The 60,948-nt window shown below is 35.2% G+C and overlaps 3 protein-coding genes across 3 annotated transcripts; 2 read left to right on the top strand and 1 right to left on the bottom strand.

Moving 5' to 3' along the window:
• Nucleotides 1-2,585: 2,585 nt before the first annotated feature.
• Nucleotides 2,586-11,176, top strand: LOC121429068 (C-type lectin domain family 4 member D-like; the record flags this gene model as incomplete). The annotated part of the gene is made up of 5 exons (XM_041625972.1): nt 2,586-2,745; nt 6,215-6,379; nt 8,109-8,237; nt 9,934-10,140; nt 10,856-11,176. Coding segments are annotated over 5 exons (930 nt in total), but the record flags the coding sequence as incomplete, so codon positions are not given.
• Nucleotides 11,177-15,546: 4,370 nt separating this feature from the next.
• On the top strand, nt 15,547-33,063 carry LOC121429328 (NXPE family member 3-like). The gene is made up of 6 exons (XM_041626335.1): nt 15,547-15,665; nt 20,400-20,580; nt 23,477-24,061; nt 25,071-25,219; nt 26,851-26,906; nt 30,076-33,063. Exons 2-6 carry the CDS (start codon nt 20,434-20,436, stop codon nt 30,891-30,893), a joined length of 1,755 nt encoding a protein of 584 aa, XP_041482269.1. The 5' UTR covers nt 15,547-15,665; nt 20,400-20,433; the 3' UTR covers nt 30,894-33,063.
• Nucleotides 33,064-47,873: 14,810 nt separating this feature from the next.
• On the bottom strand, nt 47,874-58,315 carry LOC121428310 (NXPE family member 3-like). Its single transcript, XM_041624866.1, has 5 exons — nt 58,094-58,315; nt 54,743-55,339; nt 50,722-50,870; nt 50,120-50,175; nt 47,874-49,132 (listed from the first exon to the last, which is right to left on the bottom strand). The coding sequence occupies exons 1-5, from the start codon at nt 58,247-58,249 to the stop codon at nt 48,312-48,314; spliced, it is 1,779 nt and encodes a 592-aa protein (XP_041480800.1). The 5' UTR covers nt 58,250-58,315; the 3' UTR covers nt 47,874-48,311.
• Nucleotides 58,316-60,948: the final 2,633 nt, after the last annotated feature.

Below are 60,948 nucleotides of genomic sequence, written 5' to 3'. Positions count from 1 at the left end.
AATTTGTAAACAATTCGAAGTATCGTCCGGCAGACTTTTCAGAGTTGGATATTTTGTGAAAATTGTATTGGATTTTTTTTATTTCTCCAAGTATTGATTGAAACCCATTTTTTTTATTAGGCCTATTCAATTTGTACAAGATCATATCGTTACACGGTTAAACAAGTATACCATAATGATGTTATATAAGACATTATAATGATATAGATAACATGAATGTAAAAATAAACCTCAAAGATAAAATCAAGGACATCTGAAAAAGAACATAAATTAAAAAAAATATTCACCTCTTCAGTTGAAGTAACAAGTAAGTTTACAGTTCCTTGCCTTTCCTTTTCGGGGCCAGAATATTTTGTTGTCGGGGCGGGGGGTTAAGATAATCGATATCTGTTTCTGTTTGTGGTAACTCCCGTAGGAACTCGGCAGGACAGCATTTTGCTGGTAAACGCCAAGCTGGTATATAAACAATTACCTTGGAAACATTTTACGTCTAGGTTAATCAGTCATAGTGGCTGACGTTATAGACGACAGATATCACTCTCGGGCCTTTTTATCAAAGTGGAGACAATGGCAGAGTTGGGATTCGAACTCACAACCTTGCGACTATGAGTCCAATGCTCTAACCACTGGACCACACGACCCGTGTGGTCCAGTGTTTCAACTTATTTCTTTTTTTCTACTGGTAAAAAAAAATCCTTTTGTACTTTATATTAATTTGTTTCTATTTTCAGTTTATTTCTCTTCCCGTTCTTCTCATTGTCATCGCCCCCCCCCCCCCCTGTAGAGCTTCTCCGGCTTTACAGATATTTCAGGGCAAAATCTTCCAGCATTATAACCACACCTACGTTTTACTTTAAACATAATTTAGTCTCGCATATTTTTGTCTGCTGGATACCTTGTCATTTCAATATAACCTTTCTTACGCAAATTTGTCCAGCTCATCGATCACCGTGATCACTGTGCTCAACGCCATTTTAATGAGCATACTCATCATGCCATATGGAAGGGAAGACGGTTCAAACCATCACTTCTAACGAACCCTCAATTTAGATCTTAGGCATTTGAATTATATTCGCTAATCTGAAACAATTATTAAAATATATACAAATATAGATAGATAGACAGATATATAGTCGGATAGATAGATGGATGGATAGATAGATAGGTAGATATATATATATATATATAGATAGATAGATAGATAGATGGATAGACAGACAGACAGATAAATAGATAGATAGATAGATGGGTGGGTGGATGGATGGATGGATAGATAGATAGATAGATAAATAATGATGTATCTTGCACCTTTTCTGTGGCATTTCAGATCGATCGCAAATTTCGTGATGGGATCAATCACAAAGGTGACTTTCTTTGAACAAATAGAGTATTTGATAAAATAATGTACCTCTGTCGGATTTAGATGATGATCGCTTAGCCTGAATGTATGACTTCACTGGAGATAAATCCCACAACTTCCATCCTTGAGACGCATGCTAGAACACTGAGCTAACATTCAGCGTTTGCAAGAATATATGACAAATTTGATCGTTTGCCTGCTTACGTCCCAGTTTCATCAGTGGAACCGACTCCATGTCGACCACTGCATGGTAATGTCTTCGAACATGGGCCCGTTCCAGAAAGAGTTGTAATCAATCGCAACTCTAAAAATCATGCGTAACTTGATTTTCAACCAATCAACAGCGCGCATTTGGGACTTGCGATTGAATTTTTGAACTGCTTTTAAACGCAACTCATTCTGCAACGGCCCCATATCGGGAAAAAATGGTATAGTTACTATCCTTCTGGGTCCCGTCTCACAAAGAGTTACGATTGATCCAATCAACCACAACTATGGAAAGTCAGCAACGCCAACATATAAAAATGCATGTTTATTCAAAAGATAGGTATAATTGGATATTCATACATTCATCGCTTTCTTTAAAATTATGTGGACTTATCTTTGCTTACAAAAGTCATTGTGCAAAGTTCCTTTACAAAAAAATATCATTATGGATTTCCATATAGTTGATTTTGATTGGAGCAATGTATTTGTAAGACGGGGCCCTGGAATCGTTTACTTCGGTCTGATCTCGATGTTAGGGTGCAGTCACACCTGCTAAACCGATCCAGACCTATCAGACAGGGGCGGAAATCTCTCCCAAAAGTTAGGGGGACGAGGGGCTGGAAAATTTGACACGCAAAAAAAAAGTTATCACACCAAATTAATAAGGTCATTTCAACGAAAATAGATTTGACAAGCAAAAAAAAAAAGGTTGTCATCCCAAAATACACGTTTTATTTCGATTTTGAATGGTGTATATATTTCTTACCATCATAAAAGACCCCAAAAGTAGGGGTGACATTTGATATTGTGTCCCCCTACTATTTTGAGTCCCCCTGTCCCTCTGGGATTTCCGCCCATGCTATCAGAGCTATTATAAGCTGTTACCAATGACATATCGACATGATCGACGGTCGATTCGGAATCGGTTTGAATGTTATGACTGAGGCATTATAGAAACGCGCGGGACTTGACAAGAGAAGGCAAATGCTTCGCTTCCTTGGATACCTGATTTCTTTCCTCGTCAACCATGGATGCGAGATGGGCCTCTCTGATGGGATTCATGATTGTGTGTCGAATCACTGAATCGACGTCAGCGATGGCGAAATCTTCGTCATCATCGTCGTCGTCATCGTCGTCTACATCATTGTCATCGTCATCTTCAGTCAGTTCAGCTGAAGGTAGGGACTGAATTTCATAGCATTTTTTTATTGGGACGGGGCCAGAATCAGGATTTTAAACTTAAAAGTTTGGATATAGAATACTATAACTACGTTTTTGTTCTTTTGCTTTGTTATAATTATTGTATTTCATGAAATTTTGTAAATTGACCCTTTCAGCATGTGCTGCTGGTCAACACCAATAAATAAATAGTCAATAAATACAACTACCACTCTATATACATTCTGTGCATGGGCAAGCTTTTCGCTTATGTAGGTCATTGACAAAGGTACTAGATAAAACAAAGAATAAGAGGGGGAAGGGTGGATATAAACAGAACAAACACTATTCCCGATTGTGCGATTGCGTGATCTACAGTAGCTACAGTATGTTTATTTCAATGAGAGAACATGCGTGACGGAGATAACGAACTGATATTTTGTAGTAATCCAGAGTTGTGTTAAAAACACTACTTAACAGTCATTGGCGGCAGAACGTATTATCGTTGGGGAGGGGGGGGGGGGGGGGCAGAGCCGAAAAGGGCACTTATATGTCAAACATGGGCATGTAGGTGCAAACGGATATTTTGACAATGAGATTATCATCTGCATCAAGCTGTGTGTTTTGTAGTAATTAATTTGAGCAAAGCCTTTTTGAAGTGATTTCTGATTGATACAATATATATCGGCATTATTTTTCCGCGAGGGAGCGTAACGAGTGAGCGGTTTGGAAATTTTTTAAAATTTGAAGTTGTAAAACTCGCTATTTGGTCAATTATGGTGCTATAATTACTGTTAAAAGGACATACCTGTGAGATGTTGCTGAATAATTAACGCGAGTGCGAAGCGCGAGTCGAAATTTTTAATTTTTTAAAGAATAAGGACTGAAATTAATGACTCGTTATGATACATATCTCACCAATCGAATAATGCACGAAGCCCGAGCTGAAAATTTGTGATATTCCAATCCGAACATTGGACCAGGGTGACCAGACGTCCCGTATTTCCCGGGATTGTCCCGTATTTTGCTCCTGTGTCCCGGCGTCCCGACAAACCCTTCCCGGGACGAATATTTGTCCCGTATTTCAGAATATTGAACAAAATGTAGTTAATAAATTTCAAAGTGACGAATTTTCATTAAATAACCAACAGCTGACGAAGCAGGGACAACAATTAAATCGATAACTGTAAACTTTTGCAAGTTCTGCGGTGATTTCTTAGTAACCCAATACATTGCAAACGAACTGGCCTCCTGCCTGTGTGTGGCAGGCTACTAGCTAGGCATGTAGAATCGAAGCAAATTCTCAATGGTGAAAACAATCTCACTTGATAAACAGTTTTTCCACCAAAATAATCACAAAATCGGCGGGAAATTTTTATAATTATACTATGGATTCTCAGATTAATGATTTGGAGATGTAATCGGAGGAACAAGTTATTGACTTTTTATAGATCTATTTGTTTCAGCTTTCGTTTTCAGTCTTGGCGTGCACGATGCCGCGATGTTTCATCTAATTTTTAAGTTTGACGATATGTTTCACTTTGAAATTTCATTCATTTCTGAAACATTTTATTTTTGAATTTTGAAAAAATATTTCAAAAAACACCAAATAAAATTATGATTTTTATTAGATGATTGGATTTTTTTGTTTACTTGAAGTTTGATCTTTTCCCCTTTTCTTTCATTTATATATATACCCTATCCTTTCTGCTTGCCCTTTTTTGTTCCATCTATCTTTAATTCCAATACCATACTTTATCCGTATTATTTATTTTGTAATTATCTGTGTTATTGTTTGAATATTTTTTGTGACTTTATTACCTTGTGAATATATCGCAATTCGGCCATAGCCGCGATGATGTCTTGATTTTAATTAATAAACCATTGATCTATCTATTTCCTATCTTCCTTCCCTAGGCATTTTCTTTTCTCTCTCTCTATTCATTTTTCTTTCTTTCCTTGTTTCTCTTACTTTTCTTCTTTATTAAATATCCTTTTTTATTTCCTTCATTCTTTCTTTCCTTATAATTACCTTGACTTCCTTTTCCCTTCCACTCTTTCTTCTTTTCTTATTTTTCCCCTTCTCATTCTTTTCCCTTGTTCTTTGTTTCTTTCTTTCCCTTCCTTACATTTTTCTTCTTTCTTTCAAAGAATGAAGGAAATATTATGTTTATTTCCTTCATTATTTCTTTCCTCCTTTTTCTTACCTTTTTCCCCCTTTAATTCTCTCCTTTATTTTGTCTTTCAGACATTTATTCATCTTTCCTTCCTTTCTCTTTCTTTCTTTCTTTCTTTTTTTTCTTTCTTTCTATATTCATTTTAAAGAATGACGGAAACCTTTTTTTTTTATCTCTTATTATTTCTTTCATCCTTCTTTTATTCTAACTTTCTGTTATTTTTTCTGTTTTCCTTTATTTTCTTTACCTCTCAATCATCTCTTTTCTTTCTCTCCTTCATTCTTTCGTTCAACTTCTCTTCCAATTCTTTATATTTTTTCACAAGTCTAACACTTTGTGTGGGGCTTCTTTGTTGATCTTCGTTTGTCAATTGTCCCGTAATTAATTTTGTGAAATCTGGTCACCCTGCATTGGACAGTCTAAGCATTTTGTTTTAAAGATTAACAGGATAAGTACCTTACTAAATAATTGACGCGAGCTTGGAGCGCGAGCCAAAATATTTGTGATTTACTAACCAAAAATGCATTATGTTTTACTTCAAAAGTGGTATGCCCATACTTCAAGATATTTTAAAGGTCCATACATATTGAGGTCTGTGGATGAAATGTCCAGAATTAAACACATTGTTGGAAGCTTCTTATTTTCAAGAGCATACTGTTTGGTGCCACCACTCTTGGTACATTACTATCTATTTCACGAATGTATAATCTGATCATGCTGATGATGTTCAATTTTTATTACCAAGAATAAGATGAATTTGAATCGAATTGAGTAATCATCATCGTCATCTGCGTCCTCATCATTATCAAAGTATTAGTCATAATTATCATCGATCATTGTTTGATATTTATTTTAATGGGTAAATGATTCCAATATTTAGAAGCTTACATGGGGAGAGTTGTAATACGAGTTGACTGATATCCTACAAAGAGCATTAAGAGGGTCACCGGCCGACCTAAAGTTCTCTAGTTGGTGTGAAAACTAAATCATCAAACTCTTCAGATCAATTTAAGAAACTTTTAAAAACATACCTCTTTTCCGATTGATTTCTTTTGCATGTATTTGTATTGTTATTATTATGCACTTTTGTTTAAAAACGTGTGTAAACGCTGTGATATAGTAAACTACAGAGAGCGTACTAACTGCTAGTTATTATTATTATTATTATTAAAAGAGAAAATGAGTTATTTACATACTCTGAAGCCTGTATATGGATTTCCTTGTAGACAAACAATAGTAAATTGAGTATTATTCAATGTATTAATATTATGATAATAATAACCATCTGTATAATATCTGTCTTTATCATCAGTGATTGAAGCAAACGGCTGCCCTTCGAATTGGGATCTCTTGGGTGACCAATGTCTTCTCATCCTGGCGTCACCAAAGACTTGGCAAAAATCGCAGGAGAAATGTGCTGGCAAAGGGGGTGCTCTATTTTTCCCAGAATCTACTGAATCGGTGGAGTTCGTTAGAGGTAAAAAAAAAATGAAAAAAACCATTGTTAGAATTTTTAAATGAATAAGTTGCAATTTTCAATGTGGATATTATTCTTACCATCATCATTTTTTGTCAACAATATCATGAATGTCAGTATCAACTTATCAATATCATCATTATCAAGATATAGAAGTGGTAGAAATGGTATTGGTATAATAAGTAGTATACTGTAAATATGCTGATTATAACTTTTATAAAACGATTTTTATTAGAACCTTAGAGTAGGTGTATAGACAGTAATTGTTTAGTTTATTTGTTAAAACTGTAAGGTTCATATAATAATTGTATGAAAATTTAAACAGCATTTTTACTGTGTAGCATCGTTATCATTGCCATTACTTTTATCATCATTATCAGTATTACTATTACTAATATTGCTACTACTATCATTAAAGGTCAAGTCCACCCCAGCAAAAATGCTGATTTAATTCGACAGAGAAAAATCAAACAAACATCAAGTTGAAAATTTCATTAAAATCGGATGTAAAATAAGAAATATATGACATTTTAAAATTTCGCTAATGTTTCACAAAATACCCACTCACAGATTTATGTATATTCTGTATGTTATCATACACAATGAAATAAAGACCGTGACAAATATAATTTCTGCAAAATAATGTTATCATTAAAAACAGAGACTTGAAAAGTGTAGGAATTTTAGGTAGTGAGATTGCAAATTCAGGAGATGAGATGTTGAGAATATTGTGGGTGCGGGTATATATATATATATATATATATATATATATATATATATATATATATATATATACATATATATATATATATATATATATATATATATATATATAAATATATTTATATATAAATTTATATTAAAAGAACGCGGAGCGCCAACTGAAAATTTTGATATTTGGATCTGAAAAAATGACAATTTAATGGAAATTTTTGATAAAGAACAAGATATATATCCAACAAAAGATTATTGCTAATCGAAGCGGGAGTTCTTTTGATGTTTAGAACCGAAAACGGAGCATTCTATTCATCTATTTAATCATGGAAAGTATGGGTTTTGCTACAGAAATGATGCGAGCGCGAGCTAAATTTTTTATATTCCTATCTGAAAAGCAGACATTTTGAGCACGATTTTGAGAACGAGTTGTGTATCTCAATCTCATTTGCTGATTTCTGTGTAACATTACTATCTTTTTTTATTTTTGCACATGCGGAATTATTTGGGGGGGGGGGGTGCATAACGATAGGATTATCTTGAAAGCTCAGTAGTATGATCGGGCCACTCGTGTTTTAAAGCATTTGCACTGGTTACCAGTTGACAAAAGATTTTTTTACAAAGCTGCACTGTTAGTTATTAAGTGTATGTACAAATGGCACCCGAATACCTCTATCAGTGTCACACCAGCCACATTACATACTTCGTTCTGGTGAAGACACTACACTTTTACACATTCCTAGAGTTGTTTCAAGGGGGGGGGGCTAGTTTTGATTTTTGCGGTCCCATATTATGGAATATTTACCAATTCACCTTCGATTATGTACGTCTGCTGAATCGTTTAAAAGACATTTGAAACCATGCTTGTTTTTGTTGTAGTGTAATTGTAATATTAGAGAGCAATTTGTATATAAAGCGCATAGACAGATAAGTAATTTTAATTGATTATGCGCTATACATGTATAAGTACCGATTTATCATTATCATTATTATTACCTCTCTCTCCCTTTATCAGTTATGATGACGATCACTTGCTCTGCGTACTGGTTGGGATGCATCGATCGCACCGATACCGGAAGTTTTGAGTGCCCAAACCAAGATGGCGTCTATTGGAACAGCCAAACAGACTTCTCTGGATATTGGGGTAATTACTTTTACCCATGATGTCTTGTGATTGATTGTTCCCATTTTGCATAAAGCGGTTCAATTCGCAATCAATTTTCACCGAAAGCCAAATTAGATTTTCCTCGACTGCTCCTAGTCCCTCCATTCCATACAACATGAATTCCTAGTTTTAAAAAATATCACCCTATGGAGTGTGGGGGAACTTTTTAAAAAAAATGTTGGGTAAAAATGCTCCATGAGGGCAATTTATGTGCCCAACCAACATTGGGTATTTATTTGGGCATTTTTATTTTTCCAGTGTGATGAAAATTTTAATAATAATAATGAAACGTTTTTGTATAGCGCAAAATACATAAGCAAAGTTGCATGTCTCTAAGCGCTTTTTACAAAAGGATTGGAGATGAAGAGGAGAGCACCGGGTTCTTACATTAATTGTTTACAAAATGGTGAATAAATATGTTTTCAAGCTATTTCTAAACTTTTCGTATGGTTGTATATTTCTAAGATATTCTGGCAGATTATTCCATAAAATAGCAGCTGCATGTGAAAATGATCTTTCCCCATATGACTTTGCACATTTTACCTACTCTAAAGTTGTAATTGCTGCTTGTTTTTTAACCTTACTGGACAATATACTTACCACATTGGGTAAAATACTGCCCCAAATTGGTTGGACACATAATTACCCTCGCTAGTTAAAATTTGACCCATTACTTTTTGCAGTGAAGGAGTGATTCAAGAGCTACTTATTCGTCATACCACAGTATAGATTTGTTAATGGTAACAACTATAGTCTGCAATATTTTATATGTGGGGTCCCTCAGGTTAGCTTATTTGGTCCGCTTCTTTTTTATTATTATTTTATCAATGACTTTTGCAGATCATTCAAACAATGACTATTATCCTGTTAGAAGAACCCACAAACTAAAGTATAAATAGCTATGTTGTCAATTCTGAACTTATTAACGTGACTGAATGGATAAGAGTCATTAAATTATCTTTGAACCTCATAAGAAAAAAGATATTTAGTTATTCAATAGGTACATTAGAGATGACTATTATTTCTAATGATACTCCTTGATGGATGGTCCCTTTGATATATCGAATTCTTGTAAAAACAGTTGAGTTTTGATTGATTGAAAGTTTTTGTTTTCTTTTGATCTGGTTATATCATCTCGTCATGTCACCTTATTTCATCTTCCCCCGTTATTTCAAATTGGCCTGTGGTCAGCCTTTCCCAATATATTTTACTATGTCTTTTCTACCCTTTACATATGTATTCATCGTGTTCTTCTTATCTTGCCTTGTCTCTTGTTTTGTCTCGTCTTCTTTATTTGACATTCCTTTCCCCTTCCTCTTTTCTCTCTCATCTAATGCGCAAGGCATATCCTCCATGGTGGAGACCACATTGTGTGAACACGGTGGATGAACCTGCATCTCGTCTGTAATTCCAAATCTACTTTCAGTCTTTCTGATCTCTACTTTTTTCATTTCATTTCTTTAATCCATTTACATTCATTTACATTAAAGGGGGTCCACATTTAAGCATTACTCTTACTGGACACCTCTTATTCCCATATGCTCTATTTTATACTGCTCTTGATTTAGAATGTAAAAGTCCGTCTTGCAGTCATCACCGATTATGGATCATACCAATGAGATAGGGGTTTAAAGCCTCATCATAATCATATAATTAATTTCATATCATTAATTAGATTGGAGTCTATACCCAGCCCCAGCTCATCGGCTCTCCGGTGATTACTGTATCTTGGTACGGGGGACCAGGAGCTGGCTCGAACACCCGTGCGCACAAGAAGATGCATGCCCAGTGTGCTCGCGAAAACCACAGCTTCCGACTACTAGAGCGCCATCAACGTCTCTGGCAGCTAATCCGGGCAGCACGACTCCTCTTGATCAATCTGGTAGGTTTACCGTGATTGGTGACGCAGGGACGGAATAAAAAATAAAATAGTAAAAAGGTCTTCATTTGTGTATGAACGACATATTCCCATGAATAATATATGCTGTAACTTTCATAAGGGGGGCAACTTTTTTTTATTTGAATACCTTATGAAAGAAATGAATAAGGAGAACAGTGGCCGTAGGCGTATAGCGTAGTTACGAATAAAAAAATCCCAGAGTTATCCTTTTAAAAATTTGGGTCAGGTCGAAAACGGGCCCCAGCCTCAAACGCAAGTGCCTTAACCTCTAGACCACCTTGACGGGTTAGTGGTTAGGGCGAACCCGATTCAATTGACCGTTAAACAGATTTTCTACCCCACCAATGATATTTCCTATTATGAGTGTAGATGAGTTTTGAACAATGACAAGCTGCCTTGCCGAGACGCCTGTTCTTGAACAAACGACAAATTTACCATTTTTCGTCAGCTCCAAATCTTAGACCGACTGTTGTTCACCAATTTCAGGCAAAAACCTTCCAGCTGTTCATTGTCATTTGCTAGGCTTTTTCAATACATTTACTGTGGTTTTGAATTGGTTCTGTGTTGCGGTGCGAAAACTCGCTATATAGCTATTTGTTTCAATCTAGGCCTTTCTTTGGTGAAGTTTCCCAAACAAAAATCATAAGATCATTACCGCAACGCAGTTTAATCTCCGTCTTTTTTTCTCTCCATTCAGCCCCTCGCAGTCGACAGCGGAGTATGGCTTACAGGGCAATGTCCTGGGAAAGAGGTTGTCTTGGCAGTAGCTACGTGTTCATGATATCAACCGTGTCTTCTCGTATCCGATGTGCTGCGCTATGCCTCTCGCACCCACAATGCACTTCGTTCAACACTTACAGAAGCGGGAATAAAAATTGCCATCTTAGCTCGGTGGACATTGCATCTGTTCCCGGCGATGCGTTGATATACAACGCATTATGTACTTACTATGAATGGATTAAATAACCCGGGGCGCCGAGTTACATGAGTCGAGATTTAATTTAGAGCCAATTCATTCACATTGACAACGTCTTTTATTGAGGATTATTTTTTTAAAAATCGTCAATTTCTAACTGCTTGCATGTATGTTTTAAACTGCCCGAAATAAGCATACATTGTAATTCGTGATCACATTGTGTGCATTTATTATACATGTACAAACGAGAAATCCTTAAGGCATGTTTAAAGTGAATCATATATCTAGTAGTTAATAGGAAGAATAATAAATCGGTCTAACTTACCTTTCTCTTTTACTCAAATCTTCATAAGAATCATCGATATAAAAACACCTGGATACATTACAAATTTTTTCCTCGGGGAAAATGTGCCCGCCCCCTTTTCGAATAATAGTCGATTCGCCCAGGATTTAATAGCCATTGGGAGAAAGGTAAATATGATTAAAGTACGTGTCTGTGAATCCGTTGCTATGTACTCGTGATTATTCACTTTGATTTTCCTATTTATCTTGTCAATATGGTATATAATTCTGAGTACGATCAGGGGTTGTTTCATAAAGTTGTTCGTAAATTTCGGACGACTGGTGAAACCTTTGTGTGCTATGCTAAATGACATATCCCTGTATAGCTGATTTGGCATCTAGTTTTGCGTAACTTTACGAACACCTTTACGACATTACCTTATTTTTAAATCTGATATTTATATCATTAAATTCTTGTTATCGATAAGCATTTGAATGCCAGTTCTTTTTGCCAGTTTAGCATTTGTTATCATTTGATTGAAGTAACTCGCGACCAATTTGTTAAAATACCAGGGATAATTCAACACTGTAAAAACGGGTGTTAAAACTGACACCAATTGGTGTTATTAGAGGACCACACCCTGATGTGTTAAAATTACACCCTAGATATTAAACATAACACCAAATAGTGTAAATGTAACTACAAAAGGTGTTGCAATAACACCTATAGGTGTAAAACTAGCACCACCAATTTAACACCGGTGTAAAATAAGTGGTGTGGTCCTCTATGTACACCGGTTAACACCACAGTTTTTGCTGTGAAAATTTGCGGTAGGCCTATGGCACAAATACAAGTTAGTCACAGACAGATCGTACGTGAGGTAGGAAAAGCTTAATGAATGATCCTGTGGTCGTTTCACAGAATAATATTGTTTGTTTTCAAAGTAAAATGGTGTATGATATGCAAAAATATTTCAGTAAACCGGGTGAAAAGGAATAACAAAATTATGACATTTTACGGATTTGTAGGAATTCGATGCAACAGTTCTCTGCCTGTCTTCATGAATATTCAATGAGCAAACTGATGATGTCATATCCCCACTTGTTCTTTTGTATTTTATTATCTATCCATAATTTATTGTACGAAATAGACATGAAATGAAATACTCCGAAAATTTGCTCTGCCCAATTGATCGTGGGCCCGGCAGCCACCGTGCAGCGCCAGATCGACGAGGCTCTATCCCTTTAATTGTTGAACGCCAAACGGTAGCAGCAACTCCCATCTTTTAACGTCTTTTGGTCTGACGCGGCCGGGGTTTGAACCCCCGACCTCCCGGTTGTGAGACGGACGCTCTACCAACTGAGCCAACACACCGGTTACTGAGCCAACACACCGGTTTATATTTTATTTATATTTTCTCATTTTATTTTATATTTTATTAAATGAAATTGTGTTAATTCAAATTTTGTCCTCTAAGAATTGAAAAAAAAATGGATTAAAAACTTATTTAAACATTAGCTATATGTATTGCCGCAACTAATTTCATTATCAGGAAGACATATCTTACATGTATGTACGCAAATATGGAATAATTATGATTGAACATGATAACATAAGACAAAGGAAATTCGAGATGTGACATCATCAGGCCACCTCATGAATATTCATGACGATGTGCATAAATTTGTTTTCACAAAATATTGCATAAATTCAAAATTCAATTACTTCGTTATTTGTAATCAGATGTTTTAATGATATTACTCGCTGAATTATACTCCATTTATTTAGATATATTTATTTTCACCTTAGAGTACCCCTTTAAATAGGGCACTATCATTTACTTTGGACGTGACCTCACTCAAAACAAACGAACTATTGGCAATATTGGAGCCCGATCGCCTTTCTCCTGCAAAACATGTTTGATCTTTGACCATTGTTAACTCTGGCGATAGGTCGTCGATGTCATTGTTTGCCCAATTTTAATGAATGTTGATCTGTTTAGTTTTGACTTTAACGATCCTGAGAGATATCTATAACCAGAGACAATTAGTGAAAAGTGTGGAAGCGCGCCGTGGTGAAGCGGTTCTGACTCTCGCCTTATAATCAGAGGGTCGTGTGTTCGAATTCCATCATGGCCTAGCGCCATTTGGCAAGGCATCAGTCCACATTTTGCCACTCTCTCCCAGGTGCTAATTGGGTACCGGTAGGAAACAACCGTCATCTGATCATCTCTCCCACAGAATGTAGACATAACGAGATCCAAGATCTTGTCGTCTCACCATCTTTTTCAAGCATTGTAGACATGACGAGATTGTTATCTGAAACAAAATAAATATCTAAGTATCGAAGTCGGTGTCGTGTATTTGTGTGTGCAAATCCTATCTAGGCGGAGGGGGGGGGGGCTCGGAGACCCCCTCCCTGCTCAACGATTCGCACTATGTTTTCGCCACGCGAAATCTTTCGACCGCGCCGCTCGCTGACATTTTACTTTCAAGTCTTGCGCACTTCTGAGACCAATTTTGCGACGCCCGGGTACGCGGCTCCGAAGTGCACTTCAGACCAAAAATTGCTCAATAATGTGATTTTGTGTACAAAGTCAATGCAAATTATATTTTCAACCAAAAATCAGAAATGTATGATTATTTCTAGTGTTGCTGGTCTAAATTGGTTTCTTTCATACTGTTTATAATCTCAAAAGATTCCCTGAACACAATGAAACACAAAATAAAAAAAACAAAGAAATATATAAGAAATAAAAAAAAATATAATATATAAGAAATTGATCTGATATCGCACTTTTCACGTACATTTGAAAAAAAAAACAAAGAGTTTCTGTGAAAAAATTGAACATTTGGAGCTTTATTTAGGGAGTTAAAATAAAAAGTGTGATTATGCATACTGATTACGCATAAATTAGAATAATCATTTAATAGCAATTCGCATGAAATAAATTACCATACAATTTCGTAAATCAAGTCCCAAGCTCGTTCACGTTCGAGATCTCAAGAGGTGGGGGGGGGGGCTCTGTGCTCCCCCCCCCCTCCGGCCATATGCTCTCCCAAAATATCCCGGTCTAGATAGGGTATAAGCTAATGCTATATAGTCATACCAACGAAACGAAGTCCATATTGACCGATAGGTATGTCATTAGAAATACCGTATATAAATACCTTTTGTCGGTCCAGAGTGGACCGTTTGTTTTCTTGTTGTTGTTAAAGGAGAATGAAACCATTGGAACAAAATAGCTTGTGTTAGAACAGAAAAATCAAAGAAACAGATCAACAAAAGTTTGAGAAAAATCGGACAGATAATGAGAAACTTATGAGCATTTGAATATTGCGATCACTAAGGCTATGGAGATAGCAAATTGGCAATGAGACAAAGATGTGTGATGTCACTTGTGAACAACAGTACTCTCCCCATTACTTTAGTATATAGAGAGTTTGTATCATCAGAAGAAAAAGCAAAAAGAGACATTTTGAGGGTATTTTATAGTCCACCAAAGGGAAAGTTGTTCATCAGTGACATCACACATCCTTGTCGCATTGCCAATGGGAGGATCTCCATAGCATTAGGGATTGCAATATTCAAATGCTCATAACTTTCTCATTATTTGTCCGATTTTTCTCAAACTTTCTTTATTCTTATTCTTTGATTTTTCTGTTTCTACACAAGCCTATTTGTTCCAAAGGTTTCATTCCCCTTTAATGTTATGGTTTTTAAGGTGCGTGCCATAGATGTGAATATTTACGCCTATATATTAGGCCTAATCATTCTTATGTTGTGGTTATAAACATCATTTATGAATTGGTCATCGCTGCTTTATTGCAATTTGTAGGAGATCGTAATAGGCGGCTCATCACAAATCGTTCATTGTTATTTTCTGGTCAAACTGGTTCCGTAATTAGAACGGGCTCCTCACTTTTTCCTTTAAAAAAATGCTTTTTAGCCTTTATTCAGTACAAACTGAAGTATGCATCAATAAACAACGAGCAAAAATAATGTAGGCGCACATCGTAACATAATTATTCGTAGAATTATGGGTAAATATTAACATAACTTATAAATACAAACAGAAACAATTCATTTCACTTATTCCTGCTTAGCCTGATTGGGTGAAAGAAAAAGGCGCCATCTTCGACAGTACATCGGTATTGCCTGCAAGCAAATTCCGCAAAATCTTTCTTCGCATAGTCTACAGTGAACATGATAAAGAAGCCTACTCTCGATCACGTTCGTTGAATAATGTTATCGCATTCAATAATATATTGAAAGCATTAAGGGGATTAGCTATTCTCCGCATTAGAGGTAAGCCCGATTTTTTTTTTTATAATACTTTGTTCCAGTTTGAACTGTATTTTTGTAGTTGCATCGTCTGTACATACAAGTGTGGCAATTATGCATGTACGGCTTGGATATCTTATTCAATCCACTCTGATTCCCATCATCATTAACTGCATCATCTATGATTGTTATGCACATAATATTCATCACAATATTGTTAAAATATATTTCTAGTGTATTATATTGTTATTATTATCATTATCATCATCATTATTATTATCAATATCATTATCATCATCATTATTCCACAGTTTGTAATGTCCAATTTATTCAACACAGTATAATAATAATAATAATAATAATAATAATAATAATAATAATGATAATGATAACGCAGTTCTTGTATAGCGCATTTCAAATTATGTCATAACGTCCCTATGCGCTTCCAAAGGACTTGGATATTATTACCCTGACTTATAGCCCCGCAGCCTTTTACAGCGCGGTGGCATTACAAGGAATGAATTCCTCCCAGGTACTCATTCATCTCATGGTTGACTAAAGGAAATTACGGCATGGCTGGGATTCGAACCCAAGACCCTCTGTTTCAATGTCAGAAGTCTAATCCACTGCGCCACAAAGCTCCACAAACGTGTGCTCTTTACACATTTATTACATTGATAGTGATATACATGTATAGTAGGAACTAACATCATTGTATCTAGAATGAAAAAAAAAAACAATCATTGACCTCAGTTATGAAAGTATATGAAAAAATAATTTACAGTATTCTGAGAGAAATAAATCCTTCATATTCTTCTGGAATGATAAAACATTGTCACAAATTCGTACGTAAAGGTCATGAATTCCAGATGCTAGGTCCTACATGTTTGGTAGATTTATGAGCTAAGATAAAAATCAAATGAATGTCTATAGTTGGATAGCTATAAATGTCTCTATTTACAGTAAAATCATCACAGAATTATAAAGGTAACTCTTTTTTACTTAAAAGATACAATTTGCGTTATAAGAATATCAGCAATTTTTAATATTTTAAGTCTAGAAAATAGTGGACCAGTGTGGTCAAAATATCCAGATCGAGTACAGTCGTACGGTTCTCAGTCTATTGTAATCCTGAAATACAGTCTGTATACAAACGGCCGTAGTTTATACATAACATCAATGTATCGAGACAGTTCTTGCTTTTTAGATGGTTTGCCATGTCAAAGTACTGATAATTACTAAGTCTATCTATAAATAAGTTTCTGCTAGCCTGATTAAGTACCACTGGAATATAAATGATTCCTCGCTGGCTGTAGTTTATTCACATTTGAGAAAGAGCTAACAGCTGGATAAAAGTACAAAATCAAACTAAAATTGATAATTGATAAAAATAATATGCAAGTTTTCACATGGATTATGAGTGTGCCATTCAGTTTGCAAATAATCAAATTTCAATTAATATAATATTAAGAGAACTAACATACGATCATATGTGTAAGCAGATTTTGGGGATTTATTTTTGAGAATTTATAATCCATATGTTGAATATAGATTAATGAATAGTATAGTCTAGAAAAAAAGGCCGTGTGCACTCAAAAGAAAGAGCTTAGATATTGTAACACCCCCTTGAAAACATTTTTTTAAATGTATTTATCTATGAAGATCTACTGATACAAAAGTAAAATAAAAATAAGCAAAAGAGAAGCGATTGTATTCAATTTTCGACAAATTTAGATCATCCTTTTGATCAATTGACAACATAGAAATCTGTTAAGAGGCCTTCCATAATCATTAGCAGCCATTCATGTATACTGTTGAAAAAAAACCCGTGATTTTACAGGAAAAAAGAAGATTTTGCAGAAAATAATAACAAGATCAATCTATAAATTCATGAAACAGGAATTTTCCTACAATTCAACAGAACAAGTCTGTTGAAAAAAGGGGAAAGGGTGTTTTATTGAAGGAAATTTGTAAGATTCCACACACCAAATACCAATTTTTTGTAAGATTACGCAATCTGGTAAGACTACAGGTGTTCTTTTATTTTACGGATAGATTTTCTAACACTGTAAACTATTAAGTGTTTTAGTGTTTACTCTGTATCACCTAACGATAATTTTGCTGCCATAATGTTCTGTTCCCACCTTTTTTCACCAATGCGTTCCCAAAGTTATGCATAGCTTTATGTACTAGATGAATTATTGGTTCCCCTGTTGTGTATAGAGAGAGAGAAGGGGGGGGGGGTCAGTTCGACGACCAAGAAAAAAGAAAAAGAACAAAAAAAGAAGCAGAAAAATATTTTTTAGAAAATTGAATGGAAAAGGGATGTAATTTGATGTTTCTTTTGAATATTATGAAAATTACTCACAGAATCTCCATTCAAACTTAAAAATGCTTGCTTTGCTCGTTCGGGAATTATAAGAAGTTTTGTCACAAACGACATAATATGCCTTCTCAAATTTTATACTAGTAGCTCATTACGTCAATTTTAAACGACAAATAACATAAAGATGTTTAAAGTTGTACTTTATTTTCTAAATCATGACTGCGTTTTTTTTTTTATATACTTTCAAATTATTGTGAATAAATGATCTTCCTTTGAAATTATTTTTGAAGATAAAATTGTTTGATTTGTACTGCAATTGCAGTTCGTTCGTGGAATAATTCGTAACATTATGTACATTTTTTCTTGTAAAATACCAGCAATATACTCCTGCATCCATCACACATCCCGAAAATGCATGGGTTTCTCTTTTTTTCAAAGAATACGTTTGCATACAAATGTTCGTGTTTTCGTGTAATAACACGCCCTCGCCCTTGTTACTTATTTACTTATGCAAACATGGCAAATGTTTGCGTGCCCTGTTATTCATCCCAATATGCCAGCAAATGATTATAAATATATGCACAGAAAAAGTGGGCAAATATCTACTGGTCTTCCTCCATATTATAAGTTTTAATAGAATGTCTAAAGTATTAGCATCGACGTGATCTTAGCCATGTTAGCACTGCATGACAATCAAACCTTCGTCTTTCTAGCAATGAGTCGGGTCTATGTTAGAGTTTCTGCTAAACCGAAATAAAACGTGGTGTCGAAAGTACACCTCACGTGTTTATTGAAGACGGCACCAAACCATCAATCATTTTACACTCGTGTCTAGTCCATGGTGTTTTCTTATTGGTGTCGGGGATGTTATTCATGGACCTCGCCAACGGTTTCGGGGGGGGGGGGGGTGAGCCAAAAGTGTTTGTGGGGGAGGGGGGCTGACCATGCAAAAAGAAAGAAAAAACAAACACCACAATCATATTGTATTTTTTTCACGTTTCGGACTGTGGGGCTACAGACCCCCCTCCCCCACTCATCCTCCTTATCGACCAAAAGTCCACAGTATTCATTTCATTTTGAGTAAATCAAGAATAACTGAAAGATTTTTGTGTATGTCCAATGGGCATTTTTGGATTCCAGTATACGCACACGATGGGCTCGGGTATAAATCGGGTATAGATACAAATATGGCATGTTTGACTCAAGTTGGCCATGAAGAAGTGGACTTAAAGTTAGATGCAATCATTTTGTGTTGTGATCATTGAGTACGCTGAGATGATGGAAGCATCACGCCGATGCTACATTACAACCGATAATGTCGCAGCGATGATGTAAAATGTCTCACAAATGCAGAGAGGAAGAAGAAGAAGAAGAGAGAGAGAGTAGACAGAGAAAAGGAAGATAAAGGCAAGGGGATGATTTTATTGGTAACTCAAAATACACCCATTATTTTTTTTCTGAGATTCCTCTATTTCAAAATTTATTTTCGATATGGGTTAATTAAATGAAAAAATTGCATAGTGGTTGAGTATACAGTCTCTGATTGTCGGTAGAACATGGGTAGATTAACTTTAATAATGTTGAGAGTAAAACATTTGTTTAGCATTGCTATTTAGTGTCTACCTATCTTTATTGGGCAAGAGATTACATAAAAGCAAATCAAATCACTTTTCAGGTCATTAATACATTTTGCAGGCCGCGCAGAAATCTGTCAATTAATGTACCTGCGATGTCCACATCCATTAAGCTACAAATGCGTGATCTAATACAGATGAGTTAGGCGAGCATGTCAAGAAGATTAACATTGAAAAACTTCTCTTTTATATTTATCACATAGCGTTAAGAAGGTTGTACTCTATTGAATGTTCGTTTTCATCCCAGAATTAAGCTGTGAATTTACACCAAAGTTAAATTAATTTTACTTTTTTGCTTTTAAACTAAATCGAATTTTAAAAAAGATGAAGAAAACAAATTGGAACCAAAGTTTCAACGTTTGAATCTTAAATCTATCATTTCTTTTTAATATAGTTATCAATCTTATTTCAGATTTTAACAACGTAAAATGGAAAAATTACAAAGTTTAAAAAAATAGAATAACACTTAGCACCAGCCGTGCCTATATAGACCATTTAAAATATTAATTCTGTTTTTACAGACTATTTGAAATATTAATTCTGTCGGAAGGTTATCCACATATAAATATATTAAATATTTGAAATGAATAAATAAATAAAACATCGGCTGGTACTTATAAAGTTTAAAATTCTGAAAATTAACATAAAGATGTAATTAAATTGAAATAATTTTCAAATATTGGAAACCCACCGCATTTAGATTATGCTGAAAATTTGATTTGGTCTCTAATTCACGGCTGGCCAAAAAAACTTGAACCATCCAAATAATTTTTCTCATGTAATTTTGCCATCCTGCAGATTCGCATGAACTCTATTTTTGGACTAATCCAAGATGGCGTCAAGAAGGTGGCGATTGTATTTCGGAGTGATTTGTATGGGGTCACTATTTATTGTTTACGTAACGATGCACTTGACAACATTGGACGACCAATACATCCACACTTCTCCTCGCAAGAGGGCGCCACATAGATTGTTTGTGGTAAGTCAAACCATGAATACAAGCGTCCGATTTCATGGGGAATTGATTCAATTAGGATGTTTACTATAAAAAAAAATGTTTTCTGCCTCCCATAGTATACAATGAGATTCATGATTCGTAAACATCATGTGATAAATAATGAACTTCTTGTATATCGTCCCCCGGGCGGGGAGGGGGGGGGTACTCGACCAAAAAAAGTGGTAGGTATGTGCCGCGGGCGAGACAAAAAACGGGGGCCTTAATTGGAGCGGGCTTATTGTAAAAAGGAGGGTCCTCGGAACGGACTTTTGCGGAACTACAGTAGCTACCACTTTTTTGGTCGAGTACCCCCCCCCCCCCGCCCGGGGGACGATATACAAGAAGTTCAGTATTTATCACATGATGTTTACGAATCAAATGTTTGTGAATCGGGGGTCTTTGGAACGGTCGCCTGCCTGTGAGTGCGTATGCATGCCTATAATAGAGATGTATATTATGATCCCTATGGAACAGGCATACGTGCATGCAGCTAGCCCGTCGGCACGGGTGCTGGGTGTGCTCTGTGGCCGCTTTTCACCAAAATTGCAGCTCATTGTAGCAGTTCAATACGGCCGGAACGGCGTAACGGAAAATATGCGAAGCTATGGAGCGGATTTCTTTCTTCCTTTTTGTTGATAGGAAAAAATGCTATGCTTTAATTGGGCGACTTTCTTTGTTCTTTTTCTCAATAAGATAAAAATGCCCGGTAAAAATGCTATGCCTTAAAACGGAAATTTGAGTGTAAAAAGGGGGTCCCCTACGCGACACATACCCAAACCCATCGCGTGATATGGAGAAACAATCTGGAGGCACAGATTTTTTTGCGTAATATGTACATGCAGAGTCTGAAGTAGTGAGACTACTTTCTCTCACGTACGTAGGCTTCTTTTATTTGACACAGAGGCCCATATTCTGACGTCAGGTTTAACTTTACTTAGACCATGGTTTAACTTTGTGCTAAATTTATGGAAAGCCAAAAATGTCAAAATTGTTATTAAGTTGTATGTTTCTTATGTTTACTGTGCTCTTTCCTGATTCATCGATGGCGAAGACAACAATCTATTTATACTTCCTAGACAATTATGAATGATTTGAGAGTCAAATGAGCTGAAATATGATATATCTACTGTTCGTGATTTATGTAACAATTGGCTATCCATACTTAAACCACAACTTTAAACCTGAGTTTAAGTTAAACCTGACTTCAGAACACGGAACACAGTGAATGGAGTAGGTCTTCGTTCTAGACAAATTACAGTTTTGATTGGCATGCGTATACTGAGTTAAAGCCGTCATCGAAACTACGATTGCCCGAAAATTAAAAAAATGAAACAAACAAAAGGGAACTTATTTTTGTGAAAAGGGCCAAACGGGTGTGCAGGATTTTGTGAGCCTGAAAAACGAAGTACATGTATTTCTACTGCCTTTCATACTGGCTAAATTGACTGAATAGCAATCCTCCATACATATTAACCTACCAAGAGCTCTCTTATTTTACCCAATATCCAAATTATTGTAAATCATTTTAGGCATTTTTTCCATACCCGACATTGGGCTTTGATATTCAATAAAATGGAGCCTGATCACGTACCACAGAGCTTCCACTTTTCAGAAAATATTTGGTATACTATGGGATAAATTCTTAACTTATATATTTCTCCTGTTAAAATATTACATATTTATCTGTTAATTTAAAAATAAACCATTGAGTTCCGATGGTTTCAAGGCTCTGTTTGATACCTGATTCTATTAATGCTTCATTTCCGGTTGCTTTGTGTATTTAATTGTCTTTTTGTTCTTTTTCCATGATTTGTAATTTTGTATCTGTAATAATTTTGTAACTGTTGTTATTGGTTTTCATATTTTATATTCAACAAATATTTGTAAAAAAAAAATGCTTGCCCTACTGGTCGGTAACATTACTATTAAATTGCCAGACATTCCCTCTAAAAATTCTCTCACTGCTTGGTTGTATGTTATTTATTTGATATCGATAAAAGGTCAAGTCCTCCTCAGAAAATGTTGATTTGAATAAACAGAGAAAAATCAAACTAGGAAAATGCTGAAAATTTCATCAAAATCGGATGTAAAATAAGGAAGTTATGACATTTTAAATTTTCACTTTTTTCACAAACAGTTATGCACAATTCAATGACATGCAAATGAGAGAGTCGTTGCTGTCACTCACTCACTATTTCTTTTGTTGTCTTATTGTTTGAAATATAGAATATTTCAATTATTACAGATTTGACAGTAAGGACCAACTTGACTGAACCATAAAAAGGACAATTTTACATATTTCACAAGTAAAAACAAAATTATGAATACAATATCAGAAAACTTATGAGAATACAAATCAGACAAGGCATAACAATTAATTCAAATTAAAGAGAATAGCGATTTGGAATTAAAGACAATCTAAAGGAGTGAAATATGAGGGAACCTGCATAAAAAAGCAAGGCTTGTTAAGTGAGGAGAAATTGGGAATAAATCATATTTCATATAATAAAATACAAAAGAAATAGTGAGTAAGTGATGTCATCAGTGCTCTATTTGCATACCGACCAGGATGTGCATATAGAACTGTTTTGTGAAATTAAGCGAAACTATAAAATATATAACTTTCTTATTTTACATCCGAATTTGACGAAATTTTTAGTGTTATGCTCGTTGGACTCTCTTTTTATTCAAATTAACTTTTTGTTAGGGTAGACTTGTCCATTAATGGAAGGAGTGAAAATCTTAATGAATATAACCAAAATCATTTATCTCAATTAGGGGTTCAGTTGGGAACGGATGAACTAATAAACGTGAAATATTGCACAGACCTTCCCTCCGATTTAATACTTTTCCATTTCATTGATTTGTTTATTCACAGGACTTGGCAGAACCAAAGGCATTGACGAAAGAATGGACAAATCTTACTGTTCACCCCTTCTGTCCGAATCTCATGTCAAAACAGAGGCGCAGACGTTATACGTACGAGGATAAGATTCCGAGTCATGTATCTTGGACGAGTTTGCTCAATATGACCAACCCAAACTTCACGACATTTCATATTGCTGGACGATCTTCACGATTTCTGGTCTGCGATGAGCTCAGATTGATCATCCAAGCCCGAAATGGGCTAAACGAGAGCAAGACTTACGGGGGAGACTATTTCCGAGCCAAAATCTACACCAAAAATTCCACTTTCCAGGCGAGCTCGACGTCAGACGGCGAAGTTGTCGACCATGGGAACGGGACGTACAGCGCCCTCTTTACCTTGAAGTGGGCAGGTTTGGTTAACATTCAGGTTACATTAGTACATACAAGTGAAGCCAGTTACGTGTTAAGAAGACTTCAGAAAGAAGAAGCTATCAGGTCGAGATACATAAGTAAATTTTATTCCAAAAATTCGAAGAAATCCGCGGAGGCGGGCTGCTACATGGACCTCAAAGTGCTCCAAAAGTCCGAAGCAGTGGTAAGAAATGTTCTTAGAATAGAAGTACTGCATATAGTGGTCTAGTGGTTAGAGCATTGAAGTCATAGCAGTATTGTTGTAAGTTCAAATCCCTGCCCTGCCATTATCTCCACAAAAATCGACATTTTATTTACACTTCGTAATGATATCCTGTTCTCTGAGAAGAGACAATAATGACGCATTTTCAAGACATCGTCGAAAAAGAAAATAAAGATGAATAGAATTCACGAAGTCTGAGAACTCAGACTGACGGTAGGCCACTCTGCCTGATTAACCTTGACGTAAAATGTTTCATATTATAGGTATTGGTAAATTACCAGCTTGCCGTTTACCAGCAAAGCGCTGTCCTGCTGAGTTTAATAGTACGGGAGTTTCCATAACAGAAACAGAAGTATTTGTGGAGATAGTTCTGTTTAACCATCACTTTTCCTTCCCGCTTGGGTGTAAAGGCAAAATCCACCTTTTCATATGTGTTCTAGGGCCGAAATTTTAACGTCCATTATCTATCCCTGCACTTTATCACAATCTCTTATTTTTCACATCTTTTACTGAACAATGTATATAGAGAAAATTCAATATCAGGACAATGGTATTATCTAATGTCCGTCTTTGAGAGAGGCTAGCTTTCAAAAGTCTTTGTCGCATGGCCCTGTCCACCGAGGATTATTATTCTATTGTTTTACTGGTGGTGCTGAGCATTGTCACTGCACCCCCAGTAACAATAGATAATCCCTCATAGCCATGCAGGTCCATGTTTTGTCGACAGTTGGTGCGTCGACAATAATTGTGACGTAACCCCGCTTTAAATCGACCTGAGAAATTTATTGGCCCCAGTGTACTCAAGAACATCAACAACATTGGCCTACATTTTATATCAATGTTTTTCTTTTAAAGTGAGTAAAAATAAAATCATTTGCATTTTCATTCCGACAAAGTAGTATTAGTCTTCCGATTTGTTTAACTTCTTTTTACCTCTCTTGTACTTTCTCCAATATTCGAATGGTTACAGAATGGCAGTTGCAACTTCACTGACACGAGGACTGGTACCCCTTGGTTTTGTTTGAAGCCAGAAGGTTTCCCCTGCGACGACTGGTCGATGCAACATATTGTGGATTATCAGTCAGTCGTATCTCCTATTGATAAACTTTCATTCACCTGGTAAGTTCATGGGCCCAGTAAGGCCCCGTTTTACGAAGGGTTACGATTGATTTGATCAACCACAACTATGGAAAGCAAGCAACGACAGTATCTAATTGCACGTTTAAATAGTTCTTGATACTTTCTAGATAAGATGTAATTCAATACCTTCATTGATTTTCCTGAAAATTCATTGTGCTTCATTTTTATTTACAAAGGACAGTTTGCAAATTTCTCGTAGCAAAAATTATGACATTAATGGAATTCCAAATAGCTGAGGGTGACCAAATTAATCGTAACTCTTTAAGGCGAGGGCCAGGGTGGATCCAGGATCACTTAAGGTGGGATGGGGGGACATGCCTATCTGGCAATTCGTCAAGAAAGAAGGACTGGTGCACAAGACTAATAAACATTATAAAGTACATACCTTTGAAAGTTGGCTTTGCTGAAAGGAGTATCCACCCAATGACAGGAGACAATTAAATGAATTATATAACGTCACTTACTTTCACAGTTCCCTTTATTAAGATTAACATTTCTTGATATTGCAAGTGAGTGTAGCGAGCGAGATTAAATAAATAAATACAAACTGTGCGCGCTCAAAGCTTATTTTTGTTTTAATCTACATGTACTTACCTGGAAAGAGACATTTCAAGTACCGTTTAAATCAGTGACATGCAAATGGGGGGGGGGGGGTTGACAAAAAAATGGAAAAGGGAAAGGAAGAAGGGTGAAATGATTATGATCGTGTTTTTCTAAAAAGGTCAACATCTATCACATAATTTGATTTTTGTAATAATGTCGAAATTTTTTCTCGCTCGCTCCCCCAAACTTTGACTCATTACGCTGAATTCATGAACAGGATACCATTTAATAAAGTTATACCAACACGAATTGTGAGCATATTTTTTGACATGTTTGATATACTAACCTGTAAATAAGCGACATTTCAAAACCGTTTGAATCCGTGTACAGGATAGTAATATCACTAAAAATAATTTGTTGATAAAGCGTTCTAAAAACAGAAAATCCTTTGCACATTTTAAACGGGAAGTCCACCCTGACAAAAAGTTTATTCTCAAAATAGCAGAGTAAAATGATAATTAAAAGAGTGCGAAGGTTTAAGGAAAATCCAACAATGAAAATGTTATTACAATTTTCTTCATTTTTATTCGTGACGTCATGTGCGACCAGCTACCCATGTATTATGACTCCAAATCAAATGTCATTTTCTAGAAAAAATAGGATTTATTGTACTTTTAGTATATGAACAGACAATTATTACACAGCCTCTCTTAAAAGAAGAAAAGTGTAGTCATCGTGAACCATTATTTAGTTCTATGCATTTGATATGACATATTATACGGGGCGGTTGCCAGTACATTACGTCGCAAGTACAAATTTATGGTTCAAATTCTAATATAAATTTTAAAGGAATTTGCTCTTGTATGACGTCACATATCAACAAATTGAATTTTAATAATCTTTTAGATTTTTTGTGCATTTTCTTGAACCTTCACCAATATTCATTTTTCATTTTCAAGAATAAACTTTTCGTTAGGCTGAACTTCCCTTTTAAGATATTTGTCATGACTGAAACCAATCTTTAAGTGCTAACATCGACTTTATAACATATCTTTTTTAAACTGAAGGAGTAACCGGTTGATTACTGGATCTGATCACACCATTGTTGTCCATCATGAGCCAGGTAAGTTTGTATAATATACTTTCTGTGAATAGTCAATAAGTATTCCTATTGAACCATTGGTCAGTTGGTGTTCACGTGACAAAAATATATCTATATTTTTTTCTGTGCTTTTGTTTCCATGCAGGCAGAATTGCGCAAGCTCAATGAAGTATTGAGCATGCGCAGTCCTACCCACGAAAAAATAGTGATAACTATTGGGAACTTTGGCCAAGTCTCCGGTAAACAGATAAGTAGGTTTTCTTTACCGGGCAATATAAATAGCTACGCAGACACAGATCAGAGTCCGTCAAGCACGGGGGCTGAACGAACTTGGTCCAAAATAAGGATGCGGTCCAGCCAGGTCCAGATTAATGAGATTCAAATTCTCTTTATCAATTCAAACTAACTTTTTATTGTTTGATAAAGATCTCCAGCCATTGACTGGGATGTTTTTATTTATTTGTTTGGCACTTATTTGGTCTAAATGTCAGGGGAAAAAATTGTGTGGCACAAAACCTGAACGGAGATAGGTATCGAAAGCTGCGCCACATAATCAAGGGATAAAACATGACCAAAAAATAGTCCAAAGCTCTAGGTCTCATTAATCTAAGCATACAGGAAATTCTTTTGGTGATATCTGTATGTGATCGAAGTAAACAAATTAAATGCGTAATCAAGAAAAAAAGGTCATTTAGTTTTTGTCTCACCTGCATAGCAGAGTGAGACTATAGGCGCCGCTTTTCCGACGGCGGCGGCGGCGGCGTCAACATCAAATCTTAACCTGAGGTTAAGTTTTTGAAATGACATTATAACTTAGAAAGTATATGGACCTAGTTCATGAAACTTGGCCATAAGGTTAATCAAGTATTACTGAACATCCTATTAGAGTTTCATGTCACATGATCAAGGTCAATGGTCATTTAAGGTCAATGAACTTAGACCATGTTTGGGGAATCAACATCGAAATCTTAACCTGAGGTTAAGGTTTTGAAATGTCATCATAACTTAGAAAATATATGGACCTAGTTCATTAAACTTAGACATAAGCTTAATCAAGTATCATCAAATATCCTGCATGAGTTTCACGTCACATGACCAAGGTCAAAGGTCATTTAGGGTCAATGAACTTTGGCCAATTTGGGTGTATCTGTTGAATTACCATCATAACTTTGCAAGTTTTTGTATCTGACTTTTGAAACTTGGAAATAAGAGTAATCAAGTATCACTGAATATCCAGTGCAAGTTTCAGGTCACATGATCAAGGTCACAGATCATTTGAGGTCAATGAATTTTAGCCACATTGGTGGTATTTCTTGAATTACCATTCTATCTCTGTAAGTGTATTGGTCTAGTTCATAAAACGTGGAAATAAGAGTAACCAAGTATCACTGAACATCTTATGCGAGTTATAGTAGTTTTCAAAGTCAGCACTGCTGCTATGTTGAATCGCGTGATGCAGGTGAGACGGCCAGAGGCAGGGGCGTCGATCCATTTTTCAGATTGGGGGGGGGGGGCAAAATCATGAATCAATTTTCCAAAGGCGCTCGATCACACAAACACACACATATGCCTATATATATATGTGTGTACATATATATATGTGTGTGTATATATATATATATATCTCACCAGAAGATTCATGCGAGCGCGAAGCGCGAGCTGAAAATTTTGATATTTCGATCTGGAAAAAAAATTTGAGTTTAATGGACGTTTTTAATAAAGAACAAGATATATATATCCAACAAAAGATTATTGCAAATCGAAGTGGGAGTTCTTTTGAGGTTTAGAACTGAAAACGGCACCATATTCACCTATTTAATCATGAAAAGTATGGGTTTTTGTTACAAAAATTATACGAGCGCGAAGCGCGAGCTGAATTTTTTTTGATATTCCAATCTGAAAAGTGGACATTTTGAGCACGATTTTAGACGAAGAACGAGTTGCCCCCCATAATCGACGCCTCTGGCCAGAGGCATTCCACTTGTTTCTATGTACAGGACACTTTTGACTTTTTATCATAACTACCCCACGAGACACTCTGACGAACTTCACATCCCACTTTACAGAACTTTACTGGCCAAAAATACATTCCTATTCAACGGTCCTAAATTCTGGAACTCACTCGCTAATAATGTTAAAGACAGTGTCTCCTTGAATTCATTCAAACGTAAACTCAAACGTATCCTGCTTAATTCCTATAATTCTTCTCAACGGAACTAACACTTCATTATCTTGATTATAATCCTTACATTTTTCACTTTTATTTTATCTTTTTTCATCTATATTGTCCAGTCATATCCTTTGTTATTTCACCAGATCAAGCTGGTTCATGGTCAGCCCTTTCCCATTCTTAGTTTTACTCCTTTTTAAAAACTAGTTGTCTTGTACTGTCCTGTCTCTTGTTTTGTCTTGTCTTCTACGTCTTGTCATCCCCTCTCTCTGTTTTTTCCTGTCTTGCGCAACATATCCTTTACAACGAAGACCTCTTTGTGTGAAAAGCTTTGCATTTGTTCAGTATTTATGTTTCCGTCAATATGATTTCTTTTTCTCTTTTTCTTTCCTGTAATTCATGCATGTACGCATATAGTAAGTCGACTATAATTTCTTCTTTTCCAAGGGGGATCCACAATTTTACAAGCTTTGCTTTTTAGTGGATCCCCCTCATTTCCATATCCATTTATGCTCTATATTATACTGTGGTTTTTTTACGAAGTAAGAATGCCCTTCTGTAAAATTGTATTTGATTTATATTGTTTTATATTACTTTGTATTATGTTTTGAATGGAAATGAAATAAAAGAATTGAATTGAATTGAATTGACGTAGATTGACCATGGAACTACGAAAACGGATTGACGTCACTGATACTGCTGAAAAGCAAACAAAGCTTTTTATTCGAAACCCGGTAATTGGAGCTTTTCTTTAAAAAAATAATCAGTTGACAAGCAGAGAAAAATGTATAAACCTTACATTGCTTTTTTTTTTTTTATAAGTTTTCCTTTGGTAAATTATTTGCCAATTTCACTTTCGGGTAGGGTCAGGGTCTTTTAAAGGGGAATTTCAGCCTGACGATATGCTGGTTTCAATGGAAGCGAAAAACCCTTCACCAATAATTTGCCTTGAATCTTTCTGCTTCCATTAGATCCGACTTATTGCCAGTGTTCGTGGTAACAATTTTTCTCAATCCTTAGGTAAAGAGTCGGTTGTACACAGTGGTGCATTGGAAAATCTTTCATCTTGCAAACCAAAGATGCAATTCGGAACACCGGAAGTCGCTGGCTTTTACTGGGGAACGAACTTCCATTCTGCAGACTGTGCCTTACAGATGTTTGATAGATCACACGCAACCTCACTCCTAAAGAACAAGACCGTCTACTTCTTCGGCGATTCTACCATCCGTCAGCTTTTCGAATTTTACACGAAACTCTTCAAATTGAAAACCTCACCAAAGTCAAAACGGGACCCAAAATGGTACGTAGGACCGACAAGGGCCATAGATAAGACAAACAAAATTAGTCTGTACTTCCAGTTTCACGGGCATCCCATAGGAAGAGCAACGTGGGCAAATGTTTCAACCATACAGTACATCTCAAATTTGATCGATCGTGTTAAAGGAGGGGAGAACACTATTTTGGTTTTGACGCTGTGGGCGCACTTTGCTTCCTTCCCTTCTTGGTACTACGAAGCCCGTGTGGAGGACATGTTGATGTCCGTACGACGCCTGCATGAGAGGAGTCCTAGAACTTTAGTCGTCTGGAAAAGCGCAAACACAAGAGAACATAAAAAAATTGACCATTATATTAAAAACAGTGACTGGACTGCGAGGGATCTCGATAGAAGGATGAGAAACAAAGTTTTTGCTCATGAAAATATCGGGTTTCTGGATGCCTGGGACATGACAAATGCACAGTTTGAAAAGGATTATGTACATCCAAAGGGTCCGCATGTCCAAAATCTCAGCAATAAACTTTTATCCTACGTTTCGAATCATGACAAAGCTAATACGTAGATTTTTCACATATCTTCCTAGTAACTAAAATATCAAAATCATATTTGACTGATATTATATTCATTTCCGTTTAGATATATCTTATCTGAGTAGGACTGGAAATGATGGGGGGGAGGAAAATTTGTTACAGGTAGTTGCGAATCCCTGGGATGAACACTAGAAAAAAAGTCAGTGGTTGATAATTATGATTTGAAATATGTTTACAGAGAGCACATGAAACAGAGAAGGAGCGGTAGAGAGAAAATAAAAAGTGAGAAAGAGAGAAAAAAGGGGTAGGAGATAGCAGATGTTATCATTCGAAGGTCATGTACATCCCTACAAAAATTGATTTGAATAAATAAATAAAACAAAATAAAGCAAAGCATATATTTCATTTAAATAATCGAATGTTAAGTAAAAACGTTCTGATATTTCTAAGTTTCGCTTAATTTCACAAAACAGTTCGATGCACATCCTGGGTCCCATTTCGATAGATAGATAGATAGATAAATGGATTTTTAAAAAAAATTAATGTATCGCAGTACAAACTGAAATCAACATGAATTACAAATAAAACGAATTACAAGACAAACAATATACTGTATTAACATAGAAAATCAAATTAAATTTTATAAAGAATTTTTTTACTAACAAATGCATTATTTCTATGACAAATTCACAACAAGCCAATTAGAATGAAGGATTACAGTAGCTTTTTACTGTTATTACAAATTTGTTACTATGGCAAGTTTTATGAAACGGGCCCCTGGTCAGTATGCACGTGAGTGAACTGACCACACCAACCATTCACTATTTCTTTTACATTTTATTACATGATTCTGAACTATTTCAAAAATTCCCTTTAAATAAAGTTTGATTCCTCCCTTAGCACGTAAAATTGCCATTGCTGTAAATGAATGTGAATCAATCAAGAGTTTCTTTTCATCAAATCTACAAACGGAAATATAGTTTAATTCATGCAATGAAATTTAAAAGAAAAAGTGAGCGTATGACATCATCGACGCTCTCATCTGTATACCACTAATATGTGTATATTACAAGTTTGTGAAAAATAAACGAAGTTTTAGAATATCGTAACTATCTTATTTTCCATCTGAATTCGATGACATTTATGACAGCTTTAAGATAGTTTGATATTTATCTGTTTATTCAAATCAACTTTTTGTTAGGGTGGACTTCCCCTTTAACTAGTCTAGATTGTCTAATTTGATTGATCTCGATTGGGATGTCCCCCGAGGATCAGTTATTGGCCCGTCTTTATTTTTAGTACGCTACACACTTCCAGTATTATAGACAGTTCAAGCACATGTACTGTCTTGTGTGATGTATTATCATGACGCACAACTAATACGAAATCCGATGAAAGAAAAGAAGCATTCGGAGCGCTTATGGTGTGTATCTTCAAAGTGTTTACATATGAATGAGTGGTTAGCATCACTTTATAACTAATTCCCAAAATAAAGTACTGTATCTTTTTTCTCACTTGAAGATCATGCTACCAAGAACCACCAACAATCATTCCGTTTTGGAGAATATCAACGTGCAAACGATGGACTTGTCATGGGCATATACATCTATTAAATAGATCAAACTTGTGTAAGATGTTATATTGAGTGTCATGGATTATTTCAAATAAATGTCATTCCTATTCAAGGTCAAAAGTCGTTTGAAATCAATGAACTTATAATTCTATATATTAGCAATTAAATATGCTTTCCTCTAATTTCGGAAACATTAATTGTATTGTTTCCATATTCCATGAAGCTTGTGTAAAAGGAGCATGGACATGACTAAGGGCCTTTTCACACGTGAATCTTTAATCATTGAAATGATGATTGCAATTCGTCTTTAAAATTATCAGATCTTTCACACGCTCACTCGAAAACTGTGATTTGAATTCGAATTTCCGAGCGAAGGCGAAATGTGTCTTTGGTGCCTTGTCAATCAAAGCACTGTATCGGAAATACACATAACAATTGTATTGTGCATGACAATTGTATTACCACGGAAGTCACGGAATTTCCGTGACGGAAGTGCTTGAAAGGAGACGTAATCTCCGCCCCAAAAAGATGTTTTGTAGGTCACGTTTTTCACACTTAAAATTTGTACCGTAATCCCGGGGGGGGGGGCACTTCCATTCACGAGTGGATACCATGCGCGACCATGGGGTCTCAAAAAGCACCCTAAACACGTAATTTCCATATTCTGAAAATGCACCCCTTAACAAGTATTGGCGTGTGAAACCCTACCCTTGACAAGTATTGGAAACAAAACGATACTCTTGGCAAATATTCCCTGAAATGAACCCCTAAACAAGTACAGGAATGTTTTATTGTTACGGGTCCTTTGGTTGTCGGCTTTACCTTATTTGGTTTAGTACGACCCAACCTTCTACACCGCGCGCAAATAGGACTCTAAACACGTAGTGTTGGGGCAAAAAGGACATCCTTTATAAAACATTTTAATTTTATTTTATCATCCCCGCAAATTCGACCCTAAACACGTAAATTTCCTAGCGAAATAGATACCCTTTTTTCATTATTTTTGTGTTTTTGACACCCTTTTCACGTTACGTACGTAACGTGCCCTATCGTGAAAAGGACATCCTTTTTACGTGTTTTTGGGGTCGCGCGTGGTATCCACTCGTCAATGTAAGTGGCCCCCCGGGACCGTAATTTGAGTAAAACTTAACTGGAATTCACCTCCGGAGTAGAATTTGAATTCATGATTGTGATTAGCGTTTATCTTGTTCTAGTTTGGTTTCACACGTGCTAAAAATTCGTCATTAGCATTATTATTTTTTCTCTGGTTTCATGATTCAAATTACGGTTTTTGTTTACAGTGTGAAAGAGCGGTAAGTTTCTAGGCCGATGCCACTGCCACTTCATTGTCTTGGATCAATGTATTTTTAATTCAAAGGGTAAATGGAAAGAGAACTTGTTTGATATTCCAATGTCAAACAGTGCTCATATACTGAACTGCGAAGTGCAGGCGAGACTGCCGGGGGTTTTCCAGCTGTCGCGTTTCAGTGCTAATATATAACACGTTTATTTATTTAGATGCATATTTATTACATTTTTCACGAATCTCCATGCCTTACTCTGTACAAAATTTTATTTATAAATGCAGATATTACATTTAAATGAATAAAGTTTTATTATTGATTTTAGATCTTAATTATTATCGAATTTATATCTTATTTCTCATCGATTTTAGATCTTACCCACGTTACAATCTTATTTTGTGATAACTGTCTGTTGCGCCACAAAATGTCGACTCTGCACAAATTGTCACCCCCCGTGGAGAATTGCACAAACTGTCGCCTCTCGACAATTTTCGCTGCACATGCCGGTCTCAGTTTAAAGCATATTGTGCCAATTTGTGTCAGCAAAAAGAAACCTAGAACCACAAATTGTCTTCAACCACCTGTTTGATGTAGTGTATGTGCGTCCTGGTATGTAGTGTATGTGCGTTCTGGTGTGTAGTGTATGTGCGTTCTGGTGTGTAGTGAAATTGCGTTCTGGTGTGTACACACTGAGAAATAAAGGTTGATGCAAAATCAGCATCCTATGGGTTCAAAAATTGAACCCCTGATTTGGGATTCAAAAACTGAACCCCACGATTGGAGTTCATTTTTGCACCCTGCTGATTCAAAACTGCACCCCTAGGGGTTCAATTTAAAATTTAGGGGTGCTGATTTGAACCCGCAGGGTGCAAAAATGAACCCAAACCGCAGGGTTCAAATTTTGAACCCCAAATCAGGGGTTCAATTTTTGAACACATAGTGTGCTGATTTTGCATCAACCTTTCGGGGTTCAATTTTGAACCTTTATTTCTTAGTGTGTAGTGTATGTGCGTTCTGGTGTGTCTTTGTTTGTGGTTACGTTGTGTGCATTGTGTTAGAGGTGGGTGTTGTGTTGGTATAAGTGTGTGTGCCTGTGTGTATACTGTCATTATCATTTATCATTATTATTTCTATTACTATTTTTATTTTATTGTTTTTGGAGGGGGGGTTATATCCACTTGGTATAGCCGTAGCAGTTGGTCAAACTCTATGATCGTATAATACCATACGAGCTAAACCCATTTGCTCTAGCAACAGTTTGGTCTAACTTTTTTTCTAGGTCTAATGTATAGGACTTGGACGAATATAGTTGGTCGGTATGAATGCTTTATTGTCGAATAGCCAAATGGCCTAATCGCGTTTTCGTCTAAATCCCAAACAAATATTTCCAGTCTGTTACAGCAATTGACCAAGTGGTGGTAGACGGAATGGTTAATAGAAAAAAACTGTAATTAGACCAACAGTTAAACTGGTTGTAGACGGAATGGAATAAAGACCATGTATAGGATGAGACTAAACGGTTATTAGTCAAATCGGGTTTAGACCAACTGGCAATTCACCTTTAGGGGAGGTTAATATAGAGAACAGTAGCCGAGCCCGTTGGAAATTCAGTTTTGATCCACTTGGTCTTACAACAATTGGACCAAATAACACATGAGCTTAACCCATTTGGTCTACTAATATATTGGTCTAATTTGCAATTCGTCCAATTCTCAGTAATGACCAGTTCGTCTAATAGCCAAATGGTCTAATTACATTTGCAACTCTACATGACCTATTTTGTTTGTTTCTTAAGTGTTGGTAGAGCGCCCGCCTCATGAACGAGAGGTCGTGAGTTCGATCCCCGACCGAGTCATACCAGACTTTAAAAATGGGACCTCCTGCCTTTTTGTCAGGCGCTCGACGTATGAGAATTGAGAAAGGTAAAAATAACATAATATTCATGTTATGCAAGGCCCGCTGGAAGGACGGTTTAAAGCTGAGAGTGGCTTTTTGGGTGAATAAGAGTTATTATCATTATTATTATCACCATCATCATAGTTAAAACAAAAAGTTTATTTCAAAGTATTGGCCAAATTTTCGACGTCTTCGTCAGGGATAAGAAACCCCCTGAAATTACATACATGTAACTGCAAACAACTTGTGGCAACTCTCTTGTAAATATTAAACAGTAAAAGAGATGAAAATTAGATAATAAAGAGATGCGTAGCTTCGTTCAAGGGCCCGTATTCTGACGGTCGGGTTTAACTTAAACTCAGGTTTGAAGTTGTGGCTTAAGTATGGGAAGCCAAAAGTATTAAGATTTTGTTGTAAGAGTTGTATGTTTCTTATGTTTACTGTGCTCTTTCCTGATTCATAGATGGTGAAGACAATCATCTATCTGTATTTCCTACACAATTATGAATGATTTGAGAGCCGAATGAGCTGAAAGTATGATATCTCTACTGTTAGCGATTAAGTAACAATTGGCTGTCCATACTTAAACCACAACTTTAAACCTGAATTTAAGTTAAACCCGACTTCAGAATACGGGCCAAGGTGTCTCAGAGCTGTCATCCATTCTGAATCAAAGGTTGGAAAAATGACTCCGCCGGAAATGGAACCCGTGTTTCTTGCTCTGAGCTATTTGTCTACATAATTCATTCTATTTCTTTTAATGTATTTTTCCATTTCTGATGAACGCATGCAATCAGGCTTGTATATTAGCTGGGATCCAACTTTGGCACGGCGCTACTCTTGTTCATTTACTTGTCTGCGCTGCACCACAAGACAAACAAATAAAAAAAAGTTGGATACAGATGAAAAGACAAAGGGGACAAATTAACATCCAGTACGAACAGAAAGTTTATTTCCAAGTATTATCCAAATTTTCGACGCAAACCTCGCGTCTTGGTCAGGGATACGAAATTCACAGATACGAAAGTTTCGAAAGTTAAGGTCAAGTCCATCCCAATGAAAAATTGACTTACATATTGGTAAAGGAAAACAAATTATTAAAATAAGTTATACACTGAAATTTCATCAAAATAGGATTCAAAATAAAAAAAGTTATGACATTTTAAAGATTCGCTTTTTTCACAAAACATGCACATCCTCTTTACTATGCAAAATAATGAAATTACTGATGATGTCACCCACTCACTATTTCTTTCGTATTTCATTACAATTATGAAGTACTTCAATATCTTCCTCGTTGTCATGTTAAGAAAATATTTATTCCTCCCTGAACGTGTGGATTTCCATTGAGAAGGTCATTATTGCTAAATCTGTAAACATGAAAGAACAGTACTGTCTATGGGCAGAGCTAAACCGGGTGTCCTTCCGATTTCACATGTCTATTTGATGCTGTTGTTTGTTTGTATATATATCTGTTCTTACTTGCTATCTTTTTTATATATATATCTTGCTTTTATATGTTCCTTTGTACACTTATGTTTTTATTGTGGATTTCGGTAAATAAATAAATACAAATACAAATGTTGCATAATTGAAACAATAAACAAAATAGTTAATGGACGGAATAATCAACTCTCCCATTTGCATATCACTGAGTTGTGCAAAATTGTTTTGTGAAAAAAAGCAAAACTTTAATGATGATAATAGGCATTTATATAGCGCCATCTATCTAGAAATATGCTATTCCGAGGCGCACAAGAAAAGAAAGAATGAGAAAGTTTGGATGAGTGTCAAAGTGCCAATAACTAATTATCTTAGAAAAAGATAACACTTCAGTTTAGATTTGAAGGTCTCCAGTGATGGTATAATTCTTAAATTTAACGGCAAATTATTCCAGAGAGAAGTAACAGTACTGAGGCAGAGAAAGCTCGCGCATCATAATATGTTATACGTATGCTGGGAGTCTTAAGAAGTTGCTGGTGTGATGATCTTACGCTATATGAGCTGGTGTATAACTTTAAAATGTCATAACTTTTTTTAAATTTTACATCCGATTTTGATGTTATTTTCAGTAATTTGCTCGTTTGAGTTTTCTCTACTTATTCAAATAAACATTTTTTTTCTGGGGTGAGCTTGACCTTTATGAAAGTTTCGTCAGGGATACGAATCTCACTGTGAATTTCGTATCCCTGACCAAGACGCTATTGAGGTTTGCGTCGAAAATTTGGAAAATACTTGGAAATAAACTTTCTGTTGGTACTGACTGCATTTCCTCGCAAAAATGCAATATTTGTCTCTTTAATAAATAGTCTTCGGCATATACGGAACGGTTTGATCATACTTGGTTTGATTAGAAATAAAAAAATCTATTAATCTATTTTTACATAATTTTTACTAAACGAGTAAAAAAAAAGAATAAAAAGAGCATGCTGTTTGTTTCCATCAATTTCGGGATAGAACATATACCTCGCTGAACAGACATTGCGGCACGAACAGATTTACAGTAAAGGTCCAAGTGTGGAAAATTAGGTGCATGCACCAAATTAAAATCTCTGAAAGATTTGTATTAATTTTTTTAGTGGTTTTATCATTCAAAATCGAACACCTATGCAAAAAATTACTTCCAAATGAATGGAAATTTGTACCTTTCCAGTCTCTTGTAACAATGTGCTGTAGATCTTCCGCGGAAAAGGTGTCCTCTAAGAACATTACATCTGCTTGTTTCTTGTAAAAAGAAACTAAAAAGTAACATTCTCTTTCATTTATTTCTCACCCTCACATTATTTTAAGGACCTTTACAATACATTATCAGCCTTTCTAAGCTTTTTCCAGGTTTTTCTTTCAATTTTCTCTCTCCGATTACCTTGCGAATCACGTGATTAATCTGATTCTGATTCAAAAGACTCGTTGTCATTGTTTGAATATTCAAATGGATTTGACGACTTCCCTTTTCGTGTCCACATATAGAGTACCGAAGTGTGACGTCTGTTGCCATGGTGTCATGGCGGGCTGGTTCTAAAAGAGTCGCAGCTGATGATCGTCTGTACACATTTGTACTTGCAGATGACTTTGACTCGTCTGAAAAATAGGTTGCAGGCGATCAAATTCCAATAGAAGCCATTTTCTCCCATGAGAAACACACGCTACCATTCGGCGGGTCCATTTGTTTAGAACCAGGCCGCCATGACACCATGGCAACTGACGTCATCGCTTCGGTACTCTACAAAGTATACTCCGCTGTTTTTCTATGACTCATCGATATATATATATATATATATATATACATACATATATAAACAAAAAAATGGATAGAGCAACATCGCGCTCCGTTGAGGCCATCGGAAATAGCACTCCAAAGGTCAGGTGCGCACAAAGTTAAACACTCTTGTGCGTGGGTGTGCGTGGTGTTTCTGACCTGTTGGTAGGGCCTCATTATACTGTTATTTGTGTTTACTTTTCCCGTAGATTCGTGTATGAGGCTGCATGCAACAAGATCTATTCAGAGTTTGTTTGTTGGTAATATACAGTATATATATATATATATCGATATGTTTGATTTGATTTATTGTTTTCTTCTGCATCCATAACATTCGTATAATACATTTTTCATAACATAATAAACATAATATGTTAGCATTTTTGGCATAAATTATAAATAAAGAGTACTAAAAAGATAATTCCAGACAAAAATTATTAACTATATGATGTTCACGATTTGCAGGAGAAGGATTGTCATCATAAGCACATTGCTTGAAAAAAATGTTATCATAATGGTTCTGTTCTTTTCTTTCGTCCTGACGTCCTGTGCTCACTCTGTCCATCATGTCCATAGAACCCTATGTTGTCGTGTGCAGGTCATGTTGCTTTCCTTCAGGAGTGGAAACGATGCATCTCATGCACATCACCCACACTCACTCAGATCGTCAATTATTCTTCGTGCATTCATATTATATCTTATCCTGAAAAACGTCGCCCCGATGCCTTCAGTTGCGACTGTCGATGAAAACAACACTGTCTCCATTGATATAGGTAGTGAGTTGGCCCCCTACTCTCAAGGGATGTCTAACAACTTTCCCTGTTTTAATTCAGCTACAATGAGATCATCAGAGACAGATAATGGAACTTTTTTATATAGTTAGCCTCAGAGAATTTTCAGATTCGTATGAATGGTTTCTGTCATAAACACACATTTTTGATCCTTTCACAAGTAGAATTTCACTGCTGATAAGAGCAATCCTTGCCTCGTTCTTTAATTTCTATGTAGATCATCTACAAACCTCTTTCCTTAATTCTCAATCCAGTTAGGCGATGGTGGTCTTTCACTTTGGCCAGGGCAAAGTACGGGCCTTTTCACACGTGAATCTTGAATCATCATTGTAATGATGATTGCTATTGTTATCGTGACTGTGATTAGCGTTCATGATTCTAATCATGTTCTATTTTTTTTTGCACGCGCTAAACATTCGTTATTAGCCGTATTTTCCACTGGAACCATCATTCAAATTACGATATTTTTACCGTGTGAAAGGGCGGTAATTTCAACGGTTGTCATGTTACTTATTTTTAACTTTCGGCGTGTCCCATTACCTGATGTAAACTGACATCTCTCGTACCCTTTGCGAATGAATCTTTATATACATGGAATAGTGACGCGAGCCTGTATTTTAGTGCAATAATAATCATTTCACCTGATTATGTACATCTAATGAGAAATTACTTTTTTACAATAGCGACTAAACCAATGCCTATCTGATTGGAGCGTTCCCACATGGCGTCAGGTTAAGTTCGGTACAGTTGCTCTTGCAGCGTACTTTAAGTTCTTTTGTGTTGGAATTGTTATGCATTGCCACTGTGTAATTTTGTATTTTATATTTTATATTATATAATGCCATTATTTGTGTAATTATTTATCATATGCTTTATATATTGTTTTTTTAATACCATGATTACAATATATGATTTCTATGCTAATGTAATTCATTTAATATTATCCATGATAATATAATTTATGTACTATATCATTTACCACATGCATTTTCCGGATAAATTAAAAGTTGCAAGAGTTATACCAGTTTTCAAAAAGGGAGAAAAAGAATTACCTGGAAATTATAGACCAATATCAATTTTACCCGCGATTAGCAAAATATTTGACAAACTAGTGAATGCACGATCGATGAAAATCATAAAAAAGAATGAAATATTGTATAAACACCAATATGGTTTTAGAAATGTATACAGTTCGAAACTTTCACCGATAAATCTGATTAATCAAATTACAAGATACACTGATGAAGGAAAGGTGACAGTAGGACTATTCATCGATTTTGCTAAAGCTTTTCAAGCAATTTGTTAATTATGATGGTGTAAATTCCAAATACAGGTCGATTTCATGCGGTATTCCAAAGGGATCAGTCTTGGGTCCAACTTATTTGTTGTTGTATATAACCGATCTGGCAAACTCATCAAATTATTTCAATTTCTATCTTTTTGCGGATGACTCAAATTTATATCATACTTTTAATTGTGATGAACACCATATTGATTTATCAGAAATTAGTCTCAATTTAAACAATATAATAGCATGGTGCAATGCCAACAAATTTACAATCAATGTTACGAAAACTAAATACATGTTGTTTAAAAATAGACGAAAAAATATTTTGATATCAGGACAATTGTCACTGAAAGGATCTTTATTAGAGTGTGTTGAATCAACATTATTTCTTGGTATATCTATCGACAAAAACCTTACATGAAAGAAACAGGTTGACATCGTCTGCAATGTGCTATGCAAAGAATTGGAATACTTTATTGATTGAGGAATTATGTAACAAAGAGAATCTTAGTTATGTTATACAACTTATTCATTTTACCACATATAAAGTACGGTCTGGAAGTTTGGGGTGGGACGTGCAGAACAACCCCGAACCCTATCATGCCTATATTATTACTTCAGAAACGATTAGCTAGAATAATGACGTTCAACCATCATACTTATCACTCTGCTCCTTTATTTTTATGATCTAAATATCTTCGATGTTTTCAAACAATACCAATATTTGATAGGAGTATTTGTATACGATTTAATTAATAATCGGTTGCCGCATAGTTTTATTGATTATTTTTCATTTATAGACCATCCTTACAATACAAGAAATAGAGAAAAGCGAAGTGTTAATCTTGACAAAAATAATACTAAATTGGGAAAACAATTTCATTTTCTGGTCCTACTTTATGGAATCATCTGCCAAGTAATATTAGAACATCCCCCAGTCGTAAGATATATAGCAAATCGTTAAAATTAATGCTACTGGAATATTATAATTAATTTGGTATGGTAAAATAATGCCTGAAAACAAATAAGTCTATATAAAGATTTTGTGAATAATTTAGATATTTTTTTACGTGTAAATAGTGTAAATATGTTCACAAAAAATGATCGAAATTTTATGCAACAGTAATATCTAGAATTAGTACTGAATTTGATGTACAATATTGAGATTTTTTTTTTTTTTCAAGTTTCCAGTTTGGTTTATTTTCATCTCTCATAACATATCAAATACAATGTACAATGTAATGTCCATCGAAAGACAGTAAATCATTAATAATAAATAATACAATATATCACCATAATTCATGATAAATCAGACAAATGTTATACAAATGAGCGTTTGGATTGGAGACAGATATATCAATAAGATGAGAATATGAAGGGCAAACTATTTAAAAAGCAGAGCTTGTAATTTATAGTTTCCCTATTGATGAAATTAAAACTAATTGTCAACTTGTTTAATATCAATATGTTACAAGAAAAGAAAGAGAAAGAAAGAGAAAAAATATATAATATTTCCTTTAAAAAAACGAGAAAAAGAAGAGAACAAAAAGAAGGGGAAAAAAAACAAAGGGAGGTTGACTGACAAAGTAAAGAGGAACACTTGTCTAGGGAGCCGATGAATTGTCCTTTAGATATTTGTTTATTATACGTTTTCAATTTACGTTTAAAAGTAGATATAGAATTGCAATCTTTGAAGTCTGTTAGTAAATCATTCCAAAATAACGGACCTGTGACAATAATTGTTTTATGTGAAAATGCTGTACGAGAACGTGGAAGATGATAATAATGACTTTGACGAGTAGGATAACTGTGAATCTCGTCATTCCATCTAAATAGAGAAGATACGCTAATAGGTAATTCTTTTTTGAGAGTTGAAACATAAATATTCCAAGGTTGAATACATAAAGATCATGGCTTTGTAGAACATTACATGAATAAAAGAGTGGCATAGAATGAGCCCGGCAATTTGTATTATTAATAATTCTTATCAGTCTTTTTTGGATTAGTAAAATTTTATTGATATAAAGTTTTGAGCCGTTTCCCCAAGAAAGGATACCGTAATTTAAATACGGCAAAATTAGAGCGGAGTATAAACATAACAAGACACGGGTTGGAAAAGATGACTTAAGTTTGCAGATGACACCAGTATTTCTGGATATAATTTTACTAATGTGATTAATGTGGGATTTCCAAGTTAATTTATTGTCGATATATACGCCAAGAAATTTGTCGTGTCAATCTTTACAAGAGGTGTGCTGTTTAAAAATACAGGTCCGGGGAAATTAGCAATCGTATTACTGAATAAGATATAATTTGATTTATTGATATTTAGTGACAATTTATTGGAATTTATCCAGTATGCCAAAAAGCGTCTATTGATGTAGCTATTTTATCTATAAACATTAATAGTGCATGGGTAGTTGAATGTTTCTTTGTAAAACCAAATTGAAACTTCGATAAAATATTATATTTATTTGAAAAATTAACAGTGCGGGAGTATATTAATTTTTCGAGAATTTTGGAAAAAGAGCTTAAGAGCGAAATGGGACGATAATTTCCAATATCATGTTTATTACCTTTCTTATGTATCGGTATGACCTCTGATATTTTCATTTTTTCTGGTACTACCCCAGTTATTAAATATAAGTTGAATAAATAAGTTAGCGGTTGTACTATTTCGTTTATAGTCTTCTTCAATAGAAAATTCGTAATATTTTCATACCCAGAGCTTTTTTTCGGTTTCACATCTTTAACAATGATCATAATTTCACGAGAATAGGAGTAAAAACATATAGATTGACCGTTCGTTTCTTTTAAAAACGAGCGAAAATCAACATCGGAATTGGAATGTCGCAGGCAAGATTTGGGCCAATTTTAATGAAATAACCATTAAATGTTTCAGCAATCAACATTGGATTTCTATTTTTGGAGCTATATTAATCATATTTGTAGAAATAGATGGTGTTTTTTTATTTAGAACATTGTTTATCACCTTCCACGTACTTGAGAAATCATATTTGTTTTCTTCAAATTGTATAATAATAATTCAAACGAAAACAGTTTCAGCAAGGTTTGACATTTGATTTAATTTCTCTAAAGACTTCGTTTGTAACTGGTTTAAGACGTACAATCCTACTCCTCCACCGGTTTTGTTTTTTCTATTATTCCTATCTAAAAGATGTAATGGATAATTTCCAACGGTCAGCCAGGTTTCGCATAACCCAATAACAGAGAAATCAAAAGATAATTTGTCAAGAAATGATTTGAAATTGTCCATATTTTTTGAGAGGCTTCTAATATTAAACTGGAAGAAAGACGTATAATTTTTAAAGGCGGAAGATTCTTTAACAAATTCATTTTCAGTTAGGTATTTAGATTCAGATATTGGAGATGAAAAGTCGTTAGGATCGATTGTTACGGAAAGAGATTGCATTTCTCGATTTAGCTGTTCAGAAATACTTTCTTAAAAGTTATTTGCACCATCTCCGTGACTAGGAAGAAACTGGGGTTGTGAATTGTTAAACAAAGTAGTAAATCCATTCTCATCTAAAGAATGCATTGGGAAAACATCCATACTCATCGGCATAGCACAAAGATGCAAATGTAAATGCATACATAGCCGAGACTATAAATGTTATCTTTCGTAGAACATTGCAATTGATCAAAATAATAGACGTATGCGATATATGAATCCTTTGTAACAAAAGCCTTAACATCTAGAAAATTTAGGCATATTACATAATGTTACGGAATGTCTACACGGCTCCTGCATACTGTACCAATGTTTAAAGCATCCTGAATTGATATGCTCCTGTATACAATGACAAGTAAGAGTTGAAGGCAATATTTACCACCAAAAAGTAAAATACAAACATGTAAAGCAATGTCGCTGAAAGACACAGTAAAGAGCTGACGAATAAAAATCACTATTTGCCAGTACCATTGCCATATATTGTGTTCTTCATGCCACCATTAAAATGATTCGATATAAAAGGTCTAAGCTTTTTTATCTTTTAAATAAGGTGTACAAAAAAAGGTCACAAAACTCGCAATACAGATAGATAAATAAAATATGCTAAAGGATAAACCTTTTAAACTATTCCTTTTTTTTCCTAATCCAACACATTTTCAAAACATCATCTTTCTTCAATTTTAAGCATCTTGTAATGGAAAAAATAAGCAAAACATATTCGTAGGCAGATATGAAAAAAAGTTGAATGCAAAAAATACATTTTTTTTTATTCTCGATCTTCTTTTCTTTTATCATTCTTCATGAATTTATTCAGACAGATAAAAAATGAATTCATACAAAGAGACATAATTTTACTCTTCTTCTATCACGCAAATCTTGCATTATTCTTTTATATTTTAAGGATAAAACAACAAAGACTTTTATTTCGTTTCATTCAAGATGCGAACAAAATAATAAAAAAAATCCATTTCTTAGATATCATGTACATTTAAATATAAATTTTGTCCATTTTCAAATAATTTTATTTTTTATTTTTCGTACAAAAGAAATTGATATACGTTTCTGTGTCCGATTCTTAAACATTTATTGTTTAAATTCTCAGTTTTAATGACGTTCGTACGGTCGGCTTACGAAGAAAGGGTTTCATACGACGTTAACAAAATCTGCCAAGTTGCAAACTTACAGTTTATATGCTGTCTGCGAACGCTGGTTTCGTATGGCCTTCTTGAGAAGATCTTACGAAATGGTCTTTAAATCGTTCATAGCAGTTCTAAATGGTATTTGTTACCGAGTAATTAATGAATTCATTAACTAAATCGATGAATGTCCATCGCTTTATAGATTCAAACTTTGAGTGGGAGCAGTGGGTGTGGCTCTACAAGCAGGTGCCAGGTAAACATGGCAGAGGTAATAATGGCAGAGGTAAAAATGGCAGAGGTGATAATGGCAGAAGTAAAATTGGGAGGGTAAACTTGGCAGAGGTGAAAATGGCAGAGGTAATAACGGCAGAGGTAAAGATGGCAGAGGTAAAAATGGCAAAGGTAATAATGGCAGAGGTAAAAATTGAAGCGGTAAAAATGGCAGAGGAATTAATGGCAGTGGTAAAAATGACAGAGTTAAAAATGACTGAGGTAAAGATCATGACATGCTACATCAACAAGGGAAAGACAGAGCTTTTCCAGTTAACATCAGTTATAATTATTGGCCTTGAATGGAATCCTATCGACGGAATAACCACTATGAACTGAAAAGGTATTAACTATTATTTAGATTTTTTTAATCATTTTAGGTCAGCTTTATACTTTATCGTTGGTGATTATGATTAAACTCAAACATTTTCATGCCAAAATGATTTCAATTCGTGAGTGATGAAAGAATTTATCTTGGCCATTCGTAGAGTAGAACAGCACTTCATCACATACATATCTGGCGAATTTTAAAAACACCAAAATGTGCACTACCATTTATACACTGAAATAGACAAGTTCGGGATTTCTTCGAACCACTTGCATTACATGGATAACAGAAAATCAACAAAACGTTCTGTAATAAAAGTAATTTTTCATATTTCAATATCAAAATGGATCCGAATACATATTGATATGATACGTATATAGTCTAATGTAATGATATCATTATAGCAATTAGTGTTTAATTTTTCAGAGTAATACCTCATTGCAGCTAGTCCGTAGGATGGCAGGTTCTTAAACTAGTTTCTATGGTAATAGTTACCGCATGAATTTGTAAATGTGTAGCGAATCAAGGATTTTATTTCAAATTTGAAGGCTTTTCTTAGGTACCATTCTATAAACCTGTTTTGAAGAGGAAGTTCACCCTGACAAATGATTTACTGTAAAAATAGAAAGATTTATTGGTGAAGGTTTACGGAAAACCCACCAAAGATTAAGTAAGTTGTAAGAAGTTTGAGTTTTGATCTGAGACGTTATAGACGAGCAGCTGCCTCTATTACTTATCAATTTTTAATCAGTGGTTCATGAGTGCTAAAAAGTCTTTCAGGAGCGGAAGTGAAATGATTTGTATGTTGACATACTACAATGATTATTTAGAGGAATCCACAAAATACAGGCACTGCCTTTTAGTGGATCCCTCCATCTTCTCAGAATTTTATTTCATAATGATATTTTGCTAATATATAATACTTTGCTTCGTTTTACTTATGGAAAATATCATACATTGCACATACCTCAATTTACATTGTCTGTATAAGTCCATTGTTATTATTTCGACCATTTTACTCGATATTTTGAAAATGAAATAAATTGAAATTGAAAAAAAAAATGAAAAACAATAAAAACATTTTCATATTTTTTATATGACCTTTCATTGATATTTTTTATTACACCAGATTAAAAAAAAACTGCTTTGGAAATGACGTCACCTTTGAAATACAAAATTCTAATAGCTTTTTAAATCTTTCATGGATTCCCTTAAGCCCTAACCAATATCATTTTTATGTTTTGATATTTTTACAATAAACTTGATGTCAGGGTGAATCTCTCTTTAATGAACTTAGTAAAATATTTGGGATCCAAAGTGTGCTTCAAATTTGAATATTAGAAGAGTGATTTGACATGACATGCTTGGCTGTGCATGTAAGTCTACGAGTAATTAAAAAAAAAACTCGGGTGTTATCAATTTGGTGAAGAAAATCTACAGTATGATTTTAAAATGTCCATTAGCCAAACATGATTCGAATAAATTCTTCTCAGAACCGTTCTTATTTAATCTACTGTACATGGAGGGGCTTTTGGATTTTTTGGCCTGTGGGTTTTAAGAATGGCCTTTTATACCTCTCTAATTTTTACCTCTGCCATTATTACCTTTGTCATTTTTGCCTTTGCCATTTTCACCTCTGCCATTTTTACCTCTGACATTTTCACCTTTGCCATTTTTACCTCTGCCATTTTTACCTTTGCCATTTTTACCTCTGCCATTTTTACACCGAGCCCCTCAAGCATAGGCCTGCGTTGTGGTAACACTAGTACCTGCTTGGTCTGACTGCACAATTTCTCCTATTTTTCTCACTTTCCTCTCTACCTCCCTCCATTTATCTCTCTTTTTTCCGGTAGCCATCTCAATCAGTATGATTTGGTGAAAATCCTTTTCACTTAGAAAAGGATATTTTTCGACACCTCTCTAACAACCGTGATTACCTTTAAAGAAATCCTCGTATAATTTCCCAATGTAATTAAACTAAATTAATGTAATGGCAAGGTGAATAATTAGTACGCAAACATCCACTGTTTAAAATAAATTGACAGAAATGATATTTCAACCGAGCTCATCTTTTTGAATCCTGAGAATATCGTTTTGGTTACTTGATAAATGGCCAGGTAGATATGCAAAATATCATTCCTCTTTATCATATATATCATGATTTAAGACGTACGTTAATAGTTTATTGCTGAGATTTTCAACGTGCGAACCTGAAGGATGTACGGAATCTTTTTCAAACTGTGCATTTGTCATGTCCCAGGCATCCATAAACCCGAGATTTTCATGAGCAAAAACTTTGTTTCTCATCCTTCTATCGAGATCCCTTGCAATCCAGTCACTGTTTTTAAGAAAATGATCCAATCCGCCATGTTCTCTTGTGTTTGCGCTTTTCCAGATGATCAACGTTCTTGGACTGCGCTCCTGAAGGCGTCTTAGAGACATCAACACATCGTCCACACGAGTTTCGTAGAACCAAGGAGGGAATGCGGCGAAGTGCGCCCACAACGTCAAAACAAAAATAGTGTTCTCCCCTCCCTTGACACGATCAATAAAATTTGCTATATACTCTGTGGTTGAAACATACGCCCACTTTGCTCTCCCGATGGGATGCCCGTGAAATTGAAAGTGAAAATTAATGTTGTTTTTCCTGTCTTTGGCGATTGTCGGTCCAACGAACCACGACGGGTCCTTGGAGTTTGGAACCGTTTTCAATTTGAAGAGCTTTACGTAAAATTCGAATAGCTGTCGGATGGTAGAATCCCCTAAAAAATAAATTGTTTTATTTTTCAAGAGCGAGGTTGCTTGCGATTGGCGGAATATTTGTATTCCACAATCTGCTGAGAGCCAATTCTTTCCCCAGTAAAAGCCAGCAACTTCTGGTGCTTCAAATTGAATCTGTGGTACGCAAGCTGGAAGATGATCCAAAGCCCCACTGTGTACAATGGATTCGTTACCTAGGAGGCAATGAGTATTGATTAGAAATATATAAATTCAAGTTACAAAAAAAAATGCATCTTCTCCAAAATATATCTCGATCGATATTCCAGTATTGCAATTTTTGGTGAATTTGATAATCCGTCAATCTGAGATCTTGAATATGAAAATTTGTTTGGTTCATGTATTTAGTTTGTAGGGTATAGGCTTACCATATCTCTAGTAAACGTTTATCCAATTATCGAATTCATATATTCCGCGTAGCAGCCATCGCAAAATAAACATAGTTTGAACATGCTGGACCAACGAACATGAATAAAAGCATTCCATAAGATTATAATTGATACCATGATGAATTTGCTATCAAACTGAATGTTTCAGAGTTTGAAGCATTCATTATTCGTGACCTGCTCTTTTATGCTGTGAACTTAGATATGTAACAATTGAAAAAAAATATGCTATTTGAGGAAAAATCAGCGTCAGACAGCATTCCACATGATGGCTTTATTTAAGTGGCCATACTTTTTAGTTCATGGTAGATGCACCTGGAGATTATGCACAAAAACTCAATTTGATGAAATTAATATATAAAAAAAATCTCCGGGAATTAAATTACCGTGACAACTTGGTATCACGTGAAAGATTTTATCCAGTTCTTTTTTCGACGAGAATGGTATAATTATTGAATACATGCTATAATTTTCTTTCAATCATGTTCATTGGGGCTAACAAAATAGCGTAGGACCACTTTCTTATCTTTCAAATTTGTTCCATTAATTAACATTTACATCTAGATTTGTTCATTGTTGCGTGAACTAATGAAATATTTTGGATGCGATTTTATATAGCATTTTCAAATGCAACATGTTATAACATAATAAATGCCAAACAGCTGGAAATATTCGTCTTTAATGGTAAATAATTATTATCTTGTAATTATACAAATAAGTATTATTATTATTGCTGAGGTTGTTGCTGTTGTTATTATTTAAATCATTGAGACTCACCTACTGTACGATGGACGACTATCCTGTTTTCAGATCCAGATATATTTCGGTTGTTCCTGCGATTGGACGAATGAACAATTTTAAAACTAGTTCAAACGAGTTTACTCAAAGCAAAAGTTACTGTGAAGACAAAATTATATCGGGAGGAGTGACCTGCAGGTCACAGTTCTGTGTGCGCGCCCTTCAAGGCGACCCACATTGGCTGGCTCCTCCAATGCGCCTTTGAATGTTTTTGACAGATAAATGGCGATATACAAATGCTGTGCACCATCTTCATCATCATTATGATAATTCATTTTGTATCTCGTTACGCTTTCAATTTTCTTATGAGGCCAAATGATTATTCGACATAAAATTATGTGTGCAGCACGGCACGTAAAGACAGGCGCGTCAATTTACCTGCCGAAGGTCAAAATTGATTGAGGAAAACCTCGCACGCCTATTTTTAGAAGGTGACAGTAAGTCACTGTAGCCATTGCCTTATCTAGTCATTGTTCTCCCTACAACTTTGAAAAAGGTTCCTACTATGAAACATATATTCCTTCTTAACTTCCACGCTGCAAAATTTTTAACCTAAATTCCATATATCAAAGGACAATTACCAGGTAAAAGGAAGTTTTTCGTTGTCCGATATGACTGGTTTATACTGTACATTGTGATGCAGAACCCAATCGCTGCAGGTGAAATTCTTTGGTTTCACGCAAAACCAAGGGGAACCGGTACTTGTGTCGGTAAAGTTACAGCTTTCGGTCTGTTCTCGTTTGGTTAAAAAATGAATAAAACAAACAAAGAAAGTGAATGATATTAATGCCAAATAGAATCAAGAAAGACAGGTTATATAAACAAACAAATTTTTTTGTACTTACATGAACATACAGATACATCAATAATCATTTTTTTAATGGAAAATGAATGCGATAAGGATGTATTATACAAATGATGCATGCATGCCATCTTGGATCAGTATTCTGCGTCTAGTTCTGCGTGACTTATATGGGCTACCTATCAATCAGAGAATCGCCTATTAACTTCGAGTTTTTGTATTTAAAGCACTAACGATAAATCTCCACCCTACATCGGAGCAGCACAGGCTAACACGCAGTCTCAGATCTGCAGACCAAGCATTGCTGGCAGAGGCCCTCAGCCAAACAACCTGGGGTGACAGAGCCTTTTACGTCTCTGGACCAAAGCTGTAGACAAGCCTTCCACAGTTCTGATCATGGACCTATTTGTAATAGGTCCATGGTTCTGATTGATCGGATCAATCGAAAATATTGTAAGACGGGAACCTGATGTTCGAGCATGGGATATGGCACCAAATACAATCTGGCTTGGGTGTGTAAAAAAAAGGTAGCAACTCTGTACTGATGATCGAATTCCCTACCGCTACGACTGCTTCTCCGGATAAAAGATTTGCGAGGCCAAAAGTCCTACCCATTGATTTGTTTCATCATAAAGAATAAAGCTATGTTCCTTTTCTTGTACAGTCAAGGACCCATGTTTTCGGGCCAAGCTTAACCGCCTCACATTTTCCCCACCTGATCCTACTCAATAGTGATTTACAGGCATGTTCGTTTTACTTCAGGCAAAATGCCTGGCCTAAATGGCGAGATATGGTACTCCAAACTGACAAAAACTTGAAGGATTATCATTTCCGATCATAATGGTCTTCACATGCATTTCTTTTTTCCAGGGCGACCATTAGTTAGAAATCTCTTTGGAATTTTAATTAACATTGTGCACACCAGTCTGCAACTGATTTGATATTTAGTATGTATAACTTTCTTGGTAAAGCTAGGGTCACAATGTTTGGTCTCTGTACCCAACTCAGAGAGGCTCTTTGGCCAATGGATTTTGTTTTACACTATTTATACGAATATTGTACTAGGAAGCTTCACCCCATTCGTTCCGCTTTTTGCAGCCTTATCCATTCCCAACCCGTTTGTTTGGTTATCTTAATTATAATGTACACATGAATTACAATTAGTCCTGAGCCAAGACAATATTCGCAATGTATAGTTAAAAGCTTTACAAAGTCAAATCAAACATGAAAGCAACATGGGAGATTATAAATGATTTGATTGGCAAGAAACCCAAAACATTACCCAAAGATAATTTCACAGCTCATAATCTTGCAATAAATTCAGAAGATGTAGCTGATACCTTTAATTCTTTTTTTTGTTAACTTAGGACCCTCCTTGGCAAACAAACTTGACAGAACTGATGAAAATTTTGGAAAATTTCTTCCCACACCCATTAACTCTTCTTTATTCTTTAACCCAACAAATGTTCAGGAATTGATTGAAATAACAAAAAATCTAAAATCAAGCAAATCACAGGGAATTGATAGAATTAGTACTGCCCTTCTTAAGCAGATCATGCACTATATTGCCTCTCCTTTGTGTCATATTTTCAATCTCTCAATTAGCACTGGAATATGTCCTGATTCCCTAAAAAATTGCAAAGGTAAATCCTGTTTTTAAAAAAGACAACCCGCATGAAATAACAAATTACAGGCCTATTTCTATTCTTCCCAGCATTTCCAAAATATTAGAGCAGATTATTTACAAAAGACTTTATAAGTTTCTAGATACTTTTTATTTTCTAAATTCTAACCAATATGGATTCAGGAAAGGACATTCGACTGATCTGGCGTTAATTCAAATATATGATAAAATTACAAATGCAATGGCAAATAAAGAACATATAATAGGCGTATTCATGGACTTTAGCAAAGCCTTTGACACTCTTGACCACCAGATATTACTTTAAAAACTAGAAAATTATGGAATTCGCGGAATTACACTATCTTGGTTTAAGAGTTATTTGTCCAATAGAAAACAATATGTAATTCACAATAATATTTCTTCTGATTTTCAGTTAATACAATGCGGAGTTCCACAAGGATCAATCCTAGGCCCCTTGCTCTTTTTAATATATATTAATGATTTGACTTCTGTAACACCTCTATTATCATATACATTATTTGCAGATGACACCAACATTTTTTGTTCACATAATAGCTTAGAAACTTTAGTAGATATAATTAACCGTGAGTTACCAAAACTATCTTTGTGGTTTAAGTGTAATAAGCTTTCACTCAATATAGACAAAACAAACTTTATGTATTTCAAGCATACACACTTACATGGTAACGAATTTCCTTATTATATAAACATAGACAATATTTCTCTCAAAAGGAAAAGAGAAACAAAGTTTTTAGGTGTCACAATAGATGAAAATTTAAATTGGAATGAACATGTACGTTGTATAACTACTAGTATTTCTAGAAACGTTGGTATACTTTACAAAATGAAGAATATAATTCCACATACAACTCTTGTCATACTATACAATTCATTAATATTGCCTTATATATCGTATTGCAACATAGTTTGGGCAACATGTGCAAAAACTAAAATTAATACAATATACTTATTACAGAAAAAAGCAATTCGAATCTGTACTGATTCCCAATATTTATCACACACAAATCCATTATTCCATAAACTAAAGACTCTAACAGTATTTGACATAAATACTCTTCAAAGCTTACTACTTATGTTTAAGTACGTAAATAACATGCTCCCACCTTCATTCCACAATTTTTATACTCTGAATACATCTATTCATTCATACTCTACCCGTAACTCTTCAAATTTCCATTTAATTAACCCCAAATTGCTTATTGCGCAGAGATCCATAAGACACCATGGTCCAGATTTGTGGAACTCTCTACCAGAGCCTGTTAAACAATGTTCGTCTCTTCACTCATTTAAGGCAAACGTTAAATCTATGTTATTATCAGAATACTTGAAGTAAAATTTCTGTGTCGTATCCTTTTTATCGTGAATTTATTCCTCCTTCGTTTTAGTCATTACCAATATCTTCATCTTGACCATCATCATCTCCATGGCCTTCATCATCATCATCATCATCATCATCATCAACATCATCATCATATCACCATCACCCTCAGCTATTTGAGAGAATATGCCAATTCTGCTTTATCAATGTTATAAATGTATTAATTCAATTAGTATAAGTTTGGGATTGTCATTTTTTTCAAGCAATCTGCTTATGATGACAATCCTTCTCCTGCAAATTGTGAACATCATATAGTTATTCATTTTTGTCTGGAATTATCTTTTTAATAATCTTTATTTACATTTTATGCCAAAAATGCTAACATATTACATGTATGTTTATTATGTTATGAAAAATGTATTATACAAATGTTATGGATGCAGAAGAAAACAATAAATCAAATCAAATAAAAAATTATTGTTATAACAAACATACCATTGTCAAATCTAAGATATCCATGGTGATCTGGTAAGATTAAAAAAAAGTAGAATGCGAGTTCGAAAAAAAGAAGGCGAAGGAGGGAGAAGAAGTTAAAAGCAGAAGGAGCAAGGGAAGAAAGAGAGGAAGGAGGAGAAGATAAGTGCAACTTTACAACGACATCGTCCAGATAATTGGATGACAATAATCTTTAGTCAATGCTCAAGCACAGAGGAGAGGGATTTCGTGTTCCATCGATAGATGATTTACATGAATTCAACATTAATTCCCTACCATCATACTTTTATAAGAGAAAGTTTTTTGTGCAAAATGTCTTACCTTTCCGACAGTTTCGTTTAACACTTTTAGGTCCATATTGCAAAAGGTTTCCTCAGCTTTCTTCGGATCTTTAGAATAAAATCGCCCTTTATGGTGAGTTCTGGTCACTTCTTCTTTCTGAAGTCTTCTTAGCACGTAATTTGCTTCACTCGTATGAACTAATGTAACCTGAATGTTAACCAAACCTGCCCACTTCAAGGTAAAGAGGGCGCTGTACGTTCCGTTCCCATGGTCGACAACTTCGCCGTCTGACATCGAGCTCGCCTTGAAAGTTGAATTTTTGGTATATATTTTGGCGCGGAAATAGTCTCCTCCGTAAGTCTTGCTCTCGTTTAGTCCATTCCGGGCTTGAATGATCAGTCGAAGTTCATCGCAGACGAAAAACTTAGAAGCATTGTTCCGATTTGTTTTGGTGATGTGAAATGATGTGAAATTTGGATTAGTCAAGTTGAGCAAACTTGTCCAAGTGATTTGATTTGGAATGCGGTCCTCGTAAGTATAATACCTTTGTCTTTGCCTTGCTGAGAGATTAGGGCAAAAAGGATTTACAGATACATTTGTCCGTTCTTTCCACGAGGCCTTAGGTCTTGTTAAATCCTAGAAAATAAATAAATCAGGATATCTTGTTAAAGGGGAATGAAACCTTTGGAATAAGTAGGCTTGTGTCGAAACAGAAAAATCAAAGAATAAGAACAAAGAAAGTTTCAGATAAATCGGACAAATAATGAGAAAGTTGCAATCACTAATGCTATGGCGATCCTCCCATTGGCAATGCGACAAGGATGTGTGATGTCACATGTGAACAACTTTCCCTTTGATGGACTATAAAATACCCTCAAATTGTCTCCTTCTGCTATTTCTAGTGGTGATGCAAACTCTTTATCCATGATGTATTCTTTAAGAATCTGTATTACATACCCTCCTGTAGAAACAAGACATGATCTACTGATAGATGCGATAAAAGAGGCAATTTAAGAGAAATGTATACTAAAGTAATCGGAGAGTTGTTCACAAGTGACATCACACACATTTTTGTCGCATTGCCAATTTGAGGATCTCCATAGCATTAGTTATCCAATATTCAAATGCTCATAAACTGCTCATTATTTGTCGGATTTTTTTTCAAACTTTCGTTGATCTGTTTCTTTGATTTTTCTGTTTTCAGACGAGCTATCTTGTTCCAAAGGGGTCAGTTCACTCTAGAGGAAGTTATTAAATAAAAAATGAAAAAGAAAACAAAATCATATTTGGGAATTGTTCGTTGTGTCTCCTTCTTTTCCATTTAATACCAATGCATTGTAAAATGCTACAGTATTCACGACAGGTACAAATAGGGTTAGGATCAGTGTTGGGTTGGGGTAAAGGTATGGCGTTATGGTTGTCGTCAGAGGTTAGGATTATTGGTTAGATATATTTTTTACACACTGCTCTTTTTTCCTTAACCCCGGGAATTGGAGAGGCAAAGGGTGGGGGGGTCTTAGCCCCAGCAAGTTCCCGGGGTAATGCTTAGCCCACTTCGTTTCAACACTACGTTTTAGCAAAGTGGGCAAGCACGGTAAGTAGTATACGGTACTATCCGGCCATGCAAAAAGCAGGGTTAGCAGGCTTGTGGTGCTAGCACCACAATTGCAGTGCTAAAAGATATAGTGTGAAACGAAACTGGGCTAAGGAAAAGTGGGGCTAAGGCTAAGCATTAGCCAATCACATAAGTGGAAATTGCACATTAATCGCGCTCTGTACGGTAGGAAAAATTTGACATGCCAAAAAACCCCAAAGAGTTTCAACCCAAAATTAAGCGAATTTCGTCCACGAAAAAAAAACTGACACATTTTTACCTTACAAATTTTAAATGTAATTCTCAAAAGGGGGGCACGAGCCGGCTGTGCCCCCCCCCCCTGGATCCGCCAGTGCTCAAAACATCTTTTGGGGGCGGAGCTTACATGACCTTTCAAGCACTTCCGTAGATAATACAATTGTCATGCACGCATCGTAGTTTGTATTTGCGATGCATGTGCTTTTATTGACAAGTCACCTAGGACACATACCGCCTTCGCTCATGAACTCGAATCCAGATCAGTTTTCGAGTGAGCGTGTGAAAGGTCCGATGATTTTTCAGACAAAATGGAATAATTAATTCAATGATGATTCAGATTCACGTGTGATAAGGCCCCTTGATACCAACATTTGAATTGCGAATTTCAAATTACGCCATTTTGCATTCACGAGCTCAAATTCGTCATTCGAATGATCATTCATTTGAGACGTCACTACAATGATCATTCGAATGACGCAAAATGCGAGCGGGTGAAACCAAACCCCTCGATGACTCGCGGAGGAGTTCCTCAATAGCTGAATAGAAGGCGCGCGCCGTTGCTACACAAACAAATTGACTACAATATTTTGTCGTGTTATTCACCATCGTTCTTAATGAAATATATGTCATTGCCTGGGAAATATTTTGTAGTATTTACATATTCATTAATACTCCTGCCAATGTGAAAAAAATATTGCCGAAACATCGAACACTGACAAAACAATCATATTTTATGGTTTGGGATTTAAATTGGAATGTTGTTTATTATGCTATAGCGCAAACCCCCAATCATAGTACATTGGAAAACATATTTTAAAAAACTGGTGCTGCAAAGCGGTGTTTGACTCAACTCAGGGCATAGGCGGAAATCCCTGGGGGGGGGGCGCACCCCCTCACCCAAAATGGTAGGGGGGACAAAATATCAAATGCCCCTACTAATTTTACTCTTATATGATGGAGAGAAATATATCATTTAAAATATGAATAAAACATGTATTTTGGACGAAATAACCTTACTTTTGGGGTGGTTACTTTTTTTTTTGCTTGTCAAATTTTCCAGCCCCTGGTCTCCTCCCCTACCTTTGGAGAGAAATTTTCTCCCTTGACTTAGGGGGAGAGAAATGTTAACATAACATGATTTTTTTTTTTCATCGACCATGTTGACAGCTGCTTTCTGCAATCCAGCGTTGAAGGACCGATTAGTGCAGAAAACTTAGAAAAAAAACCTTGATGAATTAATCGCTAACATAAACAATATAATTAATACCTTTACTATGAACTACGTTTAATGCTATAATTATAGTTTAATTATAAACATAAGCCGAAACATTAAAGGTCAATTCCAACCCAGAAAAATGTGGATTTTAATAAATAGAGAAAAATCAAACAAACATAACGCTGAAAATTTCATCAAAAACCGGATGTAAAAAAAGTTATGGCATTTTGAAGTTTCCCAACTGCTGTAAAAATATTAATCTAAAATCAACGAAAGCAGAATTCCATGAACACGGCTTTCAAAGAGACTGTTTGTGACTTACCATAAATAATCTTGATGGTGGAATGTGGTTTAGAGGGAAAGGCTCGATGTGTTGGTTAACTGTCGTTGAAAATGGCATTATTTTTATGAAGGCAAGAAGAAATGACCCCACAACAAGAGTGAAGATGACAAATTGCCGCATGCCCTTCGATACCATATTGCATCAGCTGGAAGTCCACATGAATCTGCAGAGTATTGCAACAAAAGTGAAAGCGTGTACCCTAGAATACAGAATTATCAATTACTGGGTAAAAATAATCATGCTTGTCGGTAAATTGCCAATTCGTCTACTGTCAACCCGTCCACTCACCACATGGTCTAATTTCATTAAGGCTAATGCCATTCCGTCCATCAACATTTCGTCTAACAACCACTTGGTCCAATCATCGCTTCATCTAATCACCATTTCGTCAATGACCATTTCGTCTCAACCAGTTGGTCTAATATCTATTTTATTTTCATTGATTTTGCCCAATTAACACTGTCTTAGTCCAATTAGACCAAATGGTGTATGGACTAAATGGCTATTGGACCAACTGGTTATTAAACGAAATGCTAAGTGGACGAATCGGCAGTTAGACCATGTGGATAGGGGACGAACTCATGGAAGACTATGCGAGTTGGCAATTGGACGAATTAGCATTAGACGAATTGGAATAAACCTAATTATAAACCTGGGAAAAACGGATTTATCATGGAGAATTTTCAGTTTATTTGCATCAACATTACACAGAGGCCAGTATTCTGAAGTCAGATTTAACTTAGACCAAGGTCTAACTCTGTGCTAAAATTATAGGCAGCCCTTTGCTTTCGTAATGAAGAAAAGTACTTCAGCTATAAATAGTGTCATTCCCAGACAATTATGAATAATTTGGGTGTCATATGAATTGATAAATTGTATGTTTACTGTCAGGGATTTGCACTCCAATTTGCTCTCCATGTAAACCACAACTTTAAACCAGGGTTTAATTCAAACCCGAGTTCAGAATACGGGCCAGAGAATCGAGATTTGTTCTTTTTTTTTTTTTTTTTTACTTCTGGACACATGTTTTTTTTTTGAGCGTAGGTACTCCACAATCATGAAAGAGCTTTCTAGTCAGGATGGTCAAGATTAATTTTAAAACCTGGATACTCCTTTATTTTAGGTAAACTGAACTTTAGATGGGAGTATTCGTTTATGATTTACAAACAGAAATTCGATTTTTATATAGGGTTCACAGGCCTAATTCATTCCCTGTAGACTCGTGTGATAAAGTGGCATTTAAGAAGGAAATTCGAGGGTTGAATGTTTACTACCAGTGGATAGGATAAATGTCTGACATTCCATATCTGACCAGAAATGGGTACCTCGACCGGCTCATTTTAAAAATAAATCAGCATTTACGAAGACTACAATTGACGGGATCAAATTCATCACTTGAGAGAGTAAAATGACCCTAATTCTTCCGCCAGTAAAAATATAGTTCCATAGTGGTGAAATATCTTTCCAATTTGGAAAAAGTAAGTTTAGTAGGTACCCTCCCTAGAATCAGGGTTGGATTGTCAGTCATATTCATACATTTTTGTCAATCAGCAATATCAAATTAAAAAATTGAGCAATTGGTTGGCTCGAATGAATATCTTTGGCCTGCCAGTTGTGATTAGGCCCGTGCAGCCTGTAGGAATTTGTAATAAGAGTGTAACGGTCATCCAACGTTTTTTAATGGTATAAAATCACATGCTTTTTTAACATTCATAGGTTAGTTATTTGTAAGAAAGAAAATGGAGGGATGATCTGCATTTGTTTATTCATTTAGTTAGTTATTTGTCACTTGAAAGATTATAATTTTCTTGAAAACAACGCTAATATCATTAATTATAATAATAGTATAGTGATGATAATAAATCAATGAGACTTTTATACACATACTTTATGAAAATAATGATAACGATAATTATATCAATACAATATAAATATCTTATTATTATTTTACAAATCACTCTTGTCAAAGGAAGTAGAACAGCGACGAGAGAGGGCGTTAGGGCACTCATGAGTAATTCACCTGATTCTTTTTTGCATTGTCTAACAAAATAAAGAGATATAAATATATACATTTACTAGTATGGGGTAGCCTATTCACATCTTTATTAAACAAAATATTTTATATATATATATATATATATATATATATATCAATTTTATTATTTGCTCAGAATTTAAAAAGTCTTGATGGTTTTGTTTTCATCATACAATACCGCATCATTATACAGTAAATACAAGTGATAATAACTGTTTTCTCTGTTTCTATTTTGGGTTGTGATAATCCTTGTTTAAAAATGTTTATCATAATGTATATTTTTTTTCATTTGTTTCATTGCTGTATACATGTATTTTGTAATTTTGTATTACCCTTGTATGTATGAAAAATGTGATGTTATCTGAATAAAGGCTAAAAAGTATTTTAAAAAATCCGTGTGCAATGTGGGTGGGAGGGGGAGAGAGTGAGAGTGTTTGGTTTTTTACAGACGTGTATCAAGAGGTCCATCCCAAAAAAAATGTTGATTTGAATCAATATCAAACTTATGACATTTTTAAGTTTTGCTTAGTTTTCACGAAGTAGTGTTATTCACATTATAGTGATATTAAAGTGAGATAGTCGATGATGACCCTCACTTGCTAATTCATGTGTTTTTTACTGTTTGAATGTTACAATTTTTACAGATTTGACAATGAAAATTTTGACCAAACCGCAAAATGTTACAACCATGCCAATTCTACATGTTCAGGGAGAAATAAACTTTGTTTCACATGACAATGAGGAGAAAATTAAAATATTTCCCATTTCGTGTGAAAGAAATGGTGGGTAATTGATGTCA

This window comes from Lytechinus variegatus, chromosome 15, assembly GCF_018143015.1.
Source record: "Lytechinus variegatus isolate NC3 chromosome 15, Lvar_3.0, whole genome shotgun sequence".
Classification (NCBI taxonomy): domain Eukaryota; kingdom Metazoa; phylum Echinodermata; class Echinoidea; order Temnopleuroida; family Toxopneustidae; genus Lytechinus; species Lytechinus variegatus.
The sequence above is the reverse complement of the archived record's forward strand: the minus strand, read 5'-3'. Positions and strand labels throughout refer to the sequence as shown.

Excerpts from the sequence above, each read along its gene's own strand:
- LOC121429328 (XM_041626335.1), top strand. The coding sequence starts at position 20,434 with ATGGCGTCAAGAAGGTGGCGATTGTATTTCGGAGTGATTTGTATGGGG. Across the intron at positions 20,581-23,476 it reads CGCCACATAGATTGTTTGTG|GACTTGGCAGAACCAAAGGC; the intron begins GTAAGTCAAACC and ends GTTTATTCACAG. Across the intron at positions 24,062-25,070 it reads TCCAAAAGTCCGAAGCAGTG|AATGGCAGTTGCAACTTCAC; the intron begins GTAAGAAATGTT and ends GAATGGTTACAG.
- LOC121428310 (XM_041624866.1), bottom strand. The coding sequence starts at position 58,249 with ATGGTATCGAAGGGCATGCGGCAATTTGTCATCTTCACTCTTGTTGTG. Across the intron at positions 55,340-58,093 it reads CACCATCAAGATTATTTATG|GATTTAACAAGACCTAAGGC; the intron begins GTAAGTCACAAA and ends TTTATTTTCTAG. Across the intron at positions 49,133-50,119 it reads AGTCGTCCATCGTACAGTAG|GTAACGAATCCATTGTACAC; the intron begins GTGAGTCTCAAT and ends ATTGCCTCCTAG.